Raw genomic sequence first — 71,801 nt, forward strand, 5'->3', positions numbered from 1 at the left:
TGTTCCTCTCTGTCCTGGGACTAGCCTGACGACCTCCCTGACCTATGTGGTGAAATTTTGAAGCCCACTAACAGAACAGAAGGAACCACAGCCATCAACCAGTTGAGATAGCTTAATGGATATTTTATTGTTCTTTTTAACTTTCCACTATGGAAAATTTCAAGCATTTGTAGAAGTAGAGAAAGCAGCATTAGAAGTCTTTCTCACCGTCACTCACATCCGTTCCTCATTTTACAGCAAATTCCAGGACACTTAGGAGTCCACTAGGAAGTCACACCGTGTGTCATCATTTCAGCATGACCGTAATGCTATTATCATACCCCAAATTTCTCAGTAATGATCTAACATCATGAACTAGTGTGTGTGGCTTGTTCACAAGGATTGCATTTCCCTCTGTGTTCTCTCTGCCCCCTCCCTGGCACTGCCCCCTCCCCTGCACCTGCCCCCTCCCCAGCTCAGAATCAGCTGCTATGGTAAGCACTCCCTTCCCCAACTAGGGGTGATGTCCTTTTTTTGCCCTTTTCCCCACTGACTCAGGCCCAGGAACCATCCTTTCCTCTCTTATTGGAGGCTGTTTACTATGTATAAGCAAAATTCTGAGCCGTTCCCTAGCTCTCTGGCTGGGAGGAAAATAATTATAACGAATTTGAGATCCCACGCCTGACTTCAAGATCCCTCCAGGGTATTCATTGTTCATTTTCACTGCGGACTTGAAACATTGGGTGTTTTCCTTTAAATGGCGCCATTGGGTTTTGTTTGTGTCAAGAGCCCAAAAGCAGTTCTAAAGTTCTAAGTACTGAGATGCAAAACCTACAGGATTCAGAGCAGCAAATGCCTCTTACTATTCAGCTGGGAGGCCGCTGAGGCAAAACTTCCTGGAGGCCACATTCACTGGAAGGAAGCATGCACTGTGCATCAAAGACAGGCGTAGATGGAGCTGTACCGAAGCAACCAGGAGAGTGTTTCTGGGGACTCTGTAGCTTGATGAGCAGACAGGACTTTGACCAAGTAGGTAGCTAACTCTCACTAACACCCTAGGAATGGAGACAGCTCTGAGAACGCTCCCCAGCTTCAGGGTGCAAGCAGACTCCCAAGGTTCCTGTGAACTGTGCACATTCACGTGGGGTCCAAAGCTCAATGTCCAGTGCCTTCATCAGCCTCTGTTCACCTTACATTTGAGGAGTGTCTCTGTCTGAATCTTCAGCTCACTGAATAGGCTGGACAGGCTGGACCTCAAGCCCCAGGGATCTGCTTGGATGACAGGCGTTGGCTTTTGTTTCCTTGCAGGTGCTGGGAACAGAACTTGGCTTGCACAGGAGGCACTTTACCAACTGAGCCGCCCCCAGCCCGGTGTCAGCTTGCCTGTTGTTCCTGCTGGATGTTGTAAGGGCCCAGTTTGATGGTGTCGCCCATCTGCTGCTTGGTATTTGTTCTTTTATTTTGTTTGCTACATACTTAATAAAGTCATTCATTTGAAACTAAAAGTATGTCTTTCATAAATCATTCTCCAGACAGAACAGGGGTACATTTCAGATAAAAACCACAGCACTTCCTAACCAGAGGCCTCCTGACTAGGGACAGTGGCCAGGCCACAGCCCACATCAGGAACACCATCCCCACGCCTGCATTCACACCAGGCAGTGGCAGCCATAGTTCAGTCAACAGACTGGTGCTGGAAACACATCAGGGAAGGGCAGGGAGCAGCTCTGGGGAGGCTGGCAGGGCCCAACCCTTCCTCACTGCCACATCATAAAAACATAAAGTGTGTGCTTTCTCCAGCACTGACAGGAGGGATGGAAAGGAGGGGGGCCGTGAGTCTCCTTGGGAGTTACTGTTCCAGACAGAAAGAAGAACTTGGAATTAATTGACTATGTGTATAAAAAAGACTCAAATGAGAACAGGTAGAATAACCTTGGATTGGTAAACGTGTTTTCTGGCCTGTGAGAGAAAAGACTTTGAAGAAAGATATGTCCAGTCTGTGCTGTGTATGAGTGCATGTGTGCAAGCATGTGTGTGCATGTGTACATATAGGTGCTTGTGTATGTATACAGAGCGGCCAGAGATCGACTTCAAACGCCATGCACCTTGGTTTTTGAGACAGGGTGTCTTCATCAGCCTGGAGCTCACCAGTTTGACAAGACTGGCTGATATACCTGTCTCCAGCTCCCCAGGGCTGGGATTACAGCTGCACACACTACCAAGTCCAACTTTTAAACGTGGCTTTGGAGGCTAGAACTCACCTCCTCCAGCTTGCACAGCAACTTTTCACTAGCTGAGCATCTTCCCAGATGCTTACGTTACAGGTTGAGATGTAAACACCACAATATGAAACCCGGAGCTGTCAATGAGAACTGGAGATGAGTGTCCCCCCATTTCTTGAATGGTGTGCTCCCATCCTCAGAACCCATGGGTGTGTCCTATTCCTAGTTGATTCGATGAGATAATTTGATGCATTTCAAATCATGACATGTTTTCAGGGTACAAATCATGCAGGAATTATAAGAGCCCAGGGCAAGGTCAATGGCCAATGCCCATTCGTGTAGGAGAAAATGTTCCCTGGGTAGATAATCAGTTCCCACAAGCCTTTGAGTAAAAGCAGCCTATGTTATGGGTCTCTGGCCTTGTGCATTATGAAAGAAGCCCAGCAAAGTGCAAATTGTGGGGACTTTGGTTCTTCCTAAGCAAAATTATTGCTCAAATCAACCACTACCTGCAAACAGCTGTTGCCTCTGGCTTAAGAGACAGGTTTAAAAGCAGTGTGATAAGATGCAGGCTTATCTCAGGGCGTCCGGGGCAAGGGTAAGGCTGAGGATGGAAACTCTGCTGTGCATTAGCACCCCACGTGGTTTCTTAGCAAAAGATAAAGCCACTGTTGGAACAGCCAGTGCTCCAGTTACCTCAAAGAAACTTGAGGCTCATCTGCCTTTGTCTGGAAGAGGTATGTCTCAGAGTCACGCCCATCAACACCCTCTAGTTAGACTTTTGACATTGTGACCAAAACAGCAGGAGAACAACTTACAAGAGAAGATTTAACTTGGTTCACAGTTCCAGAAGGTCCAGGCCCTGGTTATCTAGCCCCATGAACTTGGACTGGGCATCATGGCAGTGGGAGTAATAGAAGGAATGCTGACCAGGAATGAGACAGGAAGGAGCCAAAGGGGAGACTTACAAGGGGAGAAACATTTCTTCATTCTTGCCTCCTTAAAGGTCATAAATGACAGTCATTGGTTCCTCACTCAGGCGGCAGGATGTGAGGACAACTTTAGTGATGCAAGTTGATGCCAAGGGACAAGGCCAGCAGACATCTCCCAAGAAGCTCTGTGAGCCCAGAATCCCTACACCACAGTTCATTGAAACTAGAATCGCACTTGCCGGCAGTTTAGGGTTCACTCAGTGACCACCAGCTTGGTAGCAGAACCCTTTTTTAAAAATAAAGTCACAGATTAAAGCAGAAAATATTACAGTTGATAGAGGGCAAAAAGGTCCCCGAACCCCCTACTTCTCTACCTGGAGAAGCCTCCAAAGTCTCAAGAATGCAGAGCCCAGGGGGAACCCTGAGCCTGGTCCAGAAGGCTGAGTAGTAATCAAGGACTGGAGGGGTGTTGATTGCCTCAGAGGGTCAGGGCTGATAGCTCACGGGCACTGTTACACAGCAGGTCTGAGTTTGAGGGGATCTGAACACAAGAGGTTTATTTGGAAGGAACATGGGCTGTAAAAGAGAAAGATACTTGGGCAAAGGGAGGCAGTGGAGAAATCCACGCTGCTAAGCTAGCTGCTGCCATGGGCTGCTGGAGCTTCACCTTGAGAGAACATTCTGGAAAGTGGGGGCTAGGTAGGATGAATTTGGGTTACTCACACCTGCCCACTGCCAAAGTAATCCAGGTAAACTGAGGCTGGGAGAGAGGTGATCCTCATTCAGAAGCCTCTCACAGAGCTGGGCCAGCTTTCCAGCTGAGCAGGGAAGTGGCTTCTCTGTCCTCTGGAAAGCAACTTCAGTCAGTAGCAAGAGCCAGCCTGTAATTACACCAAGCAGGCGTGGTCCTTAATCGATGATTAAGGCGTGAATGAAAAGATAAAGTCGCTTTGTTTGTGCTCATTATGTGTGCTCTTTCTGATGACTACACCAGGAGAAAAAAACTGCCTTTCAGACAGCTAGCTTAATTAGCAGATTATATTTTCATCTCTGTCCCCAAGCTGTGGACCTATCATCAGATCAGAGCTGGGTGAGGATGTTCTCACCCTGCCCTCCTTCCTCCTCCAACTCCTCAAGTTTCAGAAAGAGAGTGTCCGGCTAGTCTTTGCTTTACCCATCTCCATCAGCCTCTGGATGAACTCATTTCTGTCTGTGGGGCTCAGCACTGAGAGCAGCCCCAGACCCTTAGGCAGGGATTCCTGTGGGCAGCAGGGGGGTGAGGATGAAAAACATTAAATCTCGAATAAAGCGGTCCCTGCTCACGTTCTACATCATTTATTTCTCCAAGAGGCCCTTTCCCTTTATCCATCGAAGCACCTCTCCCCCATGTCCGTCCCACGGTTCCCTCCAAAAAGACTTTTTTTTCTGTCTCCTTCAAAGCCTCTTGACTAAGGCCGGTGGTGGTGGTGGCGGCGGCGGCAGCAGCGGTGGTGGTGGTGGTGGTGGTGGTGGCGGCGGCGGCGGCGGAACTTGGGAGGCAGAGCCAGGTGGACCGCTGTGAGTCCCAGGCCAGCCTGGGCTACCAAGTGAGTTCCAGGACAGACACCAAAGCTGCACAGAGAAACCCTGTCTCGAACCTGCCCCCCCCCCAAAGAAGATTGAAAGGGTTTAAAGCCTCTTGACTGAGCTCAGCGCATGACTTCATCTTTCTGTTCTAATGGTTGACGTTTCAGAGCCACACACAAACACATCCTCTGTAAACAGTAATGAAACAGTAAATAGTGCAGATGACCATTGACAGTTGGGTCTTAGTGATTTGATTTCCTGCCCCCCCCCCCCGTCCCTTCCTTCTCCTCTGCCTCCTCCTCCCTTCATCCTCCGTACACACTAGACACATCTCCAGTCTGTTCCCACAACACTATGCGAATGCTTCTGTGTTCTTCCTTCTAACTCCTTATAACATACAAGCAGACAGGTATTTAAACTCTGAATACAGTCAGTGATCTGTATCCCTGGGAGTCAAGAAAACAAGAAAGTATTTTGAAAATATTGCCTTACTGAACACAGAAGCATGCAATGTGGTGCAAGCATGCAATGTGGTGGCTGATCTTGATCGTCAACTTGATGCGCTTTAGCACCAGGTGTCTGTGAGGGCTTATCTAGGTTAGGATAACTGGTGAGAAGACCCACCTCTCATGTGGGTGGTGGTGGTGGCGGCACCATCCCAGGGGCTGGGGTCCTAGACTGGATAAAGAAGGGAAAGTCAAAACTCAAGTCCAAGTGGATCAAAGACCTGAACATAAATCCAGTTACACTAAACTTAATAGAAAAAAAAGTAGGAAGCACTCTTGAACGCATTGGCACCGGAGACCATTTCCTAAATAAAACACCAACAGCACAGACCTGAGCACAACAATTAATAAATGGGACCTCTCGAAACTGAGAAGCTTTTGCAGGGCAAAAGACACAGTCAATAAGACAAAAAGACAGCCAACAGAATGGGAAAAGATCTTCACCAACCCCACATCTGACAGAGGATTGATCTCCACAATATATAAAGAACTCAAGAAACTAGACATCAAAGTACTGAACAGTCCAATTAAAAAATGGGTTAAAGAGCTAAACAGAGAATTCACAAAACAAGAACTACAAATGGCTGAAAGACATTTAAAGAAATGCTCAGCATCCTTAATCATCAGAGAAATGCAAATCAAAACGACTCTGAGATATCACCTTACACCTGTCAGAATGGCTACAATCAAAAACACCAATGACAACCAATGTTGGAGAGGATGTGGAGCAAAGGGAACACTCCTCCACTGTTGGTGGGAATGTAAACTTGTACAACCACTGTGGAAATCAGTATGGTGGTTTCTCAGAAAATTAGGAATCCAACTACCTCAAGACCCAGCCATCCCACTCTTGGGCATATACCCAAGGAATGCTGATTCATACCATAAAGATACATGATCAGCTATGTTCATAGCAACACTATTTGTAATAGCCAGAACCTGGAAACAACCTAGATGCCCATCAACGGAAGAATGGATGAAAAAAATGTGGTACATATACACAATGGAGTACTACTCAGCAGAGAAAAACAACGAAAGCATGAAATTTGCAGGCAAATGGATGGAACTAGAAAAAATCATCCTGAGTGAGATAACCCAAACCCAGAAAGACAGTTATGGTATGTACTCACTCATAGGTGGATTCTAGATATAAAATAAAGAACAATCAGACCACAACCCATAGAACCATAGAGGCTATATATATAGCATGGAGGTCCCTAGGACGACTGTGGCATATAATAAATTTCAGTTTTACTCAATTATTGAAAAAAATAGCCAAATGAATGGAAACACATGAACTATGAACCAAAGGCTGAGGGGCCCCCAGCTGGATCAGGCCCTCTGAATAGGTGAGACAGTTGATTGGCTTGATCAGTTTGGGAGGCAACTAGGCAGTGGGACCAAGTCCTGTGCTCATTGCATGAGTTGACTGTTTGAAACCTGGAACTTATGCAGGGACACTTGGCTCAGTCTGGGAGGAAGGGACTGGACCTGCCTGGACTGAGTCTACCAGGTTGATCGCAGTCCTCGGGGGAGGACTTGTCCTGGAAGAGGTGGGAATGGAGGGTGGGCTGGGGGTAAGGGGAGGGAGTGGGAGGGGGAGAATAGGGGAACCCATGGCTGATATGTAGAACTGAATAGTATTGTAAAATATATATATATAAAAAGAAGGGAAAGTAAGCTGAGCACCAGCGTCCATCTTCCTCTGCTTCCTGACTGAGATACAGCGTCTCCTGTGCCTGCCGTTCTTATTGCTCCAAATAGATTACACCTCAAACCATGAGCCAGACAAATTCAGACTTCCTTCATTAAGTAACAATGTCATAACAATGAGAAAAGTAACATATACGTCACGATATATGTATACTTTTTCCTTGTCATTATTTCCCAAGCAATACAGTTTAATGATTATTTGCCTATCATTTACATCACAGTAGCCATTATAAGCAGTCCAGAGATGATGATTCGTGGAAAAGAACTGGGGAGGGTCTATTAAAATACTCTGTCTCACGAGCCAAACTAAAGAAAACATATGAACTGTGGACCAATAGCTGAGGAGCCCTCATGGTACTGGACTAGGCCCTCTGGATAAGCGAGACAGTTGATTAGCTTGAACTGTTAGGGGGCCCCCAGGCAGTGGGAATGGGACCCGTCCCTGGTGCATGAGCCTACTTTTTGGAACCTATGGTGGGACACTTTGTGCAGCCTTGGTGCAGGGAGGAGGGGCTTGGATCTGCCTCAACTGACTCTGCTGACTCCCCGTGGGAATGGGGGGTGGGTTGGGGGTGAGGACTGGAGGGTGGGTTGAGGGAAGACAGGGGTGTTGGTTAAACTGCTGAGGCTGGCTGCAGCCTGCGGCGGCCATGCTGGTGGAGGAGAGTGCTGAGTGGAAGGACAGACAGAAGGAGAGAGCGGAAAGAGAAGAAGTGGGGCACACAGAGGGCCCACCCGCTTTTTAGGCTGGAACACTGTTGCAGGATGATGACGTAATTAAGGACAGAATCCTTACATCCCAGACTTTTGCTTATTATAAAAAAAGCAGGTAGATGGGAATAGGGCGTCATTCCTCTCAAAAACTGTTTCCAGCTGACTTTTGGACGTCAGTTGGCTCTTGGGGGAATGGAGAAGGGGAATTTTCCGAGGTAGACAGGCGTTGTGGGATGCTGTCTGTCATCCGTTTGCTCTGGAGACATGTATCCCTCTTGGCTGTGGCTGGGAACTTTTTGTTTGACAAGATGCTGGTGACACAGAAAAAAGCTTAGAGAGAAAAGAATCATTATTATTTTATGTTGACATTTATCTGAGGTAGATCCGGCCTGTCCCTATGGATTTTGAAATATGTTAAGCTTTATCAGAGACAGATTATTTTAGAGCACCTGTTTCCTTTATTAGTTTGGTATCCAGGAGACAGGTGATCAATTGTTAAAAGCATCTCACAGTAATAGATGTTTATATTAAAGTCTTTTTGTAGTGCCCAGATGCTTTTGGGTCTGGGGGTGTAAATACCTTTTAGCTGTTACAGTTTCTTACTTGATGATCTCTGGACTCCGGTTCTGTGGTGGTCCTGTATCATTAGCTGAACAGTGAGTTAGAACAGGGAACTGGGAAGAGAAAAGCTTGTGGTGCATGAGAACTTATTTTCTTGGAATTAGGGACAAGGCAAAGATCAGGGCCCATGAGAAACACAGGCAGTAACTCTAAAGGTGCAATTAAATCTGGTGAGGTGGTAAGGTTGTCCTCTGTACCTGACAATAAAGGAGAGGTGACATCCCAAAACTCCCAGGACTGAGTCAGTGGCTCTGGTGTCCAGAAGGAAAGAAACGGATCGCTTCCCTGCTGCATTCTGGGTTCCCTGTCATGTCTGTAGCCAAGCCCAGGTCTGCTGGAGGTCTTAGCTTGATGTACCCATGCGTCTTGGTACCTGGGGGCAGCCAGCTGACTCTGTCTTTCTAGGCGGCACTTTTAACAAGGTTGTTGATGGCCTGGCAGGGCATTCGCTAGCCCATGGCCTTTTCCTCACTTAAAACAGGGACCCAACAGCTTTTGGGAGTCAGTGAGTGCCAGCACTTGGCAATTTTGTTTTCAGGCTTTTATCTCTTCCTTGGCACATCTTAAATGCCATAGATGACTCTCTCACCTGTGGGGTCAGGAGCCTTGCTCTCCAGATGCTTAAGTTTTAGTCGGGGAGGAGTGGGGAACAAGAGACGGATTTTACTCCATGTCCTGAATTTTTTTTTTCCTGATGATTGGTGGCTTAAGGACAGCTTTTGGAAGATCTGCCAGTAGGCAGACTATAAACCAATCCTTTTGGAAGACTTGTCTGCGGCTATAAGTTGATTTTTTGCTTAAGAGCCATCCTGACTACTGTAGACTTATTTGTATGGATCTTAGCCGCTACCAGACCTGTCTGTGCTTCTCAAGGCAGTTTGAGAATGAGTGGGTGGAGTTAAGGTGAGTTAGGGCAAGTCATAGAAACCCCCAAGCCCGCCTATTTGAGCCCACCCACTGCCGGCGGAAGTCAGACAGAAAAGGCTGCACGTGACAGATGCAGAAGTGGGGAGGGAGAAGAGTTTAGAACTTTAGCAGAAAGCTTGGGGATAAAGTGACTCTTATTTGCCCATTCACTGGCAGAAGTTCCCATGACGCTGTTATGCAGCCAGGTTTACTGGTGCCCGCCCCTATCCGCCAGTGTATCCACCCAATTGTCCCATGGCTGTAGCCGAGAGAAAAATAAAAAATTAAAATAACAAACCGGGATCAGACTATAATCTTGGGCGTCCCTGAGAGTGGAGAGAGATCTATGAATCAGCTCAAGTCACCGATCCTCTTCGTCAAGGGATCATGAGGACTGCCACTGCACTGCAGTTGGTCCACCATTGAACCCTAGACACCATTTACCCCCTCGTCAGGAGCGGAAATGTGCCTGCCCTTGCCATTACAGCCCGAGGACAACCCCCAGGGTGTCCGTCACAAAGAATATAGCTCAGACTACAGCCGAGAAAACAGCAGACTCACTGTGGTGATGGCAGCAGCAGCTGTGTGGGGGTCCAGCAGAGGCGGCGAGGGACGTGCACACGCTCGCGGTCTCGCTGGATGGGGGAGGAGGTGGCAGGCAGCAGTGGTCACAGCAGGTCCTCAGTGCTCCGTGGTGTATTCGAGTCACGGCACCAATGTTGGTTAAACCACACTGCTTGTGGCTGGCCACCGCCTGCAGCGGCCATGCCAGCAGAGGAGAGTGCTGATCAGAAGAATCACAGCCATGGTTACCTTTTTAGAGTTTTATTGGGGGGGAGAGGAAGAAAGAGAGAGAGAGAGAGAGGACAGACAGAAGGAGAGAGTGGAAAGAGAAGAAGGGGGCCGCAGAGAAGGCCCACCCGCCTTTTAGGCTGGGATGCCATTGCAGGATGGTGACGTAATTGAGGACAGAATCCTTACAAGGGGAATCTGTGGTTGGTATGTAAAATGAATAGAAAATCTCTTAATAAAAAATACTCTCATATATATATATATATATATATATATATATATATATATATATATATATATATAAAAGAGGCTTGAAGCCGGGTGGTGGTGGTGGCAGCGGCGGCGGCGCACGCCTTTAATCCCAGCCCTCAGGAGGAGAGCCAGGAGGATCTCTGTGAGTTTGAGGCCAGCCTGGTGTACAGAGCAAGATCCAACACAGGCACCAAAACTACATGGAGAAACCCTGTCTTGAAAAACCAAAGAGAGAGAGAGAGAGAGAGAGAGAGAGAGAGAGAGAGAGAGAGAGAGAGAGAGAGTTGAGCATCTATGGATTCTGATATGTTGGGTCCTGGAACCAATCCTCTGCAATAATGAGGAACTGCTGTTTATATTTTATTTTTTGTGAGTCAGGGTCTCACTATATACCTCTAGCTGGCCTGGAACTCACTCTGTAGACCAGGCTAACCATGAATTCACAGAGATCCACCTGCCTCTGCCTCCAGAGTGCTAGGATTTACATGACTAAATGCCACCATGCCTAGCAATGGGGGGGCACTGGGTGTTGAACCCAGAGCCTGGCACATGCTAGCACATCCCCAGTCTAGAACTTCTGTTTTTAAAATCTGAGACTAGAGATAACTGGGTGAATACAGCTGATAAATGCTGGCTTTTGAACTGTTCAGGCTGAAAAGAGAAAAGAGAAGGGGAAATGGCTAAGTGTCAGGGGAAGGCCAACTCTTTCTGAGTGGCTGTGACCCAGTATTCTACTCATGGTCAGCCAGCCAAGCAAGGTGTGACCTGCTGTGGAATGGTCTGTATGTCAAATTGTTCTGATTGGTCAATAAATAAAACACTGATTGGCCAGTGGCCAGGCAGGAAGTAGGTGGGACAAGGAGAGAGGAGAATTCTGGGAAGCAGAAGGCTGAGGAAGAGACATTGCAGCCACCGCCAGGACAAGCAACATGTAGACTCTGGTAAGCCACCAGCCACGTGGCAAGGTATAGATTTATAAAAATGGGTTAATTTAAGATAAAAGAACAGTTAGCAAGAAGCCTGCCACGGCCATACAGTTTATAAGTGATATAAGCGTCTGAGTGATTATTTTATAAGTGGATTGTGGGACTGCGGGGCTTGGGAAACCTGGAGAGAAGCCCTCCGGCAACATGTGACCACTGATGCAATATGGGCATGATTGCAGCCAGCTGCTTCCCAGTTGGGTTCATGAACAGTTCCAGAGGAAGGTACCCATGCTTGGATCCAGATGGGGCAAAAATTCATGGCTGGGAAATCGCAGACCTCAAGCAGGGAAGCTACTGATGATCTTTTGTTAAATGGACATCCTTTACCTGACAAATTCCCATCTAGACATTTATGTTTGTACTCTTATGTTATTGCTGCTGTTGCCTTAGAAGAAGGAAACTTTATTTTGTAACAGGCAAATACTGCAGAGAGTTATAACTGAGAACAAGTGACCTTTGTTGTGACATCACAGCCCTGTGCTTGAAGAAGAATTGTGTGTTCATAGACCCTCTCCTAGCTCATGGAGAAGGGAAGAGAAGGAATGTAGAAGCCAGAGGCAGGGATGGGACAGGGTGTGGGGTGTAGCTATTTCCACTGACTGTACATCTGTGGTGCATCACAGGACCATCAGGCTGCTGGCATAGCAAGAGAGTAAACAATATAGTGATGGCTCTGTATAGGGATGGGGCTGTCCTCATAGAAGAGGAGGGAGGCTGGCAGGCCCTCTCCTCCTGCCCCCAGGTTCAGGGTGCTTGATGGGTACTGGCGTATATAGGATGTGGAAAGTGGGCTAAAGATCAGATGCTAACGACGTAGGTTTTGTAAATTGTCTCCCAGGCAGGGCAGGACTTTCAGCATTGCAGGAACTGTTGCTACCTACCCCATGCTCCTACAAATGAGCCCAATCAACTCATTGGCTCACCAAGCTGGCATTGGACCACATAGTGTCTTTGATCTGTCAGTTGTAACAGGCTTTCTTTTGGGCCACCAACCAGCTCCTATGAAGACACAGAGACTTAATATTAGTCCCGAATGCTCGGCCTTAGCTCCAGCTTGTCCCACTAGCTCTTTTTTTTTTTTTTTTTTTTTTTTTTTTTGGTTTTTCGAGACAGGGTTTCTCTGTGTAGCTTTGCGCCTTTCCTGGAACTCGCTTTGGAGACCAGGCTGGCCTCGAACTCACAGAGATCCGCCTGACTCTGCCTCCCGAGTGCTGGGATTAAAGGCGTGCGCCACCACCGCCCGGCATCCCACTAGCTCTTACAACTTAAACTAACCTGTTTCTCTTCATCTATGTTTTGCTTAGGGGCCTTTTACCTTTCTTTCTGTATGTCCTATTTTCCTTCTTCTCATGTCTGTCTGTCTGTCTGGCATCTCCTTCTCTTTCTCCTTTGTTATCCCTTCTCTCATTCTCTAGAGCCTAGATTCCTCCTCTTACTTATTCTCTCTGCCCACCAGCCCCGCCTACCCCTCTACTGCCCGAACAGCTATTGGCTGTTCAGCTTTTCAGTAGACCAATCAGGTGCCCTAGCCAGGCAAGGTAAAACAAATGCAGCACAAACAACTGTAACACATCTTTGCCTAGTTAAACAAATGCAGCATAAACAAATCAACATACCTTTACATAATTAAACAAATGCAGCATAAATAAATGCAACACGTCTTTACATAGTTAAGCAAATGTAGCATAAACAAATATAATACACCTTTACATAGTTAAAGTTATATTTCACAACAGTCAATGTTCTTTCTGGGCTGAATAAGCAGTCCTTCAGACATTACCCCACAGCTTTCTAAGATGGTCCTCTGTTCACACTCAGGCCTCAGGACAAGGTGAGCTCTGACTTCAAAATAAAAATATTTTTACAAAAAAGTATTGCCTGTCCATTGTGTAACATTTAGAAAATGCAAAAAAAAAAATCTAAATTGCCTCCAGTCCCTGAGAGTTAACTGAGTCCTCCTCAAAGGTGGAGAACATAGAATGTCACAGGTTTCACAAGAATCCTAAAAGGCAAGCACATTTCCATTTACAATATGGGGAAACTGAGGAACCAAAAAGACAGTTTGCATAAGTCCACTTTTAGCAAAGGACAGAACCTACATTCCAGCAGAGACACTGAGTTCTAGAACGTTCTTTCACACCCCATTATTGTTTGGTTTGTGGCTGCAGTAATCAGGGGGATGTAGCAACATCTGTAGGATGCAGTGTAAACTGCCACTGTCGATTTGTCTGGACCCAGCTGCTTAATTAATGAAATGCCAGGTTTACATTTGGTGTGTGGGGAAGGAGGGTGGGATGGGGGCTCCATCAGAGGGTCACCGAGATAGTGATCATGCCACAAAGTCCTCCAGTGTATGGTGTTCTCTATAGTGTATATGAATTATAATATATATACAGTATATATAGGATATATAATATATACAGTATATATAGGGTGTACATACATTATATAGGATATATAATAGATACACTATATATATATATATATAGGATAGGTGTGTATACACACACACACACACACACACACACACATCACTCCTCTTTCACTTTGCCGAGAAGACCTATAAAAGATTTGCAGCTTTCTAGCCTGCTTTTTTCCCTTTCAGAACCTTGAGACTACTTCTCCATGTAATGAATGCTTTCCTGGGTCCGGAGGCGATGATTCAATAGAATGCCTGTAGCACAAACATGAGACCCGAGTTCAGAACTCGCACACTAACACAAAGACCAAGCATGGTCATGCATGTCTGTAACGCTAGCCCCGGAGAGAGAGGCAGGCAAGTTCCTGGAACTCACTGAGCAGCCAGTCTCGACCATCTGTGAACTCTGTGTTCAGAGAGAAAGTCCCAGCCTCAAACAATATGGTGGAGAGCAATCATAGAAGACACTTGACATTGACCTCTGGCTTCCACATGTGTGAATACTCACATGCATACCCACAAAATGCACAAAACACACAAGTACTCACACACACATCATATAAATAAATAAATAAATAAATAAATAAATAAATAAATAAATAAATAAATTCCTTTATTTAGCTAATATCCCATGCTGGCTTTCTCTTTGTGTCGATAACTGGATAACTCTCTGTAAATGAAGATGCCACATGATTCAACCAAAAGGTGTGGGTGTGTTTAAGACATTTCAGGCTGGGGCAAATTTCTTTCTAGAAAGGCCTTTTGTCTGCCAGTAAGAGCACCAGAAATATCAGGTTCAGTGTGTATTTATTTGCTATCCTGTATATTCTTTTTTAATGTTTGCTATTTAGCACATGAGAAACTCCTTCCACTGTGGTTTTAGTGAATCTCCCCAGTCATTTTCTCCACCTGTTTAGTTCCCTTTGTGAATCGTCTGAGTTTTTCACTTGTGCATCTATTTCTTATTGATTTGCAAAGCGTCTGTTCAGTTTTAATGAAAAGTTTAAATTCCTGGTGCAGCTGTCAGAGATGCTGAGAGCTGCAATTCTCTGCAGATCTAATTGTTTTAATAAGTCTACTAACGACCAGAGGCTAATGAACGCGCAGATCTGATGGACGAAGCCCAGAAGAGCTACGTAATTAGAAGTTTCCTCTCTTGATTAAAGGGCCCAGCTATATTCGTCTGTTTGACTCCCCGCCCCTCTCTCTTTCCCCCCACTTTATCAGCTGCGTTCAGATCCACCCTCCTGGTCTTGGCAGGACTGTGTCTGGCTGTTATGTAACTCTCCAATTAGTGTAGGGTCTCACTTCCCCTGGATTTCATACTTTACTCTTCTGGAAGCTTCAAGTCTCTTTGGCTCCTTGCTGCCTCGGCTGCCTCCAGGATGCAGAGTGAAGCTGTTGCTTAGCAACCAGGGCTCTGCTTATAGAAACAGACGCCTCAGCTCTGGCCAAGAGGAAAATCACTGGTTGGAATAAAAGTTTTAGCTTTGAACCATGGAGCAGCCAAAAGCACAGCCCCAGATGAGATGCAGAAATGTGGTAGCCCATGTGTACTCCCAGGGGAACCCCAGATTCTCAGTGAGGGCAGGAGCTGGATACAGAGCTAAGTGGAGGATGGCTTCTGGGACCTTTGAAAGCCTTGTTCATGTACTAACAGGTAATGGGGTCCAAGCAGGAATGTGTAAAACCATTCAATAGATCCCACAGTGTGAGGCTGGGAAAGGATATTAATACCTAACCGTGTTCTGCTTCTGTCAATCATGATGGGGGTGTACGGCCAGAGCTGAGAAAGAGCTGGAGCCACTGAGGGTTCTCAGAGAGGGGCATCTGTGGATGGTTTCACACACACACACACACACACACACACACACACACACACACACACACGCCTTACAGACCCCCAACAATTCATTAATTCCTGTTAATGAGCTCAGGTCAATGGAATATTCTGGAGTTTGACTGAAGCGAAGCCCTAAGTATTCCTCTGTGCTTTGGCTTGCTGTTCTGAACCCTGTTATGAAGAGAGAAATCACAGGTGCCACTGGTCCAGAGGGACAGACAGACAGATACCTAATACAGACCTAAGTAGAGCCCAAAGTAGAGCAATTCCAGTTAGCATGAAGGCCTGCGGATGAGAAACCGTGTTTGCTGTAAGCCACTGAGTGGTGGGGACTGTTTGTCAAGCAGCTCCCCGCAGCATTTCCTGACTTATGCACTGCTCGCTGCCGCTGCTTTCTACCTCTCTGCAAGTCGTTCGAGTCTTGCTGCCTGTAACACAGAACACTGGCAGGTGAAGCTTCCTTTCATCTCCCGAGCAAAACCCCTCCTCATCTGAGTCTTCGCTCTCAACAGATGCTTCTAGACCTTCTCCTTCTTTTCGCTTCCACTGGGTCCAGCACGAAGGCTTGTCCCGAACAGATCCCCATGTCTCTCCCTGGGATAACTATGTGCATTTATGCTTTGCCTGGGGTAACTGCTCCCTGACTCCAGCGGCTGAAGTTCTCCCTGGGGCTCTGCAACCTGTGCAGGACTGGACGTTGCTGTCCCTGGGTTGAATGCTGTTGATTTTCTTCTCCACCGCTGCTGTGCTTCCCTCTATGCTACAGGAGACTCAGCAAGGCCAGCTCAGGGGAGGCAGAGAGCCCACGTATTTGTTGCTCACACTCATCAGTGTTCATCCAGTGACGTGTCCTGATATTAAAGGTCCAGGTTCCTGTACTGTCTACACTGTGGCCGTGGCACTGAGCTTGGGGTCTAGAACCAATATTAGCTTGAAAATGTTCTTAGCTATTTTTAGTAGCCAGCTCTTCTAGAATCTTGATCCAAAGAATATGTAATAGAAATATTTGTGGCTAGTCTTATGTTTCCTTTGATCTGTGACAGGACGTAGCCACTGTTTTGTTTGTTGTGTCTGAGCTCAGCCATCGACCAAAGATCAATGGGAAAATCTTCAAGCAAAACATCCGTCAGTCTTTCTGTCAGGTGATGGGACCATGTCAGTCCATACTCCTGGATTCAATACATGCAGCCCACAAAGCTGAGGGCCAACATGAGAACACAGAAAGCCAGATTCATGAGGTCGCAGGAGGGGAGCGGTGGGGATTGGAAGTCAAGTTTTCAGCTATTTGGTTTTCTGTTCTTTGTAGGGAGTCAACAGTTTGTGGGTTCGTGGCTAGCCAGCAGGACAGCCTCCAGGCGGAATAACTATTTCACCTTCCTACACAGCCTGGTGGTGAGGACAGCTTACCATCCCTGTTGCCAGCCTCCACAGTCACACAGACTGCTAGTCCTTGTTCAGGAGGATTCTTAAAATACTGGTGCTGCTGGCCTCTGTGGGTTGAGCTGGCTGTCTTGGTATAACAGCACCCTGCCTCTTACAGTGATAATTGAAGCAGTGGTAATTGCCTTTCACTTATAGGGTTGGGTAGCTGTGTCCTCCAACTTGAAACACTCCCTCCTGGAGGGAGGAGGGAAGACCAGAAGACTTGGAGGGTAAATAAAACTTAAGTCCCAGGAAGGAAGCAAACCCAATAAGGAAGCTTCGAAAATTTAGAAGACTCATGAGGCCTCTCCCCAGTTATATAAGCCGCATCCATGGCAGGGACAGGGGCTCCAGCATGCAGCTTTCATGACCCTTGCTGGGGTGGGAGTTTTTGCTGATTTATCTGCCTGTGAGTCACCCATGCCCCAGGAGACCCAGTGGGTCACCAAGCTAGATTTGGGTAAAATAACTTCTTCTGTCTTTTGTTGTGAACTCTCTGGGGTGAGTAGAATAGATGTCTGCTCACATTTCCAGGGCAAAGTCATACAGCATGTAGTAACTGCTCATTTCTGTCCTGATAGCAAAGCTTGATCCACCAGGGAGGAGACCCAGGGCAGAAGATATCAAGGGTAGGTCACTGGACCAGACGGGCAAGACTTTTGGAGACCATCAGATCCTGGCTAGTCACGTGGTGGCCCCATAGCCTCCACTTTCTCTTTACACAGCAATAATGATGATGTGTCGGCCTCAGAGCTGGCAGGAGGCAGGACTGTGGCTGAAGCACAGGAGTCCTGAGTGAATAGTCTCTCACTGGGTGAGAATGAAGACTGTCTCAGGCTAGGTGCAAGGAGATGGCAATCTAACATGGCGCTGGAGCAGGAGAGGGTGGTGATGTGTGGTTAATCCCTGGGAGACCCCAACCCCATGGGACGCCCTGGAAGATGGAGTGGAGCATGCATTGGAGTTGTATGCCCACAAAGGGCCAGGGGAGCTGGATTGTATGTCCACCAACTCCTGTCCACCACGGAGCTAGACGCTGGGAGGTGGGGCTTAGCTTCTCGGCACAACTTGTTCCTTGCATCTGTTCAGTGAGCTTAAGTGGGGAAAGAAAGATTTCTTCAGGCGTGTGGTCACACCGGATCCATGTGCGTGCAGAAGGGGATGCTACAGAGTCTCTGGTGCCATCAGCAGAAGCCAAATCTAACACCCCTGGTCTGACTCTGGGATAGAATTAGAACATAAAACCTGAGTTGGGAGCTGGCACAGGTATCCTTGGAAGACAGGAAGTGAGTCAGGCCCTAGACATCTGTCACCAGCTCTCCTGAGCACCTGGCCCTGGATTCCTGGGCTCAATCATGTGAGAACTCAGCTTTCTCTCTGTAGGGATGACTTGGGCCAACCTGAGCTATGCAGATGAGACTTGCTCACTCTTTTTCAGACACAAGGGACATCCTTACAGGCCAGGGGTAGAACATCAGGCAGGATTCAGGCTGAGCCAGTGTGGAATTCCTGCTGCAGTCAGAACTGAATGATCTGGGTATTCCTCCCCAGCTCTGCAGGCAGAACTACAAAACAGAAAATGCCAGGCTGTTTGGCTTCCTATGAGATGAGACACCAGCCTGACATCATCTTCGTAGAAAATCACTCAGGAGAGGAACTTCTGACATTCCCATTAAGGCTTTCCTGGGGTTTATAAATGTGTTAACTGGTAATAATAGCTATCATTATTGTAATGATAATTCTCATTATTGCTATTTTAACATTTCTCGAGAGCTGCTCATCTTACCCTTTGTGTCTTTTTGAACTGAAATCACACCAAGATGCAGCTGTGTGGTGAAAAACACCAAGAGGCTTGTTAACTTCAGGTTGCTAAGCAAGTAAGAGGCAGCTGCTCTCCAAGGCTCAGGGAACATTCCAGAAGAGGGGATGGAGAGAATGTAAGATCCACAGATGGAGAAGAGGGCTGCAAAATGCCTCCATCTGGACAGGATGTGGTCATCACAGCCATGAACACACAGTAGCCATGGACATCCACACGAGGCCTGCACAAGACTGAGCACTTTACATTCAGTAATGAACAGGAAAGGTGCCCATGACGCCCCAGCCCCAGTGGGGGAGCTAGAAGGGGTCAGTTCCAAAGGAGACTACACTTGCCCAAATTCTGGCAGTTAGGCAAAAGCCAGCATTCCTCAGGAACTTGTGAAGCTGGTTCCCCTCTCCCAAAAGGAGCCATTTTCTTATCACTAGTGGAAGGGGCAAATGGATCTCCGTGGTGCCTATCAGCACACCAAAGCACATGCTGGCCTCCAGGCTCCCTCCCATCACAAGTACCTGTTACACATGCAAAGCCCTGCTGGCATCCTGACCCTCCCTTACCCTAAAGTTCTCCAGATGATGGGCTCCCTCCCCTCCAGACACTCCTCCTTATAACCCTGCTAGTTTGGCTATGCTCTCTCTCGGTTCTTCTATTTTGCCCTCTCTTGGTTCTCTCTCGGTCTCCTTTGCCTGCACTTTCTCTGTCTTGCTCTCTAGCTCTCCCTCTTTCTATCTCTCAGGTCCAGTGTGGTGATATTTTGTTTGTGCTCTAACAAACAAAACTTATCTGGGGATCAGAGGACAGAGCCAGCCACTATATTAGGCCAGATTAAGTGCTCTTAATCCTATCACCTGGGAGGCAGAGATCCGTCTGGATCTCTGTGAGTTCAAGGCCACAATGGGAACTGAGCCAGCATGGTGGCACACACCTTTAATCCCAGCACTTGAGAACTCATGTCTTTGCTTGGGAAAGGACACATGCCTTTAATCCCAGGAAGTGATGGTAGGAAGCACAAAGGTATATAAAGCGTGAGGACTAGGAACTAGAAGTTTTTAGCAGCAGCTCAGCGGAGATCAATTCAGGTAAAGACTCAGAGGCTTTCAGTCTGAGGAAACAAAATCAGCTGAGGAGTTGTCGAGGTGAGGTTGGTTGTGGCTTGTTCTGTTTCTCTAATCTTTCAGCCTTCACCCCAATATCTGACCCTGGGTTTTCTTTTTCTTTTTTTTTAATTAATAAGACCATTCAGCAATTCATCTTATAGTCCAGTCTGCTACTTTCTGTCTCTGCTCTGGATTCTCTCCGTGGCGCTTCTGTCTGTTCTCTCCTTCATATCTACAATAAAAACCTTCTCTTTAATCATACGTTGGAGTGGTCAAGTTCTCAGTTTATACATCTGTCCCAAACTCCTGAGTTTATACAGGAGCTGCTCCAGTTAGTGTGCAATACCTATACAAAAAATAACTTGGACTAGAAGGATGACTCCATGGTTAAGAGAAGAGCACATGCTGCTCTTGCAGAGGATGAGTTCAGTTCCCAGCACCACATCAAGCAGCTCACAGCCACCTGAAACTCTGTTTCCAGGGGAGCTGACACCCTCATCTGGCCTCTGTGGCTGTACTCACATGCACACATACACACAGATACACACACATAAAAAAAGTTTTTGTATCTTTCATCTAAATCAGGTAAAGTGGCGCACACCTGGAATCCCAGCACGAGGGAGGCTGAGACAGGAGTCTGACTAGATTTAAGGATCACTCCATGAGATGGAACCCACGCCAGACACTGCTAGGGCAGCTAAGATCCTGAGACTAGATAGGCTATGGTCCCAGAGGAAGAACAAATACTAAAGGAACATAGCAATAAAATGACTCCTAATGACACACAGGAGTCTCAGCCTCCCTAGTGCTGAGTTCGAGGCTAACCTGGGAAACCTAGTGAATTTTGGGCCAGCCTGGGCTAAAAGTGAGAATCTGTCTCAAACAAAACAAAACATCACATTTCTAAGACTTGTCATTGCAACTCAGGCAATTTCCTTGGTTTTCTCATCTGCAGAGCAGATCCAGGCTACCCAGTGAGAATGTAGATGCTCACAGCCAAATTCATCAAGTCATGTGATCCTTTGTAGATTCTGGGTTTGTTTTCCAGGTTTCACAGTTTCTACAACAGGATTTTATAGAATATGCAGCTGTCTCCCTGTCTTTCTTATGGCTGGAGATTGGATCATGGAAGTGGAAATAGAGAGATGTGGACAAAGAACATGAGGGCCAGTGAGAGGCAAACAGGATGGTAGGGGTATCACAGTCATGAGACTATGTCGTTTAGTGTGAAGGATCTCCCGCATGGACAGCTTTGGGGAATGGGAAGCAGGCTGTGGAAGGTTCACAGGAACACACTGTGCTTCCTGATCCCTTCTTCTCCCTCATCAATAACAGTGAAAGTGTGAGCAAAGGCGGTGGATGTTCTTCTTACATATACACATTGTTTATGTTTTTTACTTTGGTTCTTAGTTTTACACTTGTACTTAATATATTCTGGTTACTCTCACCTGAGCCTCTCCTCCATCTATGCCAGGCTGTTGACCGGTCCGATCTGGTACAGACCCAGTACAGGTCATGATTGCTATGGCATTTCACAACCCATCTTGCTATCTTCTAACTTTTACATTCTTTCTGCTCCCTCTTCCAGAATGTTCCTTGAACCTTAGAAGGGATGATATAAGTGTCTTGTCTCAGGCTAAGTCCTCACTGTTCCTTATTCTCGACACTATGTACAGCCATGAGCAGACATTCTTATTTAGCAGCTATAAAAACAGAACAAAAAAATGGCCAATTAAAAAAAGCCAACACATTGATCACATTCTCCACTGAGCGGACTGGGAGGCACCCGGGCGCTTTCCTCTTCGCACTGTCGGAAAGATTTAACGAGTTGGTGGCCTTAAGGTGGGTGCAGAACTCAGGAGCGATGCTGTCATTACAGCATCGTCGAAATCCAGCCGTCACCCACAAGCACCAGCCGAGCCAACCCAACTCTTCCCTCTTCCCCACCCCAAGTCCAGTCCCAGTCAAGTTTCTATCCACACTGGGGTGACTGAATGAGCCCCCATGAGTGTGGAAAGGAACTAAAAATATCCTGAGATTTAAGCCATGAGATCTGCTCATGACAGTGCTCGGCCCTGGGCAGGCAAACAAAAGGGGCAGAGGCAGAGGCTGCCTGTGCCCCTGCCTGTGGGGAGCCCTTCATGCTGCACATTGAGAGTCAGTATCCAAGTTCATGTTTACTGAGCCTCTGTGGGGTGCCTCGGGGAGCAAGATGAGCTCCTCTGCCTGACTAGAATCTCCAAGATGCTCAAAATGACTAAATTTCCTTCTAGTTTGTTCTCAGTTCCCTCACTAGTCATGTGTAATTAAGCATCCAGTAACTTCTGGGATTTCAAAGACTGAAACTGAGCTTTCACAGTTAAGAGGCAGACATGGTTGGGAGATATAAAATATACTGATATTTTCCTGGTGAGATGTTGAAAGGATTCAACGAGCTAATGAGCCTGAGGTTATGTACAGAGTCAATGCCACTGCTGAGGCCTCTCTGTAGAACTCACACCTGGACTCCCCTATGGCTGTGAGCTCTTCCCACTGTGGCTCTGGGCTCCTCTCTGTGGCTGTGGGCTCTTCCCACTGTGGCTCTGGGCTCCTCTCTGTGGCTGTGAGCTCTTCCCACTGTGGCTCTGGGCTCCTCTCTGTGGCTGTGGGCTCTTCCCACTGTGGCTCTGGGCTCCTCTCTGTGGCTGTGAGCTCTTCCCACTATGGCTCTGGGCTCCTCTCTGTGGCTGTGAGCTCTTCCCACTGTGGCTCTGGGCTCCTCTCTGTGGCTGTGGACTCTTCCCACTGTGGCTCTGGCTCCTCTCTGTGGCTGTGGGCTCTTCCCACTGTGGCTCTGGGCTCCTCTCTGTGGCTGTGGGCTCTTCCCACTGTGGCTCTGGGCTCCTCTCTGTGGCTGTGAGCTCTTCCCACTGTGGCTCTGGGCTCCTCTCTGTGGCTGTGGGCTCTTCCCATGAACCATTTCAAGGAGCGTCCGAGGGACTTGGGAGATGAGCAGTAGAGTGCCACCTCCCAAGCATGAGGACTTGAGTTCAGATATCCAGCTCCTGGAAAATCGAGGAATGGGGTGCACACCTGTAGTCTCAGTGCTAGGGAGGGGTGCAGAGGGTGGGGGAGGTAGGCAGAACTCTAAACCTCATTCACCTTCCTGGCTGATACCCTGAATTCCAAGTTCAGTGAGAGACTCTGTCTCAAAAATAAGATGGAGAACAATTGAGGAAGATACCTCGATTGTTAACCTTTGGCATTCCCACAGGCATGCCTCTGATCACACACACACACACACACACACACACACACACACACACACACACACAGAGCAGGACATGGAACTGCCACAAAAGAGTCTGGCTTGAAGCTCCATGAAGCATCAGCAAGCTTTGCTCTCAATCAGGACTTACTTACCTAATAGCATCGGAGAGGAAGGGGGAAAGTTCTTTGCCATATTAGTTTTAAAATCTAATTGAGGAGAATTCTGTTGCCTAGACAATGGCGTATTGAATTGTTCAGTGACAGTAAGCATGTATAAAAAATACCCCCAATCTTTAGGACTATGGAGTAGAATAAATCTTGTGAGTTTTCAGCCATGGCTCCCGTGTATCATGCCTAGCAATTGTGTTAGGAATGGAAATGAGATGGTGAAGGCCTAAAGGATCCTGGAGCAGGATGGCAGCACCCCAGGGCAGCTGGCCTCTGGTGGCAAGTGCACATATCTAAGAGGCAGGAGTCAGAAAGGAATGGGGGTGTGCGGAGGACCCCAGAGGATCCATCAGCCATAGTGTGTCCATAGAGCAGCACATTTGCTGGGTTAAAAAAAAACTATTAGATTTCTTCATGTGTGTTCATAGGTGTGCAGGTACATGCCTGAATACCAGTGTGAGGTTTTTCTTTTTTCAGGTGTGTGTGTGTGTGTTACTGTTGCAGTTACTGTGGAGGCTAGAAGAGAGTGTGAGATCCCCTGGACATAGAACTGCTAGACATAGATGCTGGTAGTTGAACTCAGGTTAGCACCTGCCCTTAACCACTGACAATCTCTCCAGCCCTCACCTCTTTTTTTTTTTTTTTTTTTTTTTTTGAGACAGGGCCTCCTGCTGGCCAGGAGCTCACCAAGTAGGCTAGGCTGGCTGTCCAGCAAGCCCAGGACCCGCCTGGCTGGCCTCCTCAGTCCTGTCACTATAAGTGTGCACAACCACACATTTCCCATGGTTCTGGGGACTGAACCCTGGTCCTCACATCTGTAAAGCAGGCACTTTATTAACTGAGCCATCTTCCCAGCCCCGTTTATACTGGGTTTCTTTGGGTAGGAAATGAGAAAAGCCCACTCAGGTCAGTTTGAAGAAAGAGGGATGTTTACTAGGCAAATTCTGCTGAAGCTCAGAGTTTGGCAGGGCCAGCCCGAGGCTGGAGAGGAACCTCAGGTTTTCTGGTCCCTCTCTATGTGATGACTCAGCTCCACTAGGCTTGTGTCTCCCAGTGTAAGGACAGAGGGCGCGATGCATGTGACCAAGAAAGGCCTGGGCATGAGTGGTAAAGACAAAACCCACCCACATGAGCTTGTTCACCTGGGGGGCTGACTGCACAGGACATGAGACACTGTTGGTGGTGGTAGAGTCCCAGGGTCTCAGAAGCTGGCACTGGGATTGGTGTAGAAGCAGCGTCCCAGGGGCCATGTGTGTTGATCATGACACTCACGTAGAGGCAGCAAAGAACTCCGAAAATTAGCCAGACCCAAATGCCTGGTGCCCTGAAGCCCCACAGGGTTGGCACAGAGGCATCTTGCTGAAAAGTACACATAGTCTGCTGCCACCACTTGACTTATTAGAAAAGATTTAAATATTATTATTTTATGTGTGTGTATGCTTGTCTGCTTTTTTATAGGTGTACTACATACATGCAAGTGCCCACCAAGGCCAGACAAGTGTCAGATTCCCTGAAACTGGAGTTGCAGGTGGCTGTGAACGATCCAATATAGGTGCTGAGAACCAAACTTGAGTCCTGTGTGAGAGCAGCGAGTTCTCGGAATATTTAATCTCAATCCTCATTGATCAATTAATTAATCAATTAAGATTAATAATTTAATCTTAATCTCTTAGTAAGCTATCTCTCAAAGACCCCATTTTTCCAAAGTGCATGCGTTTGTTTGTGTGTGTGTGTGTGTGTGTGTGTGTGTGTGTGTGTGTGTGTGTGTGCATGTGTGGTGTATATATGTGGGGTGTCTGAGAAGGCCAGAGGAGAACATCAGGTACCCTTCTCTATCACTCTCCACCGTATTCTCTTGAGGCAGGGTCTCTCACTGAACCCAGAGCTAGGGTAGTGGCTACTGAACCCCAGGATTCCTCCTGTCTACCCTCACTGCACTGAGGTTACGGGAGTGTGCGGTTACAGGCTTTTATGTGGATCCTGGGACTTGAACTCAGGTCCTCTAGCTTGCACAGCAAGCGTTCTTACCTACCTCTCCAGCCCATCACTCCACTGAATGCCGATCCAGCCTGGACCCTGTCTTCTTTGGGGGGCTTTTCCTGAGTCTTGTGGGTGATCTCCAGCCCATAAATTATGGCATTTTGCAAACTTCTCTCCAAGTGTGTCACCACCAGCCCTGATTTGGCTCCTAGGACAAGGGCTACTTAGCTTCTGAATGTTAAGGGCTGGCTAGCACCCATGCTGAGGTCAGGACTCCCCATTTCTTGTGTGTTAAGCTGGGCTACTTTTCAGCCAATTCCTGAAAGCCTTGTCTGCATTTGTTAGAACAACAGCCTCTACCATGAGCAGATTCAGTGTTCATTATGAACACCACAGCAGTTCAGACCCAGTTCCTACAACAGAGTGATGCAAAGCTAATATATTTTTTTTCCCTGTTTCCTCATTTGACAAGTGAGAAAACTCAAGTATAGACTGATGTCACAGCAGGCTCCCAAAATCACACCTAGATACATGTCAACAAATTAGAAAGCCTAGATGAAATGGATAAATTCCTAGAAACAGGTACCCAGCCAAGATCAGATCAGAAAGAAATGGAAATTTTGAACAGCCTGGCAAAAAGCAAGAAGACTGAATAGGGAAAAGTCCCCATCAAAGAAACCCCAGGACCCAATGCTTGCACTTGCTGAATTCAATCACATATTCAAAAAGGACTAATCCCAATTTTTAAATTTTCCAAAATCGTAAACTGCCCCCCACACATACACATACAAAAGAATCTGAAATTATTTGGTATCAGGGACATTACTCTGACATCAAAGCCAGGCAAGGTTATTATAAAAACATAAAATAAAATTATGGGATGATAACCCTGGTGGACACAGATGCAAACATTGTAAACTAAATCATAGCAAACCAAATTCAACAGCCCCTTAAACTACAAAGACCTCTTGTCCTAACCAAGCTAATCTTAGCTCAGGGGACAAGAGTCCAACAGATGTGATAACTAATCTATGTGCCATGTTAACCAAAGGGCCAAGACGGCAGAGTCATCTTAGCAGAGATAAAAATTGCACCCAAGTTCGTGGCTCGGAGTTTAGGAGCACTGGCTGCTCACATAGAGGACCCAGGTTCAGTTCCCAGCATCCACATGGCTGCTCACACAATCTGATAACTCCAGTTCCAGAGGCTCTGATGCCCCCTCCTGGCCTTCTCAAGCACTGCATGCAGGTGGCACACATGTACACACAGCCAAAACACCCGTAAATATAAAAATAAATAAATAAAAATTTAAAAAACTCTGAAATATTCTTTACCCATAGGCCCCAGAGTAACAAACCCACAGCTGAAATCACGTTCAAAGCTAAAAAGATGAACTCTTTCCTTTGAGGACAAGTTATCTGAAAAGAAATCAAGAAAAAATATCCCATCCAAAAAACTATTACATTTACTGTATGTGTGTATATGTGTATATGTATGTGTGTATGTGTGTGTATACATGGGTATGTATATATTGTGTATGTGTATATGTATGTGTGTATGTATGTGTATCTGTGTGTGCATGTGTGTATGTATGTGTATCTGTGTGTGCATGTGTGTATGTGTGTGTATACATGTGTATGTATGGTGTGTGTGTGTGTGTGTGTGTGTGTGTGTGTGTGTTTTCACATGCATGCCACGGTGTGCCTGTAGAAGCCTGAGAACAGCTTTTAGGAGTCTGTTTTCTACTTCTGCTGTGTGGGAAAACAGGGATCACATTTATTGCTAGAGCAAGTACTTTTACCTGCTGGCTGGTCTCACCAGCCCCATTTATGATAGCATACAAAAAGTAAAACAAAAATGCTTAGGAATAAATTTAACCAAGCTGATGAACGTTCTATGTATTGAAAACTGTAGCACACAGGTATAAGAAACTGAAGACAATACAAATAAATGGAAGATGCCCATCTAATAAGATGCTAATGTATCCTGGTGATCAGTTGTTTTGTCTTTTACCTACTCTTCAGTAATTTCACACATGCATACAATGAGTCTTGATCATACCCACCCCACCTCTCCTTCCCTTCCCACCTTTCGCCCACTCTTTTTGCTGTTGCCTTAGCAAGCAGCCTGCTGCATCTGTCCGGTTAGTGCGGCTGGAATGCTGGCTGAACTAATTGGCTTGCTTTGAGCAGGTAACCACAGCAATGAACTACATCACGTCCGGAAGAGCATCTCACAGCATCCTTCCCACCCTCCAGCTCTACGTGATGGTTAATGTTGCCAAGTGGCACATGGAAGGCTGAGGCAGGAAGATTGTCGTGAGTTCAAGGCCAGCCTGGGACACATAGCAAGATCCTGTCTCATCTTGATTGGCAGAAGAAGCACGAGTGGGTGCCTCTTCACTTCTTGATTTATTTCTAGTCACACGGTATTTGACAGATTCCAGAAGGATCCTCTTCGTGCCAGAATTCTGCTGTCCAAAAGATTCACCCTCCTGTCTTCCATCCTCTGTGCTTCCCATTGCAAAATCCTAAACTCTTCCGACAGAGGTCAGGCTGCCTCTCAGCTGGGCTACAGATTGAGTCCGTGTTCTCCCAGATTTCACACTTTAACCTCCAGTGTGGTGGTATTTGGAAAGAACGTCTCTCTAGGGTTAGCTTAGACTATGAAAGTCAATGGGATTAGTCACCTTAAAAAAAAAAAAAGTGAACTATAATTCTCTTTCCTCTCCATCCCCTCTCTGTCTCTCTCAGGTGCACTGTGCTGGTGAGCACACAACCCTGCCATGTGAAGACACAGCAAGAAGAGAGCTCTCAGCAAGCCAGGAAGCCTCCACCAGACACCAGTTTCCTAGTGCCCATCTCCAGAACTGTGAGAAACAACAGTTGTTGTCCGTGTCTCTCTGTCTGCTGCTATTGTTACAGCATTCTCACATCAGGACCAATCGGGTACAAACCCTGGATAGTCTTGGCCATATTTCATCCATGAACTGCTCTACCCCTCAGCTTTGTATCTGGCCATGTTGTTGACTCTGGTGGATGGAATGTCAGCAGGTGTGGCACAGACAATGGCTTGAATACACACGTGTGATTGGCTGGCCTTCTTTCAATACACATGTGTGGTGATTGGCTGACCTGCCCGCCTCTGACATGGGAAAAACTTTGTTCTTTGTAGCAGACCAGAACCCAATTTCCAGCCAACAGATCAGGTGACCCACAGATCTGGGAGACAAAAACAAATGCCTGCCATTATGTATCAACATCTGAAAGGGACATCGAGAAGCCATCCCAGGTGGCCCTGGGTGGGTTTTCTTGGGAGCACAGAGGCTCACTAAGCCTTCTGGCTGGGCAGTTTCCTTGTGGGCATCGCTGATGTCTGCTGTGGCTGATCACCCAGAGATGCTCCTGAAGCCCCTGCCTGGGTACATAGATGTGGACACCGTTTGGGGAGAAGACTCAGAAGTGGGTGTACTGATATAATGATGTTGGGCTCTTCTGATTTGCAGAGTGTCCCTTGACCTCTTTTGTTTCGTACATTCCCACCCTGAGCGCAGTCCCAAACCTGTCTCTGCCAGATTTCAGTCTACTATTAAGCCATGTAAAGAAAGCTGTCCTTCAAAGGGATTAACTAAACCAGCATATTATTTCAGAATTTCATTTAAAAATAAAGAAAGGATGAGCCAGGCACTATTCCTTACCTGCTCCATGGAGTGCTCAACGTCCATGACTCTAGAAGAAAACAAGTCAACATTAAATGGCGGCACACCTGGAAGGGGCAAGAATTCACCGACAAGTTGGAATGTTCTAGAAGGAAATCTGAAATAGCACAAAGTTGCCTAAAATTAAAAGGGTGTGAAAGGGACAGGTCCTGAGAAGAAAGCTTACGTAACCTCAGACTCCTGTGCAGCATCCCTGTCTCCAGGGTGAGAGCAAAGTAACACTCTGCAGAAGGCGTCTGTTTTGCCCAGGAAGCAGGCATAGGAACTGTTGTTTATTTTTGACCTTCAAAGACTCCATGGAGATTCCAGGGCTTAGCCTGGTCCCTGATCTGCCCCTGAGCCCACACTGATTACGTTCTGACTTGGGCATCTTCTACTGAAGCACATAACACCGGAAACAGAGCTTGCCATGGGGAAAGGGAGTCTGTGGGACCACGCTGTTTTCTAACAGCGCTTTAAACTGCCCAAGTGTTGAGTGCAGCAAAACAGACGGCCCGTTTGATTCTGGAGGGAAACGGACTATCAATACAGATCCAATTAAAAAGCAACAAAATAAAAGACGAAAGCACTCATCCAGACCCAACTCCGTCTGAATCATATGCATGACTCACACATGACTCGTGTAAAGTGTTTGGGTGTGATGCCCAATGCTGAGTGTCCCAAGAGTCTAGTTGACAGTGGTAGTTAATATTCATGACTGGCTTCTGTGGCTTGGGCTGTGCCATAGTCTGATGTCTCTCTTCCTCTGCTCAACAGTTTTAGAAAGATTCCACGATCTACTAATCATTTATCAGACTTTTATTCTGCTCCAGGTTACATGTCATACTTGTTGATATTATTGAGATATGCTACCTATCAATAAAAAGATTTTAATTTTTAAAAAATTTATGTGTATGTGTGTTTGGCTTGCTTGTATGTCTGTGCACTGAATGAAAAAAAGAAATAAGGTAAGAAAACATGACTGTTCCTAGGTATGGTGGAGGAGAAAGTTTATTGTGGATATGTGGGTGAGCATGGCCAGAGGCAGGGACATCTGGGAGACTCCAGAGTGGACACGGCTAGACTGAGCTGGGACGTGTGAGGAGATGGGGAGGAGACAGGGGAGAGAGGGAAACCTGGTGCAGCAGCCAGGCGGCCCAAAGATACAAAGAGAGCGGGCAACCAAAATGGTCGGATTATATAGAGAGGAGCCGCCCAGCCCCCTGGGCTGGAGAAGTTAGGGGAGGGGTGGGGTCTTCCAGCCAGGCAGGCCCCTGGGACAGGTAGCAGCCTAACAAAGCTGGGAGGACCTGGTGGCTGGTGTCCACTTTGATATTCAATAGGCATCTCAGCCATTTGTCCCAGGTTTGCATGTAGTACCCCTGGAGGCCAGAAGAGGCCACTGGATTCCCTGAAACTGTAGTTAATGGTTGTGAGCTACCAAGTAGGTGCTGGGAATCAAATCTGGGTCCTCTGGAAGAGCAGTATTCTTTTAACCATTGAGTCAAAAAGAAATCCTTTTAATACATAGATGCTTAAGGACAAGGTGTGGGGATACCTAGACAGTGTGCTGGAATTGGGGAAATGACAGCTGTGTGTCAAGATGCCTCTCTGCTAGCTGTCATTTAACCAGATGCAGCCTGCATTACCCCTTGGAGCCTGCAGGGGCTCCAGGATGCCTAACAGCAATCATATCTGACAGTGTGGCTAACGGTTATGTGGCTCAGAGTCTGGACCCAGCCCTCTTCACTGTTGCTGGAGGGCTTCTCTCCAGGTTCCCCAAGCCCCGCAGTCCCACAATCCACTTATAAAATAATCACTCAGACGCTTATATCACTTATAAACTGTATGGCCGTGGCAGGCTTCTTGCTAACTGTTCTTATATCTTAAATTAACCCATTTCTATAAATCTATACCTAGCCACATGGCTGGTGGCTTACCGGCGTCTTTACATGCTGCTTGTCTTGGCCATGGCTGCAGTCTCTCCCCCTCCTTCCTGTTTCCCCAATTTTCCTCTCTCTTTGTCCCGCCCATACTTCCTGCCTGGTCACTGGCCATCAGTGTTTTATTTATATAGAGTGATATCCACAGCACTTCACCACTCATAAAGCCAGATGTGCTCTGCTACCTCAAAGTCCTAGCCAGGCATCTCTGAACTGGGGGATGTTAGATAAAACTCAGGACAATGGAATTGTTGTTTGCTTGTTTATGTGGTAATGGAGTCTAAACTCTGGGCTTTTTACACACTGAGCAAGTGCTCTGTCAGTGAGCCACACTCCCTGTTCCCCAACTCATGGATTTTTTTTTTCTCTCATTATGTAAATTCATACTGGCCTTCAGTTCACTGTCTCTCAGGCTGGCTTGGAACTGGTGATGATCTGGTTCCCTGTCTGGTGTCATTTCCTTGATAGGAAGCAGGATTAATTTACTTCCTTAATTGATTTATTAAAAAGAGACAAAAATATAAATCCTGAGAGAGCAATTTATTAGGTTAGTTTGTTAAGTATTATTGCAGAAAAAGTACACTGGTGCAGTTTGTTTCTTTTAATTATTAATTTGTTTCCATCAAACTATATAAACTCATAGAAGAAGGAGCACCGTGTGGTCACAGGCAGGCACCATCATCCCTAAGTGCAAGGGAAATCACATGCCACAGCCTTTAGTCTTAACAACTGGGAGGCAGAGACAAGAGGATCTCTGTGAGTTCCAGGCCATCCTGGTCTACAAAGCAAGTTGGGCTACAAATCGAGTTCTGGGATAACCAGGGCTACATATTTTGAAATGTCCTGTCTCAAAAACCAAAAAGAAAACAAAACCAACCAACCAAACAAAAACAAATAAAAAGTACAAGAGGGCCAGCTTAGAATGAACAAGACACAAGCTCTGGAAACAGTCTCTCTCCAGGAGAGGGTGAGGGCGTGGGGACAGAGGATGTCCTTGGCATGGCAGGTATGGGCAAGGTGTGGGCACAGTGCAGACCTGAGGGCAGAGGCACCATGAAGATTTCTCCAGGTAAATGAAATGAAAGAAAACCTGATGTGAGCACCCTAAGAGGACGATTGGTCCCTTGGAGAGAGGCTGGAGTTCAATGAGTGACATCTGTAGTCAGCTGTGGTAGTCTCTCCTTCTGTTGCTGCTACATAAGCGATGAAGGGTTCTTCTGGCTCAGATCCATCAGGGCAGGGGAAGTGTGGCGGGCAGAGGAGGCTGGCGCATACTGGGGGTCAAGAAGCAGAGAAAGGGAGCAGGAGTACTGAGCAGGCTTCCTCCTTTACTCCATTTCTTTAGTCCAGGGGAGGGCACCGCTCACCTTTGGGGAAATTCTTCCCCTCTCAGTAACATGCTCATTAATGACTTCGGTGCTTCTCTTTAGACTATATTGACCTTACTATTTTTAACAATGCATGTGGGGGGGGGCATGTATGCAAGTGCAGGAGCCCAGGGGGGCCAGAAGAGGTCGTCAGACCCCTGGAGCTGGAATTACAGGCAGTTGTGAGCTGTCTAAAGTGGGTGCTGAGAAGCAAGCTCAGACCGGCCGCAAGGGCAGTGTGTGCTCTTGGCCACTGACATCTCTCCAGCCTCAGCTTGGGCGGGTGGGCGCTCGTTAATCCAACCAAGCTGAAGGCTGCAACCAGAAACAAACTCCTTAAGCAGTTGCAGAAGAGTCAAATGTGGGTGGTTGTTTTCCCGAGAGGACAGGGAATGAAGAGGTTCTGACTTCCACAGCTAAAGCCATTTTATTCTTTATATTATGAGCTTCTATAACTCTGTGGGGAAAATTAATAATTAAAGAAAACAAACTGTACTCATTTAAACGTCCCTCACTACAATAAGTCCTTAACAAATTAACTTAATTAAACTGGGTTTCTCTCTGAGATTGCCCAGTTTTGTTTTGTTTTATGTTTTTTTCTTTTTAAGTTTATGAACCCCTTCTTAGCAGGAAGGAGGTCTTGATCTTCTCTGGCACTGTGGGAGGTCTTGGGGAAGGGAAGGGGAGGGAGCATGGAGAGACCTAGGCTTCAAGTCTTCCTTCACCGCTCACTAGCTGCGTGGACTCAGCTGTTAGAACTCTGAACCCATGTCTACCCAGCTGTCACATGGATGGCATTGTGTTCATCAAGATGTCACGTCACTGTGACAGGGCACCTGACATTAGCAATTTGAGGGGATTGGCTGGGCTTCCGTTTCAGGGTGTCAGCCCAGAGTCCTTGCCTCCGTTGATTACATATTCACAGTGAGGCTGAATATCATGATGGTGGAGCATGTGGCAGAGGATACCCACCTCAGGATGGACAGAGGAAGTGGCCCTTTGTAACTTTCCAAGACATCCCCTGCCCAAAGACCTACCCCTGCCCCCAACAACTAAGGCCTCCTGTAAAGTTTCCACCAACTCCCAGAACAGCACAGCCAGGTGAGGACCAAGCATGGGGACATTGTACATTCAAAGCCTTCTGCTTTTGACGACAGCTCAGCCCGTTTCCTCTGCTGTGACAGAACACTTGAGATGTGGTGTTTCAGGGAAGAGGAACTTATTGGGCAAGGAAGTTCAGCCTGTCCAGGGCCTTCTTGCTGAGAAGGAAGCCGTGTAAGGCGCATGTGTGGACGGGAGGAGGGCTTGCTCCTGTCACAAACCCATTTCATGAGGACTCACTCTTACTACTGCACTTGTCCCTTCACGACAACAGAGCCTCTCGAAGACCCCACTTCTGTCTCTGCTGCTTTGGGAGCCAGAGCACAAGGATGCTGGGGAGGCCTTGGCACTGTGGCAGGATTGCATTGCCAAGGATGCATTTTAAGTCTGACCTCAGCAGGGGCTCACCAAGCAGCAGTTATAAAATATGGAGAACAAGCGTGGGGGTGTGCCCTGAAGCCCCCATTGACATTCAGGGATGCACTGTCTTCCATCCTGGAGGTGAGACTCCAGGAGCCTCCGTCCATTGGGTCCACTCCCTTTCTGCACACTCTTGCAGAGAAGCCATGTCTTTCCAAGAGGGGACCATACTGATCTCTGCTGCCACAGCACATAACCTCCCGCCCAGCCGCGGTCCTGTCTGCTCTGCCCACGAGGTCCCTGTCTCGTCCTCTCTCTGGCCTCCTTTTCCATCGTTACGCTGAGTACTTTCTCATTGCTGTGACACAATCCCTCCCCAAGTCCCAACCGAAATGCCCCGCAGTAGGAAGGCTTGTTCTGGCTCATGGTTTGAGGACGCAGCCATCGTGGTGAGGGAGGCACCGTGGCAGGCGAGACTCCCGCCGATCCCTCACCTCACTTCTTGAGGAACCAGGAAGCACAGAGGAGCATTGTGCTCGCTGTTTCCCCTTCCTGTTTATTCAGTTCTGGACTCCAGCTCATGGGATGGAGCAGTCCTTACGAAGGGCAGGTCTCCCTTCTCCAGTTAACCTCCCTAGAAACACCCTCACAGACATGCCCCAGGCTGCGTCGTCCAGGTGGCTCTAAATCCAGTCAAGCTGACAAGATGTAAGCCTCAGGAGTTTATGTGGAGGCCGAAGCATGGTGCTTCGTTAGATCTTCACACCCAATGGGATGTTGTTACTATTATTCTCATCGTGCAGATCGTGGAAGTGAGATTTAGATTAAATACTCTGCCCCAGGTCGGGAAATGCTGGACTCCAAATGTTTGCTTCACACGGGCCTGGTGAGGGATTTAATGACATAAATTTCATAAGCCACCCAGTATGGAGCTCATACAAAGAAACATCTGTGCATCTCTATAAGAGATGGAGAGAAATAAAAAAGAAATATGTTGCCTCCAGTGGGAGCCTAGTTTCTGTGCAGGGGATGTAGGGCTCACCTGGTTTCCAGGGCTGACACCTGTCAGCCATCACTGTCAGGCTGAGTGGACTGAGAGGATGCTGCCCCACAAGCTGTGAGCACACCAGGCCCTCGCTGGCTCCTGACAAAGCTGAAGCTTCCTACGAACCGGCACAGACTGTGGCTGTAAACACTTCCAAGATGTGCGAGCCCTTATTTTTAAGGTGCAGACACATAAATGGGGTGTCTCATAAAACGTGACAATCTGCTCTGGTGATGGTACTTTTGAAACCTAAATGTAAAATCACATCTTCCTCCAAAATGGTGTTATGATATCAGCTGCTCTGACTGGGAACTGGGGCAGAAGTGGCCACCAAGCCTAGCCTACTTGACAAGTTCTAGCCAGTGAGAGACCCTCTAAAAAGAGGACGGCAATGCAGCAAGAACAATACTCAAGTACCAAGGTTGTTTCCGACCTCCACATGCACATGCCATGAGCAGGCACACCTGTGCACTCACGTAAGTACTCATAGGCAGAGAGAGAGAGAGAGAGAGAGAGAGAGAGAGAGAGAGAGAATTAACCCCTGATACAGTTGCAGGGGTTGGGGAGAGGTGTATAGGTGTATGAGTTCTAAGGAGATACCATGTCCATCATTACTGGACTAAAGCTGTTTTAACACCTGTAAGATGGTTATAATTCATATCCAGCATCTAAGGTTTTGAGAGGTTTGGAGATGTGGGTGAGGGAAGAGTCCCGTGCAGTGTGAAATCAGGATTGCTATAGTAACGGCTGGTACTAGAGATCATAATGACAGAGCCCTGTGATGGTGACATCCAGCTTTGATGGTGGTGAGCCAGGGCAGGGCACCTGCCTACTCAGTGCTCACTGTGATCAGAGAGCTTGGGGGCATGATGCCAGGAGTCGATGTGGGCAATGCTGTTCCCATCAATACCCTAACATTTGCTTTGTCCTTGAGTCTCACACCCTTGTTGACACAGAGGCCATTAGGGACGAAGGACAGCCTTGGAAGTAATGGGCTGAAAGGAAGCAGCAGCTGGACTTCCTCTTGAGATGGCAGTGTCAGGATCAATCTCAGGCTGTCTCTAATGTCACCAAGGTCTGCAGCAGCGTTGGGTTGGGATCAGGAGCCCTGTCACTCTTGAGCCCAGCCTTGGAAACAACGCCAGGTCCACAGCTCAGTACTAAAGATCCCCACACGGCCTCAAAGGCTTCTATTGAGCCCAGGAACCAGTGTCACCGACATCAGTGACACTGCATGGTTCATGCTGTGTGGAAAATGCAATAAACCTTTTCTCCAGGGACAAGGGGAGCCATGCAACAGCATGGGACCAGGTTGACCCAGAAGTTGCTGACTTACAGGGCTTCCCTCGGTGGGTGGGTAGGGGTGCTGGGGGGAGGGGGATGGGCCACCGCTTGCATACACAAGCCAGGCTGTGTGCTGCCTGCCTTTAAGGTGGCCTGCTTCAGCTGCTTCATTTAGCTATAGGTTAAATGAACAGCAGTAAAGGATTCTGCACATTGCAGTTTGCCTATCAAATGAGACATGGGGAGATCATTAAAAACAGGGCTGAGGTGCCTGGTGTAGGCTGAAAATATTAGGCCACAAATTGTTAACTGGAAAAGCAAGATATCGTACTGTATATTTAATAGTGGCCAATGCTTATGAATGGGAAAAAACACATGGACATGTGTGCACATACCCCTAAAGTCAGGAAAGACACACAAAAAGTTTAATGGTCACCAGGCTCTCTCAACACGGGCTACAGCAATGAAAACCTGTTTACTGTGTGTGTGTGAAGAAAGCTTGTCTGCATTCCCAGCTTTCTTCATCTAATGTGTACTGTTTGTGTCATTTTTAACCTGGAAAAGGCGGGTTCCAGAACAGGCACAGCACCACCTATACTGTTTTAAAGGGGACAAAACCAAGAACCCAACAGCAGGAGATGGGATAAATGAAATCTGTGCATTCACACAACACAGAATTAACCAGCCTGAAGCTTTCACACTGGAACATCCGTGATGTCATGAGAAGGTCGACACTGCCCCCTCAACCCCAATGCCTCTCCTTTCTTCTCCTTCTCCTTCTCCTTCTTTTCTTCTTTCCTTCTTCTTCTTCTTCTTCTTCTTCTTCTTCTTCTTCTTCTTCTTCTTCTTCTTCTCCTTCTTCTCCTTCTTCTTCTTCTCCTTCTTCTTCTTTTCTTCTTCTTCTTCTTCTTCTTCTTTTCTTCTTCTTCTTCTTCTTCTTCTTCTTCTTCTTCTTCTTCTTCTCCTTCTCCTTCTTTTCTTCTTTCCTTCTTCTTCTTCTTCTCCTTCTCCTCCTCCTCCTCTCTTCTCTCTCCTCCTCCTCTCTTCTTCTTCTTCTTATCTTCTCCTCCTCCTCCCCCTCCTCCTACCTCTCCTCCTTCTTCTTTTGAGACAAGGTTCCTCCGTGTAGGTTTTGGAGTCTGTCCTGAAACTAGCTCTGTAGACCAGTGTGGCCTCAAACTCTCAGAGGTCCGCCTACCTCTGCCTCCTGAGTGCTGGGATTAAAGGTGTGCGCCACCACTGCCCAGCCTCCTTTCTTCTTGTAGGATGGTGAAGGACTGAGTTTTCCAAGCTCCTAATGACTTGGATCCTACAGTAACCTGGCTTTAGATATCTCTGAGGCCCCAAAACCAAATCTCCAGCAGAAGAACTCAATAAGCCACCATGCTTCAGAAACAAACTCCTTCCTGCATGGAACTGTTATGAACACGGGGAATTGTATGTTATTGTGTTTGTTTTCATTTGTTTGAGTCAGTGTCTCACATAGACCAGGCTGGCCTTATTTAACAAAGGCTGACCCTGTCTTTAGCTCTCTTGCCTCTACCTTCCCCATGCTGGGATTACCATTCCGAGCCACCATGTCTGGTTTTATGCAGTGGCTCGGATTCAACCCAAGGCTTTGTGCAAGTTCTTTACAAACTGAGCGATAGCCCCAGCCCCGTTTGTTTGTGGCTCCCTCCTTCTTTTCCCCCTGTTCAGCCTGGGACCCACCATGGATGATGTCACCACACTCAGTTTGGGTCTCCCTTCCTCAGTTAACCCAACCTGGAAACCCCTCGAGGGCACATGCAGAGGTGTGTCTCCCAGGCGATTCCAAGTCCAGCCAAGTTGACTATGAAAAGAAGCACTGTGCTCAGCCTCTCATCCCTGCTTCTGTGGCTCCTCCCAGTTTCCACTGAGTCTCTTCCTCCTTTCCCTACTGAACACTGATACCTCTGCCTTCACACTCTTCCCCTGAGAATCAGAAATGAGAAGTCATGTAAGTGGTAATGATGATGGCCATGGCACTCACAATGTAACGACGCTGGCAGAGACCTCAGGCCTAGGTTGAGTAATTAGCTGGTTTATTCTGCACCTTGTACCCCTGGATGAAGTGGACTTTTGTCCTTTTCCATCTGGAGCTGTCAAGCAGTGAGATAACTGGATGGATCGGAGCAGCAAACAGAAAAGCATCCTTAGTCACAGGACATGGCTGGCCAGCACAGCAGGAGCACCCAGGTGGCTACAGATCACAACCATCCAGCCACCTTTCTAGGGTGTCCGACAGATGGCAGTTCCTGGACCAGGTGGGCCTGCAGAGGGAAAGCCAGAGAGTGGTCAGCAGTGACTCCTTGGAGTCAGTGCTTGGGTCCCCAGAGCCACACAGTTCATACCAGCCTGGCCCTGGGACTTCTGTGTCTCCCCAGTGTGGACACATTTCCTCAGGCTTCTGTGCTTCTTAGTATTCACCCTGGTGTGGATACAGGTGCTTCCTCCATGGTGTGCCCACACTGCCCCTGCCTCACACAGGAACCCCACCCAGCTGAGGCACCACAACCTTGTGAACTATTAGTCACTCCTCTCAGAGAGCGTCAGGGGTCTTTGACTAGCCCAGGGTCCCAGGTGTGTCCTCAGCCTTGGGCTCCTTCCACCTGTCTGTGTTCCTGCTTCATTCCCTAGCATCTGAAGCGTCTTCCCCTCTTAACTTTCCCTGGGGATCTGACTGATCCTTTAACCTTTCCTCCCGATGTCCCCAGTGGTCTTTCCCCTAGTTCCAGCCCCTAATGCCCACACCTGGACCCAAGTCCCTAACTCCATCTACTGCTCCTCAGCCTTGCAGGGCTCCGCTCATCTTCAGGATGGGGACCCATGGTAGTCCCTAAGTGGTCCCTGGCCCCTTGTAGCTGTGGCGTAGCAGAAAATATACACATCCACATTCTCAGAAGTCCCAAGGCTCCTCCCAGCCCAGGGGCAGATGGTGGGGAAGGGGTTCCCCAGGACTGGAGGATCTTCTTTCCTCTCTTGTTCACACAGAACAGGAAGGTGACTCTGTCTGAGCTGTGGCAGATCCATGGCTGCATGTCAGTTTACTCAGAGCCTGCCTTACCAGGAGTCTGTACAATAAGGCACCTCAGCCAGCATGACCCAGCTTACTGTTCCATAGTGCCACACAATAAAGATGACTTCTGCTCATTAGTGTTTATCCCAGAGACTCAGCCAAGCTCACCAAGTAATGAGAAAGCCCAAACCACATATGAAAGGCACAGTTGTCATTAACAAGGAGATTTCCACCATCGGGTGCAATCTGCTCTGTTAGCAGTGAAATTGCACAAATGGACTCATGATGTTGACCATAATGAGTAGACTTAGCAGAAATTAAAGATCCACCTACCTCACTTCTCATATCAAAATCAATTACAGAGGAATCCAAATTTTAAGTATAAAAGGATAAAATCATAAAAATTCTATTTTTCTTTTTAATTTAGCATAAATATCTAGGGTTTACTTGGCGTCAGCAGTGTTCTGATATGGAGAAAACGTGAATGGAGTTATTTTCAAGGCTCAAGTATAAAATATCTTAAATTCATGTGCACTTGTATTTTCATGAGTGTGCAGATGTACAAATGTGGGGGTGTGTGTTTGTGTGTGTGTATGCACGTGGAAGTCAGAGGATAATATCAGGTGTTGTTCCTCAGGCATGGTCTACCTTGTGTTTTGAGATCGGGTCTCCCATTGGTCTGGAGCTGGCTGCAGTGAGGCCCAGGGACCCACCCATCTCCACCTCCCCAGTGCTGGGATTACAACGGATGCATGTCACCATACTTAACGTTTTTTAAAACACAGGTTCTGAGGATCAAACTCGGGTCCTCATGCTTTCAAGGTGAGTACTTTATCAACTGAGCCTCCTCCTCGGTTCTTAAAGACGTTTCTAAGAAAGGGGTTTCACGTAGACCCACAAGCCGCAAGAGAGAAGACAGAGAGATTTGATTCTAAGAAACGGTTAGGTCTCGTCTAGGATGAAGATGCCATCCACATAGTCAAAGCACAAATGACAAACCTAAGACAACAAGCCACAGATGCAATTCCGAACACCGACCAGCCCCAGTTTATAAAGGACACGTTCGAAATGAGTGAGAAGGTGCAGGAGGTGGCCCAGTAGTGAAAAGCAACCGCAGACAGTTCCCAACTGCCTGTAACTCCAGCTCCAGGGAATGCGGTGCCCTCTTCTGAGTTCTACAGGCACTGCACACACACACACACACACACACACACACACACACACACACACACACACGGACCACACCACACACGCACGGACCACACCACACACATAACACACACACACATAGACCACACCACACACATACACACACACACATGGACCACACACATATACCATACACACACACACACACACACATACACACACACACACACACACGGACCACACCACACACGCACGGACCACACCACACACATAACACACACACACACCACACACATCACGTACACACCACACACCACACACACATATACCACACACATACACCACACACATATACCATACACACACACACACACACTCACACAGACCACACCATACACATACACCACACACACATACCATACACACACACACACACACACACACACACACACACACACACGCACCATACACACTACACACACACCACACACACACGGACCACACACACACACACACACCATACACACACACACCATACACACACACACACACACCACACACACACACACACCATACACACACACACACATACCATACACACACACACCACACACATACCATACACACACACACACACCATACACACACACACACCATACACACACACACCATACACACACACACACACATACCATACACACACACACACACACACACACCATACACACACACACACCATACACACACACCATACACACACACCATACACACACACACACCATACACACACACACACACCACACACACACACATACACACACACACACCACACACACCATACACACACACACACCACACACACACACACACACCACAGAGTTATTAATGTGAGCCATGGCGGTGGATCATCACTGTCAACTTCACTTAAACTCACCCAAAGCACACACCTCCGAGTCTTTATGACAGGACTTCCAGGGAGGGTCCACTGAGCGGGGGCCCTGAATGTGGGCACCATCCCATGGACTAAGAGCCCTGGGTTGACCAAATGGAAAATAAAACCGAGACCCAGCATGCACCTCATTACTTCCTGACTGTGACTACCACGTGACTGGCCACCTCACACTCCTGCCTCCTGACTGCTCTGACATGAGGCTGCACCCCTGCCTGCCTTCCGCTGCTTCTATTGGGTATTTGGTCACGGCCAGAGGAAGATACCACACAGCACCGGCTGCGGCAGACATGCCACTTACCATGCCCCCATTCCTTGCTTTCCTTTCACAATTTTCTTGACACATTCAATTGTATCCTTTAAGTTCGGATTCAGTAAAGCTGCAAAGGAAGTGGAACGGAATGAGGCTGTGCATTCGAGGACACCAGCGTGTCTTTCCACCACACACCTCACTTGCCATTGCTCACCCCCACCGCCAGCCATTCAAGACAGGTCAAAGGCAGGGGGCACAGGTGAGTGAGCAGTGGACTTTAGAAGACAGAACGGAGAGGTGACAGAGGCTTCTGAGCCTGGTGCAGCCTGGGAGAAGACTGATGTGTGGGTGGGTGATGTAGGTCCCCCCAGAAGCTGAAGACCCTGGGCCACTCCTCACCAATCAGGGCAGAGGGAAATGCGTCTTTAATGAAACCTGGAGACACCGGGGTTAACACTTAGACCGTGTGCTGCAGAGACACCTCAGGAATTTGTGTCTGCCCCTAGCTCCACTCACCAGTCATGAGTAGACTCACTGTTTCTGGGTCCCAGTTCCCCATTTATAAAATAGAAATAGAACCAATTGCCTACTCCTGAGAGGCCACTGTGAACATTAAACAAACTGATACCTGCAAAGGGCCCAGGGAAGTTCCTGATAAAGCCCCAGAAACTCACAGAACACAGCAGTGGATCCTGGCCAGCCGCTTCCTCGCGGCCACAGGTTCTTAGGTCCCTTTAAAAGGGGCAGATATATTCCCTGTGTGCTGGCCAGTCCTGTCTCTTCCCTACAGCCACTTCTGACTGTCATGGTGACAGCATGGGTCCCCTTACGGAAAGAGCGGTGAAGCATGGGTGACATAGGACAGAAAGAGCAATCTTTCCAGCTGGGCTCTGCTCCCCGCCCCTGCTCCCAGCATCCCAGCATCCCAGCGCCCCCTGGGCCCACTTGGCTTGGTTCCTATCCTTGTTCCTTCTCAGGCTAGCATGTCCTTTCCCAACAGCCACCTCTCAGGGACCCTACCTCCCAGGGACAAACTTTAGACACAGCCCAGGCCAGTTCCCTCCTCCTGTCTTCTCCAAATGTGTAAGCTCTGCAGCCTCCAGTGCCCTGAGAGCTGGGAAGGAAGGGACCCACCGGTGCAGGACACTTTGCAGAGGTTCTTGCCGTGGTCACACCACTCATTGTCTCGGATCTGAAATAGGCCATAGCCAGTGTAGCCACATTGTGAGTTCTCGTAGACAGCCGAGGGGTTGAACTTGCTCTCAAAATAAGCCAGGCACACCCCTAAGAGGTGAAACAGCATGAGGTGTGAGAAGACGCTGGGTGTAGGGCAGGGGTGGCGGGCAGGGGTGGCGGGGGAGGGAATGGAGGTCAGGAGGGGAGGAGAGAGGGGCTAAGGATCCTACTCACAGTTTTCAAGGCTGTAGCCCTCAAAGTAATCCAAGCCTCCATCGTGGAGCCTCTTAGCCACTACGCAGCGCCCCAAGATGGAAGCACCAATCGGTGTCAGGAAGGAGCCGATGAGCAGAAGCACGAGGTGTGCCCGCATCTTCTCCACACTCTGGCGGCTCGGGGCTGGGGATGCCAGCTGAATCCAAGGTCACAGGGACACTGCACTTCCCAGGGGACAGAGCGGCACTAAGGAAGGGGGCATTGGGAGTGTCCACAAAGACGGCATCGCCTGCCTGCCAGTGATAGAGGGTCCCACCTCGATTCTCTGCTCCTGCAAACATGGGTGCCTGAGGCCCATCTCACCCAGACCTCCCATTTGCTGAGGAAACTACACTCTGGAAATCTTCTGCCTCCCAGAAAGACCCAGCGGCATCTTGGATTCTAGCTCTGCCATTTGGTTCCATCAATAGACATGGACGCGCGAGTCCTTTCCTCTCCCTCTACTGAGTAGAGTCTATTGTGGAAGTCAAACTTGTTATGGACATTTTGGGAAGAAGGAGGAGGGGCTGAGAGGGAGGGAGGAAGGGGGAGGGGCTGAGGGGAGGGGATAAAGGAGAGAGGCTGAGGGGAGGAGATGAGGAGGGAGAAGAGAAGGAAGAGAAGGAGGAAAGGGGGAAGAGAAAGAGGAAGAAGAGGAAAAAGAGAAGGACGAGAAAGAGAAAAGGAGGATGGAAGAGGGCAAGGAGGAGGGAGAGGAGGAGGGAGAGGGGAGGGGAGGGAGAGGAGGAGGGAGAGGGGCATAACTCACTGTATGTACATCACTGAGCACCACCTGTCCGCCATGTTGAATTAGTTCCATTGATGCCTTTTAGCCTACAACATGCCCCATCCGCCTTATGCTTTTACAACAGTCTTAGGTTTTCTGTCTACAATCTCACTGACCTTTCCCTGGCTGTCCACACAGGAAACAGTCCCAGAAGACAAGCCACTGACCTCACAGTGCTCTACCTCCTAGTCTGTAATGGTGGGTGGTCACTCAGATGACTGACTCTTGACCTCACCTTCTCCACCTCTGCAGTGGCATCTAAACCTTTCACCTGCTCAGGTCCACGCTGCCACCTTCAAGTACAACTGAGCAATAGCCCCAAACATGTACAAACGTCACCTTGAGATGCCGCTGGCGCGCCATCCCTTGCCACACTTAGGCCTTGTTTTCCAAGCTCTCTAGAACCTTTACCCTGCTGAGCTTCATCCAGAGGAAGCAACTCAGCCCTTGAGAACTCACAGGACACCCTGCCCGGGCCTGTCTGCAAGTGCCACGCCCCTTCTACCGTGTCCCACCAGAGTCTCACCTTGGTGCCCTTGAACACGGCCCTTCCCCATCCACAGGGCTCTCTACACCACCCCCACCCACATGCTGCTCTCCATCTTCTGTTCTCCACCCTGGTAACTACCCCAAGGCTGGTTGGTCCTAAAGCGGTCTCCCTTCCCTCCCGCCCCGCCCCAGCTCTCACTGGTCACAGTCCCTTCCTTGACCCTTAAAGAGTGAGAATCCTGTTTTTGGTTTTTATTCCATGTCTCAAAAGAGAAGATACAACTGGAAAGTGGGACCTAGTCTCTTCCCAGCGTCCCCACACTCTGTCACTACTGACCGGTGAACAGTCACCCTCACACTGCTGTGTGTCACCGTTCACAGGTGTAAGTACATTCTCCAGGTGACATTCTCCAACACTAAGGGTTCACAGTCATGGCTTGGGCTAGGAAGTCCTCTGAGGATTGGAGTCCTGGCACACCTGGGGGTGGTTTAGGTGTGAACTGTTCCCCTTGGGCTCATGTGTTTAAAGTCTTGGCCCCCAGGTGGTGACACTATCTCTGGAGGGTTGCAGAGCCTTTCAGAGGTGACACTTCCCAGCTGTCCTCTGCTTCCTGGCTACAGACACAATGTGACACATCACCTTGTGCTTTTATGAATGTGAGGAGTCGTCTCACACTCGTGTGACCATGCCTCCCCCACCATGATGGGCCGTACCCTCCAACCAGAGCCACACAGAAATCTTTCCATTCTTGTGTTACCAGGTGTGTGGTTCTGACGGGTGACATCACTCTGTGTGCTGTGAATGTGTTGCTCTCATTGGTTGATAAATAAAATGCTGGTTGGCCAGTAGCCAGACAGGAAGTATAGGTGGGATAAGCAGACAAGGAGAATTCTGGGAAGGAAAAATAGAACTGAGGAGGACACACCAGCCTGCCGTCCAGGGAGCAGCATGTAATGGCACACAGATAAAGCCACAGAACATGTGGTAACATATAGATTAACAGAAATGCACTGAGTTTAAGTGTAAGAGTTAGTCAGTAGTTAGCCTGAGCTAATGGCTGAGCAGATTTAATTAATATAAGCTTCTGAGTGATTATTTTATAAGCAGCTGTGGGGTCCGTGGGGCTGGGCAGGACTGGAGAAAACTTCAGATACAAATGGTGCCCAGCAGCTCGAGTTTCCACCTGAAACCTGAGAATATTTAATAAGCAGTTATAAACGGAGCCAAAAACAGGCTCCTGCTTCATGTCTCGTGCGAGCTGCGAGACACCGCAACATGTGGGCTTGAGCTACTCTATGGCAGGTTCATGGCATGCGGGCTTGACCTATGCCACATTACACAGAGGCGTCTCCAAGCCACACATCACACTTGTGGTAAAAAGAAAAAAGAAAGGAAGGGGGGAGGGGAGGGAGGGAGGGGAGGAAGGGAGGAGGAGGGAGGAGGGGGGAGAGAGGGAGGGAGGGAGAGGGAGGGAGGGAGGGAGGGGGAAGGAGGGAGGGTGGGAAGGAGGGAGGGAAGGAGGGAGGGGGAAGGGAGGGAGGGGGAGAGAGGGAGGGAGGGAGGAGGGAGGGAGGGAGGGTGGGTTTTGGGCTACACACTGCTGGATGGCAGCATAGACCCACTTTCCTCCTAGAGTCAGGGGACAGCCTGGTTCCCAGAGCTGGTGGTAAACAGTTCCACCATGTTGGGAAGCTGAGGCGGGCAGAGCCAGCAGCCAAAGCTGCCATTTCAGTCCTAGTAATGCTGCAGTTTAAAGCAATAGATTAACAATAAGGCAGATTCAAATGGAACAAGACTTTAAATGGTTTACAGTGTGTGTAAAAATGCACGTAGGCTTGGAAGAGAGAAGAAAATGAATATAGACAGTTATATAAAGAAATAGTTTAAAAAAATAAAGTCTTTAGAGAGACAGTAAAAGTAGTATAAAAAATAAGCCATGTAAAGATGGATATTATACAGAGAATCTGGATTGTGTTGTCCTTGATATTTTTAACTGCAGAAAGACATTTGATTGTAAAGGCTGCTAAATTAAGCATATATATACATATATGTGTATATATGTATATATATGTATATGTATGTATATATATATATATATATATATATGGTATCTTGACTTCAAAATTTGGATCTAAGGATATGTTGCTTTGGAAAGGAGGCTCTGCTTTTGTTTCCACAGGAAGCAAGAGGCTATGGATTTGTTCCAGATTAAGATACATCAGGTTTGAGCAGCCAAGACCCCCTGAAAGGTCTCCGATGACACCATAGCCCAGATGATCCAACATTCAAAAACAGCTTCAAGGCAACTGGCTCAGAGAATACAGCGTCACAGACTACTTCAGTCAGGACTTGATCATAATTCTTAATTTTCTCAGGATCCCCATCAGATTGCCATACTGCCCTTAGTAATATGAGAAGTTATGCCCAAATTCCCAAAATATTGTTTATGAATGTTTATTTTTATTTAAAGCAGGTTGATTATAAATGCAATCTCTTTCTAAAGAAGAAAAGGGGATATAGATAGGATAGGATAAATAGTAACAACTTGTTTAAAAGTGTTTTACATTGCTATGGATTTTGGTTTATTGATACAAATTTGGAGTTGATTTTGTTATATTATAAATATACATGTATTTCTACTCTTGTTTAAGGTGTTATGTTTATGTAACTCATTTAAATTATAATGGATAATTAAGAAATAAGATTGATAATGTCTTCTATGATAGTCAAACTTATAGTCATGTTAAGTTTTCTAGGTATACATAGATATAATTCAATTAGTTAGGTAATCTTCAAGCACTTCAAAGACCTACAGACTATGGCATTTAAAATGTTTTTAAAACTTAGACTTTCTGGACAGTGAGACACATCTGTCTCTGGCAGCACCGATTTACTTCAAAGAGAAAAATGGGCATCAAAGACATTCCATATGGAGTTTATCTTCTTCTTGGCAAAAATAGCCATTTGGGCAAGAAATTGTTCTTGCCGGACTGCTTGGCAAATGTTGTGTTGACTGGACATACAGGACCCATGGGAAGGTGACCACTGAACTTTGCAAGTTGAGATGGTCGTTCAGGTTCCTGCTTCACAGAGGAACTGCCAGACATTCTATAGGACACAGAGAGAAGCAACTGAGAGACTCTAGGCCTGTAGGCTGAAGAAGGATGCCTTAATGTTACAGAGGAACTTTGCGTGACTGTCCAGGCAGCCAGCTGTCTCTGTCATTCTAGATTTTTGGAGGTTGCTTACAATGATCTTCCTGTTTACTTAGATAATATTATATCCTTCTGAGGTCTTTGATGTAGTTGAAGACTAGATAGTTATAATTTTCCTTGGTTATGACAAAAGATAAAATTAGATATGAAACTTTAGACTCACAAATATAGGATAGATGATAGAATATTTTCTTTAACTTGACAAAATACAAAGTCTAGATATTGTAACTGTAATTCTTGCTTGATTACTGTTCTATTATATGTAATTTTACTACGTTGAAGTTAAAACCTTCCTTTTAGATAGAAGGAAAAGGGGAAATGATAGGTGCTATCACTCTGGTGTGAATGTGTTGCTCTGATTGGTTGATAAATAAAATGCTGACTGGCCAGTAGCCAGACAGGAAGTATAGGTGGGATAAGCAGACAAGGAGAATTCTGGGAAGGAAAAACAGAACTGAGGAGGAGACACCAGCCTGCCGTCCAGGGAGTAGCATGTAATGGCACACAGGTAAAGCCATGGAACACGTGGTGACATATGGATTAACAGAAATGAGCTGAGTTTAAGTGTAAGAGCTAGTCAGTGGTAGGCCTAAGCTAATGGCTGAGCAGTTTTAATTAATATAAGCTTCTGAGTGATTATTTTATAAGCAGCTGTGGGGTCCATGGGGCTGGGCAGGACCGGAGAAAACTTCAGTTACATGGTTCCCTCTGTAACAAGCAACATAACCTCTGGAAAATAAAATTGCTCTCTGTCATGAACTAATAGCTCAGATGAAACCTTTAATAGGAGCAAAGGTGGCAAACATCTGTTTAGTCCAGCTGTGAGGTTAGTTGTACACTTGACCACTGTCCCAGAAGAGGTGGTGTCTGGGACACCAATTGCAAAGTCAGCCTTGGTACTTAGATAGCCTGGGCCCCAATCACTGCTTTCCCCTGAGAGCTGTGATGTCAGAGACCCCAGCAGTGACCTTAGCCAAGTTGCTCAACTTCTCTGTGCTTGTCTCCTTGCCTGTCACATAGAGGAAAACACTCCTAGCCTAACTGTGCTGAGCAAATGAGTTCAATACAGCAACGCTCATGCTCTGGAGACAGCCTTGTTCTGAGTTCTGATTGCATGCCCTGGGTCCTCATTAATAACTGAATTTCTATGCATGTGGAGAAAGCCCGTGTTGACATTTTCCAGTTGAGCAAACAGTATTTCAGGAAATGTCTGTCTTTCCCAGGCCAGGTCCTACTGCAGCTGGTAAAAAACAGGCTCTCATTTCCCTCCCTCCACCAGGAACATGGATGCTGTTCTAAAGCCCAGATGAAACCTTTAATAGGGGCAAAGGTGGCAAAGATCTGTTTAATCCAGATCTGCCTGTCTGCCCCCATCCTTGCCCAGGTCACCAACATCTCTAACTAATTATGGGTTTCCAACAACACCCCCCACAAACACACACACGATTTGCTCAGTTCCCCCGATCTGGTCCCTGAGCAACTCTGCAGTCTGACCCCAAATCACTCCTGGCTCTTCCTTCATCTCTTCTTCCACAGGCTCCCCGCACACTTTCTCTTGACCACACATTCCCGTATGACCACACCCTCCCACATGACCACACCTTCCCACATGACCACATCAACCATCCCTACCACATGCCCTTTGCACCAGCTGCTCCTTCTACCTAGAGCAGACTCCTCCAACCACCATGGTTTTAGCCCTGGTTGCCGACCCATCAGGGAAGGTGGCTTTGGTTGTCTTTGTGATACACCCTAACAGAAATCCGAGTGTTAATTTGTTCTCTTGCTTATGACTTTGCTCTCAGACTAGAATATGAGCAGTGGGAATGCTGTCTCCTCCCCACAGGCTAGTGCCTGGTGATGGCTGATTCTCACTGATCTCGTTTAAAGAATGAGCGAAACTACCCTTCCGAAACTTGTCTCCAGATGATCCAGAGGGGACTTTGCTGACAAGTGTGCTCTGCAACTGGGCGGCCTGTACCTGTCTGCGCCTCCCCACCAAGGCCCACCTGCCAGCCCAGCAGGGTGTCCAAGGCTCCGCAGCTGCCTCCACGTTGCTTGCAGGCTGAGTGCTCTGCCTGCCCTGGGTCCCCGGGGCTTTCTTGGGTGCCAATTACTTGGTAACTCTTTTGTCTTCACACAAGAGTTTCTACACCGTCGATCCCACTCCATGAGCAACTCTTCTAGAACCTTCTCTATGACATCTGTGAACCAGAATGTTATGAAAAGGGCAGGAATCCGTCTCCATTGAAATGGTGTTGTTAGCTTTCTGCCACTGCTGCCTGATGTGGGCCTCAGAAGACTCAGAGCAGGGTGCTGGCCGGGCCAGGCTCCTTCTGGAGACAGTAAAGGTGGTGTTGTGAGAATATGGTTCTCACAAGTTGAGGGTTGTCGGCTGGAGGCCACCCTAACTGCTGAGGGCTGCCTGTACTTCTCACTCTGGTCATCAGAGCCATCAAGGGTGAGTCCATATGCTCTCCCACCACGACCTTATGCTGTCCTCTTTCCTCAGGTCACCTCTTCTACCATGCTGAAGACTTTGGCCACTAGACTGGTCCACCCAGACTTTAGGGAAACCCCCTGCTCTCAAGGCCCTCGGCCTTCATCATATCTGAAATCCCCTTTGCTAGTAACACATTTTGATGTCCCAAAGCTTAGGACACATTTGCCAGGACAGTCTTCTGCCAACCATTACATTCCCACAGGTGGAACATGACAGAAGAGCCTTCAGTCAGTGTGTCTGCTCACAAGGCCCCGGGATCAAGAAGGCTCTCTCGTGGGACCTTGGCAACTTAATTTGAGACATGAAAAAGTGCTGGGGTTATTGTTAGGTTTCAAAAGACAAACGACCTTAAGATGAGAGAGGGAAAGCTGGTCTCTTGGAAACACTGAAGTGTTCTGGCTAGCTCAGTTATATCTGGTAATTGCACAATTGATTTAAAATGAGAAAGTGGAGACAGACCAGCCACAAACACTTAGACCCACAAGTGCATCAGCAACTCTCAGCATCGGTCTTTCTTTAGGTATTATCAATCACAGTGCTATATGAGTGTGCGTGTGTGCGTGTGTGTGTGTGTGTGTGTGTGTGTGTGTGTGTGTGTGTACACTATATACTACATTGTGTCTCACTTGGAGTTTCTATTGCTGTGAAGTGAAGCAATGATGTAAAAACAAGCAAAACAACCTCTCCTGACCCTCCCTTCTGAGCCTTCAAGATGTTTAAAACTTACTCTACATTTACTCCTTCGGCAAAATACTTTTTGATAAGTTGCATTTTTCAAGTTTCTCAAAGTACTTAACTTACTTTTATTGTTACCTTAAGCTAGGGTGACCGACCTGTGTCCAGTGTGGATAGTCCCACCTGCCCCAGCCTTACACTCACCTCAGCTGGCATGTCAGCACTGAGGGGTTGTCTGGCTGCCGTTAACCCCATAGCCAAGGTGAAGGAGCATCCATTGCTACTCATGCCAGAGAGCATCATGCAACTTGATGAACTTCTAAATAGCTTTTGAGGATCATCTTGAGTCAGCACACTCTAAAGCCTCTAGGCAGGAGACCATGTCTCTTCAGGGGAGAGCAGAGGTGTCCTAGTTGTCCTGGCTTCTAGAACCTCTGCCTTCCCTATACCCATTGCTGTTTGTGCAGACTTCTTATTCATCTGTGGAAACACCTACTTGGGTGAGGACAGAGAGGTCACTGGGACGTCCTGGGAAGCATGCCCCATGCTACCATTATTGCTGCTGGTTGAGGGCAAGGACTGACAGTCCCAGCACAGGAGCTAAATCCAGCCAGCTGTTATTGTAACAGTTCTTTTGGAATGAAGCCATGTCCAATCATTTACATATTGTCTAATGGCTGCTTTGGGCTGCATTGGCAGAACTGAGGTTGAGTTAAAAAGGCCTTTGAAATTTGAAGTGTTTATTACTCAAAGTAATAATATGCTACCCCCTGGAGCATGGATTTGACTGGACCAACTTGGTTTTGCATTTGCCCCTAACTGGCTGTGTGGCCTCGGGGCAGCTAGTCTTCCTCTGTGTGCTTCCGTTTCTCCACAGAGACGTGTGACACAGCGCAGAGCCCGCACCAGGAATGGATGTGCAAAGCAAGCCTCAGAAGATGGCCAAAAACAGCACCAGCAAGACAGCGACACAGTTGACCTGACACCCGTCTCCGTCCGCTGCCCACCAGTACCGCGGTGTCCCAGTGCCAGTGGAGGGGACTGAGGGCGACTGAGGGCTCCACGTCCTCTGAAGAAGCGAGCAGCACACGCCCTGGTCCTCGCCTGAGGTTCCTGATGAGCAGGTGTCTGGCGCCAGGACATTGCTCCAGTGCAGGCCTTTCGGGGCAGTTCAAGGAAGACGAGGGAGGAGGCTACATATGACGACTCCAGCTTCAGGAGAAGGGAGCAGTGAGGCCATCCCTGGGCCTTGGGAGCAAAGCTGTCCTTCAAGGTGAGTGCCCCTTTGTGGTGCGGTTGGTTGACGCTAAAGTCAGTAAGCCTTCAGCTAAAATTGCCTCTGGTGAATAAATCCCACAGAAGGGAAATGGCAAAGGGTTGAGGAAATGGGGCGGGCGCATGGTTCAGCTGGCAATTTGCCAAGCACGCGCGGGATAGGAGGGTTAGCAGTCAGACCATCTTTGACTACAGAGAGAAACAGAAGTGACCAAATCTATGTGTGATGACATGATATCCAACCTGAGGTTCAGCAAATTAAATCTAGAAAATATCACCTGCTGGCTCCACGAGACAATAAATCCCCATTTGTGTGGAGGCCATTCTGATTCAGGTTGGGTCACTTAGAATCAGAAAATGAGTTGGTGCAGTTTCCTTCCCTCCAGGTTTGCCAAGAGCAGCAAAGCAAAAACTATCCTCACCAAGGTATGAAGTGTGGTGTCCGGGTGGTGGGACAGAGCCGAACACTGTGCACACAGCATCTCCTGGGTCTTTCTTAGACCCCTCCCCCTCCAGAAATATTTAACCTAAGTGATCATGAAGACACACGCACTGAATGCAAATGTCCTGAAAAACAGAAGATTCAGAATCAGGAAGAGTGGAGGGGGCTGGAAACCACATGCCACTGGGTAAGACTAAAGCTTCATAATAGCTAAGGGCAATTTGTAATCTCTGGCTGGGTTCTGGGATCTAAAAAAAGAAAAATAGCCGTAGGGGCTGAGGAGATGGAAAAGTGCCTGCCACGCAAGCCTGAGGACCTGAATTCAATCCCCAGCACCACTCTGAAAACCAGGCACCCATCTGTAATCCCAGCACCAAGCACAGGGCAGCGCCATCTCACACAGATGGATCCTTAGAGCTTATTGGCTGGCCAGCCTAGCCAATCAGTGAGCTCTAGATTCAGTGAGAGACCCCAGCTTAAAAAAAAAAAAAAAATCAAGATGGAGAGAAATTGAGGAAGGCAACCAATGCTAACCACCACCTCCACATGTGTGCACATACAAGCACACACACACATTCATAAACAAAAGAAAATAGAAGAGCTATAAAGGACATGTGTGGGACTTCAACTAAGAGCCTGGGTGGCATTAGTTGGGAAGGTTCTGTCCTTGCTCTTGATAGCCCAGTCCAAGTATTTTGGAGCAAAATGCTACAACATCTGTAGTCGACTTTCAGAGGGTCTGTCTAATGGTGGTGGTGGGGGGACCCAAAGCAGGAGTGTTAAGCCTCAAGGCCTTTGGAGAAGTCAAGGACCTGGAAACTAGACCCGGTTGCTGTCTCAGCTGGGGACAAGAACCCAGCTCCAACCCCCCGAGTCACAGTTGCCCTTACTGAGTAGAGGTCCTTGAGTGTGCCCCAGCACCGGCACACATCAGCCCTCTTCAGAACCTTCACTGACAGATGGCCTGTATTGCTGAACTGACATCCTCAGGAACCACAATCAATAATTGTATTTGTATCTGCACTGATATCAGCATCCACATCTGTACAGTATCCACACAAGCCTAGAAAATGTCCAGGTAGCCAATCCCACTCTGAGATAGAAGAGCACACTGAAAACATTCTTCTTTACCTGTTTGCAAAGTCATTTCCTTCTGTGACACCTTCAGTCAAAGCCATCCCGTGCGGCACCCTTCACTGGCAGCTCACATTACTTCTTTTCCCAGTGGCCCACGGAGCCATGCTGGAGCTGAAGGATGATGGGCAGTGAGTGCACTCAGTCCAGCACATTCACACATGTGTAAGACTGTGACAGGGCCCCAAACCAGAATTCAGAGTTCCGAATCCCAAAGAAAGAGGGTTGGGCATGCAGCTAAAACATCTTAGATGAGTCCCAATGTTGTGTGGGACAGAGATCATGCCAAAGAAGGTGGGCCCTGCCCTTAGCTGGTGTCCAGACCAGCTTTGACAGGAGGATGGAGGAGAAGAGGATTCTGACGGGCATCCTCATGAGAGAGACAAAGGAGGGGTCCCTTTTTAAGCCAATTTGCTTCTTCCTTAAGCCCAGCTACGTGAAGTATGATGTTTTTATTGCTGATGATAGGGTGGCAGCGGACCAGAGGACCGCAGCAGCACCATCCCGAGCCTGACATCAGTGCCCCCACATCAGTGCCCCCACAGGACAATGTCAGCAGCCACCACCTCCAGACTAAGCCACACGAACCCCATTTAGTCCCGTATTGTCTCTTGATGCTGTAAGCTCCCAACTGCTCTGAGGAATCTGTGTGGCTACCATGCATTCCTTTTCAAATCTAAATGTTCCTAGCGGTGGTGCTGCTTCTGAGCTTAAAATATGGAGCTGGCATCAGGAGGACAGCTCTGCTCCTGAGCACTCACTAAGGGTTGTCTGAAGGGAAGTATGTTCACAGCCTGAAGAAAGGCCACGAAAGGCGGAGGGAGGTGGACACACTCTTTTATGAACACTCTTCTTGCTACCCCGGTGAGGACAAAGCTTCCCTCAGCTACCCACAATGCAGTGCAAAGATGGAGAAAGACCTCAGGCTGTGCCAGGAGAAATACTGCACAGGGAGCAGGCAGAAGACCTGTCACGACTTGGCATGGTGGGAGGTGGAATGCCATTCTGATCCCCGGAGCCTTATGAGCCCACATCACAAAAGAGATGGGAAAAACGGCAGGGCCACCTCACCCAGACAGCCCTCCAAGGTGCGTTGAAAGGGACAGTGGAAGGCATGAGGCATCAGGTCGCAGGGTTGCAGGAAGACAGGACATAGCTCCAAAAAGGAGTCATGGATCCACAGGAGGTACACTTGAGGTGGAGCCCCCCCTCCTCACCTCCTGCACCCCTGTCATGGGAGAGATAAGCAGTAGGCAGGGTTTTTCCTGGGCCCTGAAACAGAAGACGATGTATGAATGAATAAATGACTGACTCTGAGTGAGGGATGACTTGACTTACCCGACGGGTCTGTTCGAACACAATCTTCCAATGACTGAAGTGTCAATTCAGTTAACTGACCAATCCATCAATTCACTACCTCCCACGGTGACACCCCACAACAGGAAAGAAACAGAGGGCCACGAGGCCATGAGTAAAAAAAAAAATCACATTTTGGCCTGAGAAGACGGCTGAGTTAGTCACGTCATGACTGAGTCACTTATATCACAAACACGGGTTGGGAGTTTTGGTGAAAAGGAAGCCAGGACACACCTGTAGCTCCAACTCCACAGCTGGGAGACAGCAGTCTTCTGGGGCTTGTGAGCTGACTAAAATGGCTTACATGGTGAAGTCCGGGCCAGTGAGACACCCTGTTTCAAAGAAGAGGTGGAAGGTGCCTGAGGACCAACACCAAGACTGTCTTCTGACCTCAGCATGTGTGCCATACATGCAAGCACCCGTACCTCCTCCCCCCTTTCTCTCTCTCTCTCTCCACACACACACACACACACACACACACACACACACCAGAGTGAACAGTGATTTGTGTGCACACAGAATTCTAAGCAACTCTGGACTAGCCTTTGCATCCTATAGATGAGGAAAACAAGCAAAATGCCAAGCAGATTTTGTACCCAATTAAAATCCACAGTTCAGGTTGAAGGGGAAATGAGAGGTGGCTGTTTACCATGTGGATCAGGGATAACCTCATCTCCCAGCACACGCAAAGGGTGAGGGCATAGGTCTTTTCATGTTTCAACTTCAATGCGTCTCTGATAGTGGATGCTCAGGAAGTCGGGGATTCTGCCACCTGTGTTTGCCCACCGGTCACTGTATCAGCCAGACTGACATTATCTGGTGTCAACAGTGCCCACACTGAGCCCTGGCTGGGGATTAGCAGGAGCATATCAGCCTGTGTGAGGCCTCTGAGTCACTGAGGGGAAGTAGCTCCCAAAGGGCCTTTCCTTGCCTGTGAGGAGCAGCTTGCCGGTGTGGACAAATTGGGGCTGTTCATACGTGAGAACAGGAGCTGGCTCCCCAGCCAGGCGTGAGGCAGCCCTTTGTGGTCAAATCAAGATGCCATGGGACACAGAGAGATGCTATTCCACACTGAATTCTGGGGACCCTTGAGAATCAGCACTAATACAACCCAAGTGTGGTAGTATGTGCTCATATACAAGACCAGTGCTGAGCAGGTAGAGGCAGGAAGATCAGGTGTTCACAGCTACCCTCAGCTACATAGTAAGTTCAAGGCCAGTCTGGGCTAGATACCTGGTACCCTGAACCCCCCTCCAAAAAAGGGGGCATTTAAACAGCAAATTCTGTATTTTATATGGAAAACACTAAAGATGATAATATAAATACGAGATCTCAGTTTGGTCTACTCTCTGCTGTTATCTCAGAACAAGCAAGTCCTTGGGTCGTGGTTCTGTTGACAAACTGTTCAAGATGTGGGTCTTCGCCCTGGAGTCTAGACATAAACCCGAGGACCTGTGTCTCCAGTGCCATCTCTCATCCCTTCCTTGATGAGGCAGAACTTTGTTGGTCTGGCTTCCCGTGGTCCCCTCACCCTTCCCCTGATGACATACTGGTTATTTCTTCTACAATCTGCCCTCTTTTAGCCTAGGTGCTCAAGGTGGGAGCTGTGATCTCAAGCTGAGCCAGTCAGTGCATGGCAGTCCCTTAGTTATAGGGACAGGGACACATAGACAACTGGGACAATAAGACCCAATGAAAATTCTACGAAAGCTCTTTGATCATTCCTGCTCCTGTAACTGTGGGATTAGGAAGTGGGAATTGACATCTTGGGATCAGTCTGTGACAATGTATTTAACACAAAATAAGTAGTGCCCAGAAATGAGAGGAACCAGGTCTTTGGAAGGTTCAAGACCTTTCATTGGTGCACAGGTGGGAAAAGGCCCTGATACCTTGGTGTCTGGTACAGACTAGCTGCTGCTTCAGGGATGTTGGACCACAGCTCTTCCAGTGTGTCTTCGATAATTAATTCTTCGGGTCCCACCATGCTGGACTTAGAGGACTATATTCAGTGCTTTTTCTGTTGCTGTGAGCAGACACCCTGACAAAGGCATCATAGGGAAGGAAGGGCCATTTGGCTCACAGTTTGAGGCACCTACACTCGGGAAGCAGAGACCTGAGACACCTGATGTTTGGCTCCTTTCCTCTCCTTCCCCTTCTCTGCAACCCAGGACCCCAGCACAGAAGCAGTGCTGTTCATGTAGGTGAGGATTCCCACTTCAGTTAACCTAACCAAGATAATCCCTCACAGACAAGCCCGGAAGCTCTTCTCTTCAGTGACTCTGCAGCCTGTCAAGATGGCGTCAACCATCACAAAAACACATGGCAGGCTTCACTGTCAATGGGAACAGATTAAGAAGCATCTATGGCATTAGTGATGAGCACTTTCAGGTGTCTAGGAAGGATTACCTGGGGCAGGGTAGAGACCCCAGGCTATGGGACAGGGGTCCCTACGAAGTGAAGGGAGAGAGGAAGATATCGAACTGAGTCCTGGCTTCCCTCTCTCTGCTGCCTCGTCTCAGCCACACCACACAGCCCAGCTGTGAGGTCTTCACAAGTTAAAAAGCCTCTACCACTTCCAATCCCATCAGGAGTCTGTGGATCCAACAGAAGAGCCAGGATTCAATGACGTGGATGGACGTCCTCTCCGCACTATAGACACTAACTGCCCCAGCAGGTTGGTGGCAAACAGTGAATGATGTCAGGTGCCAGAGTCATTTATAAAGATTCGGCTCCTGTGGCTTTGATAAATTTATCACAAAATGCCCAGCAGAAGTCCAGCTTAGAGCAGCTGTGATCACAACTGTAGACATGCTGAACGTACTGGTTAGGAGCATCAACCATCTCAGAGTTTGTGTGTGTGCGCGCGCATGTGTGTGTGCTTCAGAGTGCACTGTGTTTGTGCATGTGTGTATGTGTGTGTACATGTGTATGTGCATTGTTTGTGTAAGTGTATGTATGTGTTCGTGCATGTGTGTGCATGTGCACACAGGTATAAAAAGGCATAAACTCTCTACAAAGTAGACTTTTTGGAAATAGGCCTTCTTAGGGACTGTGAGTTAATGAAACCTCCCTCTTAAATCCCACTTGGTTTTCCTCTCTACAGGCCCTGGGCATGTTAGACAAGCCCACAAGACCCATCTCTGAGGGTTTACAGGCTGCTAACCAGGCTGATGGACAGACCTGTGATCCCAGACACCTAGGCATGAGAAGCCGAAAAGTCCAAAGGCAACCTGTCACTCTGTCTCAAAATTTAAAAAAAAAAAATCAAGAGATGGCTGGGACTATAGCCTCAGTGACAGACCGCCAGCCTAGCATGCACAAGGTCCTGGGTTCGATCTCCAGGACTGCTAAATAGACACACACATACATACAGAGAGCAGGGAAGGGGGAGGAGGGGCGGGAGGGGAGAAGGGTGGTTCCTAGCCCAGCTGACAGCAGGTGTGGGTAACAGAGAAACCAGATCTCAGTTCTAGCCTCGACCCCAGAGACATCCTCAGACCCCTTCCCTCTGCCAGCCTCCAGCTCTCCAGGGACTCCTCAAACACACAAAGCATCTCTGGTATAAGTTGAGGGACTGGGAAGCCATAAGTCAGTGAGGGCAGTCAGGGCCTGGATCGCTTGGCCCCTACTGTGCAGGGTTATGGTGACATTACGTTTCTGAACACAAGACAGGAACACAGCAGAAAGTGGAAGCCCCCAGCTGTTAGAATAGACGCTCGGCTGGTGCTGTGGAGGGTTGACAGGCAGGCCCAGCTCCGGCAGTCTTTCCTGCCTGTAGCTCTTGTGAACTTCAAGTCCTCACCACCACCACTCCTGACGCCTGGGGACTGCAGTCATGTGGCACAGCTCACGTGTTCACTAAGCCAGCTTCTTTCAGGGGTTCAGGACACCACTTCCCTTGGTAATCTTGAAGAGTATATACCTGGAGGGCTGGGGAGATGGGGCAGTGGCTAACAGCCTTACTCCAAAAGTGTAAGGGCCTGAATCCAGATTCCTAGAACCCACATAAAGCCAGACATGGTCACACACACCTGTAATCACAGCATTCTTACAGCAGGATGGAAGACAGAGAATCAGGCCAGCTTGCCTGGTCTACGCAGCATCAACAAGATGGAAGATGAGGACCCAAATCGGAGGCCATGCTCTGACCCCACATGCATACCATGGCACATGTGCACCCACAGTGTACACACACAACAAAAATGCACACACAGAGACACATACATACAGAGGCATCACTTTTTAAAAGAGCAGAAGTTCCCTTTGTCTGGGTGGCCTGAAGCCTTGAAGTGCCCTCCTTCAGCCCCTGTGACACTGGTGAGGTGACTTTCACATAGCTCTTAGCTGAAGGCTGCTGAACCAGGAGCTCTTCGCTCCACCCCATCCTCTCCCTTCCCAAGCCTGACACCTACAGTGAACACTCTTCCACAGCTTCAGCACACAGCCAGGCCACAGGGTCTGACCGTACTCAGAGCACTGGGGACAGCGCTGAGTGTCAGCCAAGTCCAGAGAGAAGAACTACAGCCGCAAACACAGCAGGGCCCAGGCAGGCACAGACTTCAGAGAAAAGCTTTAGTATGCTGCTCACTCGGCTTTTAAATAAGATTTGCTTTGCTCTCACAGTCCTCAAGGCTTACACCATGCCGCAAAACCCACTCTGTTCCCCAGACTGTGAGCTCCGTGTTGGGGTGAATGTGGCAGCCAGAGTATCACTGTTCCTTCCAAGTTCAACCTTAATGACGTGACTTCATCCCCTTCCCCAGCCCCATGCTCAGACTGCCTCCAGTGAACGCGATCTTCCCAGAAAAATACATTCCTTCTAGTTGAGATTTATGCTAATGGGCTTCCAGTCTCTCTGATTCAGTTCGGATCTTTTAAAATGCCTTGATTAAATTTGGATTTTCCAAAAATGTCAGTGACTTTGAATCAGGAAGTACAAATTCATCGCAAGTTTGCCAAGTGTGGGACGCTTCTCTCCATCACTCCTTCACTTTCTTTCGTGACTAAGACCCATGTTTTAGACAAATGGGTACATTTTTAGCCTGATGGCAGGGGAAAAACACTTGCCAGAATCCCCCGGCTCCCTTGCCTTACAAGCTCAGGGTACCTTGGAGGTAATGGCATGCTTAGGTCTCTGCAGTCCCTAGACCATGTCTGCACAGCCCAGGCTGTGAGTTCCAAGTTAACTCAGTAGCTGCTCCCTTATGAGGACACAGGAACATCGCAGCACAATTTACCAGAAGTGAGCTGGCTGGTGCACAGCAAGCTTCCCGGCTCCAGCGTCTAGGCCACACCTCAGTTCTGATCACCAGCATTTGGATGACAGACTGGGATTCTCCAACGCCCACACTTGGCACCGACAGGTGGAGCTGACACCATGACAGCCCCCCTTCTGGGAAGCCAATTCACTGGCAGATGATGGGGGAGGAAGCTGTGAATGGTCCAGGTTTCCCATCCTTTGCAATCTGACAGCTGTGACAGCAGTGCCCCAGTGGCCATGGAAACATGAACTGGGACCGAAAGAGAAGGACAAGTGTTGGAGACGTCACAGAACCATGTCGTGGGCAGCTGGGGAACATGCTGGAACATGTTCAGGACATTTCCTCCTATATCTGAGTTATTCCTCACTTCAACAGCTGAGAAACCCTGTGGAGAATCTGGACAAGACCAGGAGTCAAAACTTGACCTGGCTTTTGCATAATTTTGTTTTATTTTGCCAGTATCTCATAAAGCCAAGGCTGGCCTCAAACTTCCTATGTAGCTAAGATGACCTTAAATTTCTGATCCTTCCTAGTCTACCTCCCAAGCACTGGGACTATGGTTTGTATCACCATCCCTAGTTTTACTTGGTACTGGGGATCAAACCCAGGTGCTCCGTGTGTGCTAGGCAAGCACTGAGTCTGTACTCAGAATCCCCAACCTGTACTTTCAGGGTATGACCGTAAGTAATAGAAAACCCCGGTTAGTGGCTGAGACAAGTAGGTGTTTTAATTTAAGAGCGAGCCAGCCAAGGCCGAAGTGACAGCTCCAGCCGAGTCCCTTCTGGAGTGCCTCGTCATTGCTTCTAGCAGGTTTGCTGCAGCGATCCTTCCCCTGGCCATGCCATGGGTGGGGCCAGCAAAGGAATCAGCTTGGCTTCTCAAGGATTCCTCAAAAAGCTGACAAGGGGACTGGGTGGGGCTCAGTTGGTAGAATGCTTGCCTAGCACACACGGAACACCTGGGTTTGATCCCTGGCATGGAGTAAAATCAGGTGTGACAGCTCAAGTTTGTCATCCCAGCATCCAAGAGCTGAAGCTGAGTGGAGGGTCAGGGGTTCAAGGCATCCTTAGCTATGCTGAAAGTTCAAGGCCATCCTGGGCTACATGAGACCGTCTGAAAGAAGCAGGGAGGGAGGGAATGAGGAAGGGAGAGAAAGAGGAAGGAGGGAGGGAGAAGGGAGGGAGGGAAGGAGGGGAGGGGTGGGGGGAGACAAAGAAATGATAAAGCTAAGGCTGAGGTTTAGCAGAACTGCCAGGAGCAGATGCCGGTGCGTGCCTATTATCCCAGCAGGGAGGAATCTGAGGCAGGAGGATCTTAAAAGTCTGAGTCAGTCTGAGTTACACAGTAAAAACCTGTCTCAAAAAAAAGGTTTCAAGGTCTCTTCTGTTTACATTTACTTATTGTGGGTGGGGACACAAGTGAGCCCCGGCCCACACATGGAGATTGGGGGACAACTTACCAGGGTTGGTTCTCTTCTTCACCACGTGCATCTGGAGACTGAACTTGTGTCAGGCTCGGTGGCCAGTGCCTTTACCCAATAGCCCACTGTGTGGTTTCTGTCCGCATAGGTTGGCTTTGCAATTTTTTAGGACTTCAAAGAAACAGTCCTCTCCCTCAGCATTCAGTCTTCCCACATCCCAGGAAACCAGGCAGCAGGCACCCCTGTGTCGGGACTAGAAGTACCCTTTCGGGGGTGGTGGGAGCCAGTTCTCCCAGGAGCAAGACAGTAAAGTCTCACAGAGGTCTGCCTGTGACATTAAGTCCCTATGTCAGGGACTCTGGAAAGGCGGCAGGCTGTTTTTGGGGGGCCTGAGGAAGAAGAATCGGCCCTCGTGACTCTTTTGATTTTGTAGTCTTGTCCTCAGAAAAGGGGCCTCTGCCATGGGCTGTTGCTAAAGACAATGTGTGACTCACATTGATGCCACAAATGCTTAGAGAGCGGCTCTGAAGCCAGCCCACCCGGTTCAAATCCCAGCTCTGCTTAGCTGAATGATGTTGAACACGGTTCTGAAATTCTCTGTGGCTCCGTTTCCCCATCTGGAATAATGGTGCTCCTGTATGTGTGTGTGCACCCATGTGGAGGCCAGAGGTCATGCTCAGGTGCTTGTGGGGAGCAGAGGAAGCCCTGAGTGAATGTGCAAAGAATGGGTGAAGACCTGAGTGAATGGGCACAGCCATGTCAAGGGCACCAGTGCCTCAGACTCGTGGGAAATGCAGAGCCTTTCTCTGGGTGGGGCTCAGGGGCATGGCAGAGTCTTCCTTTAGTCCAAGTGCAAGTGTTCACTAACATTTGACCAATGTGTGCAAAAACTAGCAAGTGCAGCTTCCCTCCCGGGATGACTGCCGCCTGAGACTGTTCCCTTACAGAGACCTCAGAGACTCTTAACCCCTCCTCCTCATGCCGTACGGAATAAATGCACTGAGGTCCTGAGCTATTCTACAGTACTCTGTAGTTGGTGCTGTTCCATCAGAGCAGGCAGAGCCCACCTGATCCCAGCTTCTCTGGACATGGTCTGTGTGTCTGTCCTTTCTTCATTCACTCCTTACCCCAGGAAGGTTTCCAGGACCAAGCTGTGCAGGACGCGGCAGTTGCTGTCCCCAGGAGCTGCCGCCTTTTTTATGAGACAGTCTCTTGTGACCTGCTGGGCCCCAGCCTAGGATTATAAGCGTGCACCATCACACCCAGATTCTTATGTGGGTTCTGGGGGTCAAACTAGAGTTTTCATTGTTGAGTCCAAAAGAAAGCTGGGACAAGTGGATAACTGTGGTGGCTATTAGCATACCAAAGTGCATGCTGCCTCCAGGCTCACTCAGTTCCTGTAACTCTCTTCTCACCCCGCATCCCTAAACATCTGCTCATGGGCTTCACTTCCCCCAGCTTCTCATTCCAATATAACCCTTCCATTTCGGCCATGCATTCTCTTTTGCTCTCTTGACTCTCATGATCCTCCGCTCTTGATCCTCCGCCCTTGGTCCTCCACTCTTGGTCCTCCACTCTTGGTCATCTTTCTCTTGGTCATCTTTCTCTTGGTCCTCTTACCTCTCTCTTTCTTCTGCTCTCAACGCCCCCCCCCCATGACCCAGTCCAGTCTACTAGACATGTTCAGTCTACTACTTTTTCTCCCTGCTCTGGACTCTTCCTCATGTCTACACTGAAAGCCTTCTCCTTGGAGAGATTGTGTCCTCACTTTGTTCCACCACGCTCCTGAATCAAGCACTTTACTGACTGAGCTGTCTTCCAAATCCTTAGCACAAGCCTAGACAGGCTGGAAAGATGGCTCAGTGGTTAATAATGCACACTGCCCTTGCAGAGGACCCAAGTTTGGTTCCCAGCATCCACACTGGGTGGCTCACAACCACCAGTAACTCCAGCTATTCAACATCCTCTTCTGGACTATTCGGGCATTGCACCCATGTGCACAAACCCACACACACTTTCAAAATCTTTAGAATAAGTCTAAACCATAACAAACCCTCAATAAAGTATGAACCTGAATATGCAATTTATACATGTATGTATATAAACATAATATACACATAGCATATCTATGAATATAATACTATATACATGTAAGTATATGAACAATAATGTGTGTATATATGTGAACATGGGTACAGCATAATGTAGAAAGGAGAAATATTAGGTGATGAAAGATTGACTGTAGGTAACTGGTACTTCAGTCATGAAATGAGATATAGAGTTGATGTTTTTCTAGTTTTAACTCTGTACTGGAATGTTCATTTCCTGGTAAGTATCTAAGAATACAATTGAAAGTTGACATGTAAACTGTGACATGAAGCTCCATACCTCCAACATGGCTACTCTAACTTTAGAGAAAGCTATTGAGATGTATAGGCTTTGGACCTGGCTAATCTTACCATGTGACATTTTTCAGTTGTTAGTTCTTAACAAAACCTTAATTTTAAAGAAATACAAAGAAAAATACAGTCTGAGTCCCAACAGTGCCAGACAGCTTGGCTGCTGATGTAGCACAAATCCTAATTGGTCTTAAGAAAACCTGGAGCCAGATATTGGGGTAAATGCTGAAAGATCAGAGAGACAAAGGAACAAGCCACAGCCACCTCTCACCTCGCCAATCCTCAGCCAAAAAGGACTGACTCCTGTCTCCTGCCTTATATTCCTTTATCTGCTCAGCCATATCAGTTCCTACCTCAACCTCCCTAGTGCTGGAATTACAGATATGTGTGCCTCCCAACTACTGGGAGCAAAGGCTTGAGATCCCAAATGCTGGGATTAAAGTGTGAGCCACCACTGCCTGGCCTCTATGGCTAACTAGTGGCTGGCTTTGCCCTCTGATCTTCAGGCAAGCTTTATTTGCTAGAGCATACACAAAGTATCACCACACGCTGTAGTGGTAACTCAACTAGTTTTGTATTTGGAGATCCACCAGACACAACTACATTATACAGGAGGAAATCCACGAAGCTTCTTGGGGACTTATAAACAAGATGCCACTGCCACCTGGTGGGGACTCTGCCACACAGCCCAGGACAACCACCCAGAACCACTGGGGACAACCACCCAGAACCACCGGGGACAACCACCCAGAACCACTGGGGACAACCACCCAGAACCACTGGGGACAACCACCCAGAACCACTGGGGACAACCACCCAGAACCACTGGGGACAACCACCCAGAACCACTGGGGACAACTACCCAGAACCACTGGGGACAATCACCCAGAACCACTGGGGACAACCACCCAGAACCACTGGGGACAACCACCCAGAACCACTGGGGACAACCACCCAGAACCACTGGGGACAACTACCCAGAACCACTGGGGACAATCACCCAGAACCACTGGGGACAACCACCCAGAACCACTGGGGACAACCACTCAGAACCCAGGATTACCAAAGGACAGACACACTAAGAGAATACCTTAAGTTCCCCAACCCTCTCTGGAAACCTTGTCTCCAGAGAGCTCAGGATGGTGTCCCCTTCAAAGAGAAGACTTGAGATCAATGTTTGCAAAGGGTTGTACATGTCACTGGTACATCAGCGTGTAGCAGCTGCTCACCAAGCCCTTGTGTAGGAGATGGGATGAAATGCAGGATGGGTGAGCTCTGAGGAGGAAGCTGGGAGAGAGGGACTTGAGATACAGAGCCTGTATTAACGACTTTTCTCACCGCTGTGACAAAAATCTGGCAAAGGCTTAAAGAAAGATGGGTTTGTTTGGGCTCACGGTTTGGGTGTGAAGCCTATCGTGGTGGGGAAGTCATGAAGGCCGGGCTGTGAGGCCATGGCCATCCTGTTCCAGTAGTCAGGAAGCAGACAGGTAGATGCTGGTATCCTGCCGGCTTCTGCTTTTTACCCAGGCCCAGGATGATGCATATCACATACAGGCAAGTCTTCCTTCCTCAGCTAAACACCTCCATAGGACATGTCTTCTAGGTGATTCCAAATCCAGTCCAGTTAATAATGAAGAGTGACTAGCTCAGGGTGCTGAAGTGACAGCCCCTTTGTGATGTTGTCACCTCTGGCTCTCCCATGCCGACTCTCCGAATTGGGATAATGTGGGAGGGATCCTCTAAAGAGGAACATGACCCTCTAGATCCCGCCAGTATGCGTATAGTCATATTTCCCAAGCTCCCTCACACTTGGGACAGTGCCACACTGGGAGGCACAGTTTCACTTGGTTTTCATCTCAAAACTCTTTACCCTCTGCTTGTCCCTGTGGCACCTATTGCAAGGGACCCTATACAAATGGCACCCTTGGGGCACGGCCTGCAGGTTGTCATTTGGACAGTGCCTCTGTACCACTTGGCAAGCCACCTACTTTTTCATCTGTCACCCACACAAACGGGAGGTGGGCCTGGCCTCTAGGCCAAAGTTGACAAGACTGATAGAGATTTAAAACTGCACACAGCTAATCAGTTTCCACCTTCAAGAGATAACGTTGAATTAAGCAATTTTAAGCCAGATGTGAGGGCTGAACACGCACAAGGTTCAGGATCAGGGTTGTATCTGTGGATGCCCTGGCCTGATGCCCTTGCAGGATGGGTACATCAGTCCCCCAGGCTACCATGCCCAGGCTGCCTCTTCCCTGAAAAACCCACAGCACAGAGTCCCTTCCAGTTATCCCAGCTCTCACATGTCCTGTCAACTGTCACAGAGGGACCAAAAACCCATCCTCAAGACAACTCAGAAGTAATTCACACTCCACAACCCCTCCACTAGCCCTAGGAAGGGCTGATGGCAGTTAACATTGGCTAGCAACTTGACAGGCTCTAGAATCAGCCTGGAGACAGGCTTCTGGGCACGACCATGTTGGATTATCTAGACATGTTAGCTTCTGTGCATGCCTGTGAGGAATTATCCTGATTAGGTTGAGCTGGGAAGATTCACACTAACGGTGAGTGGTACATTCCCTGGGCTGGGACCCTGGGCTGCTGAAAAGGAGAACACAAGCTGAGCAGCCATATACATCATTCTCGCCCCACTGAGTGTGGGCACAATGGGACTGACCGGCTATCTCATAGTCCGGCCGCCATGCCTTCCCTACCTTGAAGGGCTGTGCTCTTGAACTGTGTCGTAATTAGTTTTTGTTGCCTGGACACAAACCTAGACATACTTGAAAGAAGGACTCTCAATTTTGAAATTGCCTCCATCAGGTTGGCCTGTGGGCATGTCTATGAGACATTTTCTTAATTGCTGATTGATGTGAGAGGGTCCAGTCCACTATGTTTCCCCAGGAGAACAATAAACATGTATAAGTTGTTACCCTGAATAGGACCAAGATAAAATCTGTAAAGCAGAACTAACCCACCAGGAGAGGATGGCGCAGTGTTGATTTTCTGTCTTGGTTTGGATGGTTGACTGCAAATGCTCAAGGAAGCAATGTGTCATTGCGAAACCAGCAGTCAGTGAAGGCTGATGAGTCCTTTGTGAGGTGTCCAAGAGGACTTGAGACCTCTGCTGTGGAGTCCATGGTACATCTGCCACTGTGATGGCTGTTTCTACCCACTGGGGCCTCTGCCCTGGCTAAGCTAGGTCATCTCCCCATACTACTCGTAATGACTTCTCAGTCTCCCTGTGGTCATGCTGAGCTCTCCATGGAACCAAGAAAGTCAGCAGGACCATTAGGTGTAATCAATGCACATGACAGATATGAATGCAATATATCTAATTGTCCTGGTTAGGTTTGTTTGGTTTTTTTGGCGGGTTGATTTTGTATGTTTTGTTTTTTGTCAACCTGACAAAAGCAAGGGTTATTTGGAAGAGGAATTTCAATTGAGAAAATGCCTACACCAGATTACCTGTAGACAAGTCTGCAGGGCGTTTTCTTGAGTGATGATGGATGTGGGGGGGGGGCAGACCACTTTGAGCAGTGTCACCTCTAGGCAGCTGGTCCTGGAGATAAGAAAACAAGCTGAACAAGCCATGGGTTGCAAGCTGGGAACCATGTTCCTGCTTCAGCTGCTGCCTCCAGGTCTCTGCCTTGAGCTCCTGCCCTGACTTCTCTGGATGACAAACAGTGATAATAGAACTATATGGAGAAAACCCAAACCAAATCAAATCCTTTCTTCCCCAAGTTGCCTTTGGTTACGGTGCTTAATCACAGCAACAGAAACCTTAACTAAGACAACAGTGCACATATGTACCATACACATCAGCCAGGTCCGGTGTCACAGCTCCTTTCCCACATGGTACTGATGCCAACTTGGGATAACAGCTGAGTAGACACATGTCAGCACCAGATCAGACAAAGTCAGGCAAGACCGAAGACATTTGGCAAATGCACAAGGTAAGAAGACACCCGCTTCCTCATTGCGTGCATTTGTGGTGCTGTTCCTTCATCCAAGTCTGTTGTTCACTTTGTTGTGTTTGATGGTGAGTTGGATACAAACTATATTAGGTGTGATTTGAGCTTGTCCTGGTGTACAGACAAACAAAAAACACAGGGGATGCCATAGACACCAGGAAAATGTCCCAGTCAGTGTTTCTATTGCTGTGTTAAACACCGTGACCATAAGCAGCTGGAGAGGAAAGGTTTTATTTCATCTTACAGCTTGTATTCAATCATCCAGAGAAGTCATGGAGGAACCCAAGCATGGCAGGAACCTGGAGGCAGGAGCTGATTATTTACTGGCCTGCTCCCCATGGCTTGCTCAGCCTGCTTCCTTACAGCACCCAGGTCCACCAGCCTAGGCATGGCACCACCCATAATAAGCTGGGCCCTCCCCCATCAATCATCACAATCACTACAGGCTTGCCCACAGGCCAGCCTGGTGGAGGCGTTTTCTCAGGCGAGGTTCCTGCTCCCAAGTGACTCTAGCTTGTGTCGAGTTGACACAGAAGGAGCAGCACAGGAAGCCGGGGTCAGCCTTGCCCAGAGAGGGAGCTGGCCCTTTGTCCCTGGCTTCCCAAGATTCCCTTTGAGACTTTGAAAGGTTCTGCCCGAGTGTCTTTGTTCACCCTGGGATCTTTCGATCACCATGTTGTCTGGCTCCCCAAGTGACTGACTCGGGGAGCCTTGGATCACATGGTATCAGCTGGTTGAGTAACTGAAACAGAAGTTGGTGGCCAATGCTAGCAGCCACACTGTGGTGAGGTTGTGGCACAAGTCGTTAGAAGTGAGCACTGTCCACGTGACTCTCCTGAACGAGAACATCGAGAGCCCCCACACCCCACTCCCAGATGGCTTTCCCTGAACTCTGCTCTGTACATCTCTTCCTGTTCCTGATCGTAGCCTGTATGTTTTCACCATGATGAACCACAGCTTTGTGGATCCTTCCATCCTGTGATTGAACCTGGAATGGTGGTCATGTAGCTTGACCATTCCCACCTGCAACTTCCTCCTCCCGCTTTCCCCCAGGAACCACCAGCACGCCCCCTCCTACCTTCAACCTCTTTTTTTCTTCCTACTATTTACTTTTCATTCATTCATTTTGGTAACCCACTCAGTCCAGTCAGCGCTGCCTGTCAGAATGTTGACCGGTCTTGTTGGCTTGTTCTTGCACAGTTAACCGCAGCTGCTTGTGAGTTCACGAGTGTGATGGCTGTGTCAGGTCCAGAACACAACAGTTCACAGCCCCTCTCCTGTCCTCCAACACTCACATTCCTTCTGCCCCCTCTTCCACAGCATGTGTTGAGCCTTGGGGGGCTTCACCATCCTCTTGGACTGGTTCTGAGTCTCTGCACTGAAGAGCTTCTCTAACCAGGGCTGAGAAAACTGCTTCATGTGAAAATAACTGTGCGCTTTCTAATGCCACCTGGGTGAAGCCGTCATCTCCCCCTCTGTCTTTTTTTAAAATTAAATTTATTTATGTCCATGAGTGTTTTGTTGCATGCATGTCTGTGCACCACACGCATGCCTGGTACCCATGGAAGCCAGAAGAAAGGACTGGAGTTATAGACAATCGTGAGCCACCATATGGATGCTGGGAATTGAACCCAGGTCCCCTGGAAAAGCAGCTAGTGCTCTGAAATGCTGAGCCATCTCTCCAACCCTGCAGTTTTCTCTTGAACGATGGAAAACCTGAACAGAATGCAAGACTAGGAAGACCCCGAAAGGTGGACTTGAACACACCCCACAGTAAGTCCTCTGGTGCCTCTCATTGTTTCTCAGATCTTCTGGGCAGAGCACTACAGAAATTTCCAACCCAGAGTTGTTAACAGGCACAGACAGACAATTCTAAGAGAAGCTTGTTCTCTGCAGCCAAAGGAGCAGGGGGTAAATAGCCTAACGATAGAAAACTTTAGCAATACTCTCCTTACTCCGGCCAAACACGACCTGCCCTTGGCAGTTTCTACAGAACCACTTAGGGCAGAGAGGGGTGCTCTACCCACCCTCTCCCTTCACAGAAGCCAGGCACAATTGGGTCATCATGTTAGGTGACATTATAAGATTGAAGAGGGAGCTAACAGTCCCTTCTCCGCCTGGCAGAAGCAGGCAGCACTCAGGGAACTGAACCTCAGCTACCACGCAGCCACAAGACCTAATGAGGTGGTGCAAAGTGAGATTTGATGCCAGGAAGTTTCACTTCCTCTTCTGATGTCAGCTGGGTGCAGAGGGGCACTGAACCTCCAGCCCCAGCCAGCATCATTGAACCTCAAAAAGGCATTGCAAGATGGGAGTAGTCACCACTCAGTTTCTCTTCCACCTCTGGTGACAGTGAGGCCTCACTGAGAGTGGAATGTCCACTTGCGCCCAGCAGCAATGAGGCTGAATGAGGCTGCGAGAAGGAGAGCAAGTAAAGTATGTCATCACTGTATGCATCATCAAGCCCAGTGGAGAGCGGGCTTCATCCCTATCCCTACCCTGTAGCAAGGAAATATTACCAGTGGGGGAAGGATGTAGTTCAGTGTAGGATGCCTGTTTCACATTGCAAGGTCCTGGGTTCAATTCCTAGCATGAAGAGAGACAAGGGGAAGAGAGAGAGACAGAGAAAACTGGTCTGCTCTGCTGTCAATGGGGAACAGAGTTCAAACTCTTGCTCTGAGAAAGGCAGTGTGAGTTGGCACCTGTAGTAATTACCTTCCCCAAAACTTCCACTAACTGGAGCCCAAGCGTGCAAACGTATGAGCCTATGGGAGTCATTCTTCAAACCACAAGCACCAAAAACTGGGGACCAAGTGGTTAAATACAGGCGCCTCTGGAGGACACTCTCACTCAAGTCACACTACCAAACCTTCCTTTGGTTAGGAGTGGGCCAAAGGTCACACCATCCATGGCTAGGGTGGGGATGTGGTTTGCCTGTGCCCCCTAAAGATTCGTGTGACCCTCCATATAGCAATACTGAGAGGTGGGGGGCTTTAAGAGGTAGGGCACAGGGGAGGATGACGGGGTCACCGAAGCACTGTCTCTAGGGGACTGAAAAAGTACTGTCGGGCCTGGATAGCTCTCACAAGACTGGATTTATACAAAGGGAGGCCACTCACAGCCATGGACCCTCCTACATGCTGCTGTTCCCGCATCACCTCCCTCCATGTTATACCAGATGCCAGTCCCAGGCTGTTTGGCTCCTCCAAGCAACAAAATCATGAGCTAACTGAGCTTCTTTTCCTGTAATGCCAAAACAAAATCAACTAAAACTACATACATCTCTCTATAAAAAGTCAGGGTTCTGCTTTTCCCAGGGTGGTGTGCTAAGACCCTGTAGAAAACTAATTAGATAAACTCATACAGGCCTTATGCTAAATCCAAACACAGGGACCAGCTGCTGAGAGAGAGAGAGAGAGAGAGAGAGAGAGAGAGAGAGAGAGAGAGAGAGAGAGAGAGAGAGAGAGAATATAGAGAATATGTGTGTCCAGAGTCTCGGGACCAGAGAGATGGCTCAGATATAAGAACTTGCCACCAGATCTGAGTTCAATGAGGGGCTGGAGAGTTGGCTTTAGCAGTTAAAAGCACTGGCTGCTCTGGCAGAGAACCTGGTTTTGGTTCCGGCATCCACACTGCAGTCCAGTTTGTTCTGAGCCAAAAATTAGTGACTGAAGCCTGGGAATACAGCCTAGGGTTGTCCAAAATGACATGGTCCAGCATGGAATGGATCACATTAGCTTTTCTAGTCACAGAACAAAAGAAAGTTGTAAATCAAGGCATTTTGACAAATATGTCAGAGCAGACATGAGCTACACAGCACAGTGAGAAATCTGCCCCAGGTTTCAGATGCAGTCTGGTGACATTCTAAGCTTTTGGGTTGGTGACAGCTAGCTTCCTGCTAAGAATATATTCCAAAGGTTTTACATGGTAGTCAAAGGGATGTCGGATTCCCATTGTCTTGTCTGCTGGGCTTCTGGCTTGCAAAGTTAAAGTATGGATGCTGGAAGGCAGGTGCTCCCAACTGTAGACCTCTGAGATCATAACTCCCTAACACCACCAAACGGAGCT

General features: G+C 48.2%; 1 protein-coding gene and 1 long non-coding RNA gene across 3 annotated transcripts; one reads left to right on the plus strand and one right to left on the minus strand.

Annotated features, from left to right (window-relative positions):
- Positions 1 to 38,029: 38,029 nt before the first annotated feature.
- On the minus strand, positions 38,030 to 49,481 carry Lyzl4 (lysozyme like 4). Of its 2 annotated transcripts, none has more exons than XM_037208053.1 (5): positions 49,304 to 49,481; positions 42,782 to 43,009; positions 42,506 to 42,655; positions 41,420 to 41,498; positions 38,030 to 38,274 (listed from the first exon to the last, which is right to left on the minus strand). In XM_037208053.1, the coding sequence occupies exons 2-5, from the start codon at positions 42,918 to 42,920 to the stop codon at positions 38,205 to 38,207; spliced, it is 438 nt and encodes a 145-aa protein (XP_037063948.1). In that variant the 5' UTR covers positions 42,921 to 43,009; positions 49,304 to 49,481; the 3' UTR covers positions 38,030 to 38,204. The 2 variants fall into 2 exon arrangements, with proteins under 2 accessions (XP_037063948.1, XP_037063949.1); XM_037208054.1 differs by lacking the exon at positions 49,304 to 49,481 and adding an exon at positions 43,572 to 43,706.
- A 52-nt stretch (positions 49,482 to 49,533) lies between these two features.
- LOC119088378 lies at positions 49,534 to 51,846 on the plus strand. Its single transcript, XR_005092054.1, has 2 exons — positions 49,534 to 49,755; positions 51,350 to 51,846. It is a non-coding gene; the product is annotated as an uncharacterized LOC119088378 (long non-coding RNA).
- Positions 51,847 to 71,801: the final 19,955 nt, after the last annotated feature.

Source organism: Peromyscus leucopus, chromosome 7 (genome assembly GCF_004664715.2).
Source record: "Peromyscus leucopus breed LL Stock chromosome 7, UCI_PerLeu_2.1, whole genome shotgun sequence".
In the NCBI taxonomy this organism is placed as follows: domain Eukaryota; kingdom Metazoa; phylum Chordata; class Mammalia; order Rodentia; family Cricetidae; genus Peromyscus; species Peromyscus leucopus.

Coding starts and splice junctions, on each gene's coding strand:
- Lyzl4 (XM_037208053.1), bottom strand. CDS start 42,920: ATGCGGGCACACCTCGTGCTTCTGCTCATCGGCTCCTTCCTGACACCG. Junction 42,656..42,781: donor GGGCTACAGCCTTGAAAACT/GTGAGTAGGATC, acceptor TTCACCTCTTAG/GGGTGTGCCTGGCTTATTTT. Junction 41,499..42,505: donor CTGCAAAGTGTCCTGCACCG/GTGGGTCCCTTC, acceptor CTTCCTTTGCAG/CTTTACTGAATCCGAACTTA.